Here is a 72,089-nt window from a genome sequence, read left to right on the forward strand (position 1 = left end):
AGCACATCCACCTCCCACCAGGCCATTTGAGCACCTAATGCTGGATTTCATTGAGGGTAAGAAGCACTGTCTGGTGGTGGTTGACATGTGGTCCAAATGGGTTGAAGCTTTCCCAGTAAAAGCACAGACAGCAAATGCTGTGGCAAAGGCACTACTGAGGGAAATCATTCCTAGATGGGGACTACCAGACAAAATGTCTAGCGACAACCTTTGAATTAGAACAATGGTTCACATTTTGCTAATGAGGCCATTACGCAGATAGGAGAATACATGGGCATGGACATCAGAAAGCATTGTGCGTATCATCCACAGAGTGGGGGTGGGGTGGAAAGAGAGAACGGCACAATAAAAAACAAGCTAGCAAAATGCTGTGCAGACACAGGTCTGTCATGGACACAAGCTCTGTCCATTGTGCTGATGTACATGCGGATGCGGAAACGAACACGGAGGCAACTCAGCCCATTTGAAATCCTTTTTGGGGCTCCTCCACAGATTGGACTCAAGGCTCCAGGATGTCCTCTTCCCTCCACAACTTTGTGTGAGGATGCTATGTTGTCCTATTGTGTTAACCTGTCATCCACTTTAGCGACTGCCACTGGTCCACTTAACCATCTCCAACCCGGCAACTTCGTGCTGGTCAAGGATTTCCGGAGAAAGAGCTGGAAATCCAATCGTTGGCAAGGTCCCTACCAGGTGATTCTCGTCACCCAGACAGCGGTCAAGGTCGCCGAGAGAGCTACGTGGGTCCACGCCAGCCACTGCAAGGTCGTAGTCACCAACGGAAGCAGACGACAACAAGTGACGTGTCCTAGTCACAAACGGTAGAAGCAGACGACAACAAGTGACGTGTTCTAGTCACCAACGGAAGCAGACGACAACAAGTGACGTGTCCTAGTCACCAACGGAAGACGACAACAAGTGACGTGTCCAAGTCACCACCAGCACCACACTTGCACTACATACACTAAAACACACTACACACAAGGTGTCACGAGCGAGTGCCAGCTGAGCGGTTCCATATGCTCTCTGGTTCCTCGTTTGTGTTACCGGTGTGCGGAGTCTGACTGTCCGTGTCACAAAATCGACCGAGGGAATACACACACACACCCCATGGAGCATTCCCACCTCGTGATGAGGGCTCGCCTGGAAAGGCGACAACGCAACCGTGAGCAATGTGGATACTACTGGAGAGCCTGGACAATCATAAAATGGTTCCTCTGCATACTTGCCATGATAGTTGTGTTAGGACTAGTCCTATATTTTATGTATCCATGGTCAGCACACAGCATGTCAGCCAAAATCGAGGTATCTAAGAGGTACATGGGGAAAGCAGGGCAAAAAGAATCCTTTCTAACGTAGCATTCCCTGATGTTAACCATATTTCCCTCCAACTGGCCTGGCCCAGTGATGCTGGGTTTAGCGCGCCACAAGATTACGTTTGGTTGTGCGGCAACAAGCTCTATCAAGTTCTGGCTCCCCTTTGGATAGGTACATGCACTCTAGTGGATTTGAATCCAGCAGTCACTGTCCTCACGTCCTTAATGTACACGACATATCATTACCCAGAGTTCCAACACCACGACCACCACAAGGTAAAAAGAGATCTGACGTCCGCTGGAGCTAAATTCATTGGCGGCCTGTTCCCATGGTGGGGTACAGTAAACAATGCCCATAACATAGATACCTTACACGTTCGGCTAGAGAACCTCACTTACGAGACGACGCAAGGCTTCCAGGCATTGCCCCCATTCATAATAGCCTCTAGGAACATGCTCATGCAGCACCAATTTGCTCTTGACCTGTGTCATATGATCGGTGACTCCTGTTGCACTTACATTCCCGATGCCACCAAGAACATCACTGACACCGTGCTGCATCTTAACAACCTGTTAGCCGACATGAAAGCAGATGACATATCCAACGCAGGTGGCTTGGACTGGTGGTCCTGGCTTACATCGGGCGGGTGGGAAGCATGGCTGGCTAGGATAGTTACAACCCTGACGATCATTTTCGGCCTATTAATCAGTTGTACCTGTTTGATTATCCCAATACTGAAGAAGTGCGTTTCCAGCATGGTATCTTCAGCTTTCGTTCAGTATACTGCTATTCCATTACACAACAATCCTTGCGCCACAGTGAGATAGACCAGCTAGAATCAGAAGAGTCTGATTCCGACACTACAATGTAATCAATATAATCATGTGAATCGAGTGTACTCTCCTCTTATGCTTACATTATATTGGAGTCTGTCCTCCACAAAAACAGCCAGTTTTCTATGATATATTTGTGATGTGTTTACTTAAACCAGCGATGGAGTGTATTCATTGATGTGTTATATCAGTCTATCCTGTCATTTGGGTTTTTTTATTGATCAAGTATGATAAAAAGGGGAGAATATAGTTGACATTTTTATTATATCCTTATATGTTTCCTGAGATGTGCTGTTTTCTTCTTTTACTCTACTGTGGGTTTATACCCAAGCGCTTCAAGGCCACACAGCTGATTTGGCAGACTATGTTGAGTGTAGAGGAAACTTCTGTGTAGCTATGCAGTGGGAGTCACCGACTCAGGAAGGAGACACGGTAGGAGCAGTAGCTTTGATGTCAAACACTGATGGTTTATTTGGAGTTACGGCCGGAGGATTCACATCACAAGTCCAAGAGCCAGAGGTTCTGACTTCACGGTAGAGTTGCCACGTCAATTCTGGAGAGCCTCTCTCTTGCCAGCCCATTTAACTGGTTCCACAGAGAGTCATCAACATGTTTTGATAAGATAGCTTTAGATAGTTTGGGCACACTAAGTTACCAGCTTCCGCCACTTATGGCCTTGCATATGTCATGCCCTGGAGTCCTCAGACAACAGAGAAGGAAGTGTCCCAGTGTACCCACAATACAGACCATCTGTGACCCAGTATTGACCGGTCACAGAATGGGAACAATAACATTATTGGCTGAAACAGCCTGTGTCCTTAAAGGAGGTAAACAGACGTCAAGGTTTGTCCTGTATGTCACATCTTGGCGTCTATGATAATTATTTCCATAACATTGAGGCTACTCCTCTTCACACAAAGTCTCACAAGAACTTCCCTATTCTGAGCTCAAGGACAGGTGTCTAATAACAATGAGACCGTGTGAAGACAGATAGTCTGAGCTTCCCGCCCTTTCTTGTATATAAGCTTTGCTTTCCTATTATATCTGCGCACACTCACGCAGACTATTCTATACTCTGTGAGACCTGTGTCTTTTTATTGTATCTTATGTATTTGAAGCTTCAAATAAATAACCAGAAAGACAACTCTGATTCACCATTTATTTGTTTTGATCACTCTGACTTGTACTCTCCACAGTATTGGGTCTCAGTTTTCCATAACAACGGACACTATAATTTAATTTTTTTTACTATGTTCAATCTGAATTTACTTTAAAGGTCCCATGTCATGGCCATTTCCACTGTTCATAATTCCATTGTTGAGGTCTACTCAGTGCTTGAATTGGAATAAAAAAGGTGCCAGTACTCTAAATCAGCAACTGTTTCAAGTCAATTTATTTATACATCCCAAAAACAAGAATCTGGCTCAAAGTCATATAGTATATTGTGGTGACACGTTATAAAACATAATTCACCATTGGGATTATTGTGTTGCAACTCGGACCCGTTAGTGAGGGTACCGGGGTTGTTGTCATTCATGCTAGCTTGACATGCAGGAGGTGTAAATGTTCTTACCTTGTCTTGATGAATGGATAATAAAGTGTGGAGTTCCATACTGAACACACCGCCTCTGACTCCCATTCATCGGCTCTACACTGGTGACCCTGACGTTTTCGTGAAAGTTTCCGAAGACTTAATCAGCATGGCTGATCGCGATGATTTTGTTAAACTGCCGGAGTTTTGGGAGCATGCCGCTGCGGCGTAGTTCGCACACGTGGAGGCACACTTTGCCTGCCGACAAGTCCGTGATGGGGACTTCAAATATTTCCACGTGGTAGCAGCGCTGGGAAGCTCCACGTCATCCAGGTTGGTGGGATTTATCACAGAACCCCCACGCCATGGCAAATATGAGGCGCCAGTTCGGGGTGTTTGACATTGACTTCCTCGGATACCGCATCACCAAAGGCGGTGCAGCACCCCTGCCGGTGAAGGTTGAGGCTGTTGCGGCGTTTCCTGGGGATGGTGACTTTCTACCACCGTTTCATCGCGCGGGCCGCCCACATTATGCGGCCGCTGTATGAGGCCGCTGTATGAGGCCGCTGTATGAGGCTTTGAAGGGTAAGACCCCCATCCAGGCGATCGACTGGACGGCAGATTTTCTATTTCTTTATGGATATTTTACAAATCACTCCCCTTTTAAACTCTATTCTTGTTTTACTGTCATATAGTATTTCATTTTTAGTGAGTTACTCAGAGTACCAGGAGACAGCGTTTGGTACTCTTGTGGTGAAGGCATCTGAGTTAGATGTATTTGAACCAAAATGTCTACAGGCATAGCAGAAGATGGCATCTTTTTTACAGGAAATTCCAGCCAATCTCTGTTTTTAAACCATGAGCTGCGAAATGAGCGCCTTATCCCACTGTACAGGCGAGTTGGGTACTTTTTTTAATATATCTGGGCAGGCTCTGTTTAGCCAAGGTCCTCTGGCACTTGCGGGCCGCCGAGGGGTGGCGGTGTTTGGGGCAACGAAGACTGCTGCACCTCATGACGCATCTACTGAGTACTGAGTCGCCGTACCGGCACCGTGCCGGTACTCAGTAAGAAGTAACGGTACCAGATGGGTAAAAATCAGAAGTCCCGGTACTGCGTACCGGTGAGTACCGGCCCAATTCAAGCACTGGGTCTACTAGAATAGATTTATATTTTGCAATTTTCCAAACTCAGATTGGTTTCTCATACAGCATCTCTGTAAACTATGTGTATTCACTGAATTTCACTCTCTGCCTTTAACGGCTCGTTGTAGCTCCAATAGAGTGGTGAAGTCCCTCCCCTTCCGGTGGACCTCCATGGGACCTTATTTTGAAAAAATTATGTATTGAAGTCAATGGAGAGAGAAAGATTATCTTTCGATCCCATTTGAATTGTGCCACGAATTACACATATGATGTTTGACAATTTAAAAGATTTTTTTGCAAGTCAAAAAAAAAAAAAATTGTCGTAAAACTGTGAAGTAACACATTTGTTTGTGTGAAACGCTCAATGAACTACATCTCTGGTCCAAGCCCCCAGGAAGTGCGCCGGAGTCTGATGAGAATATTCGTGCTGGTCAAACGGCGGTACTACACTTCCTTTAGGTTGCTGGGCCTGGAAACACTTTTTCCCATTGACTTACATTGGGAAAGAGTGGTCTGTAACTCGTTGGATAATTTTTTTTAAACTAAATAAACTACCCAGTATGAACGTTTGTATAGCCCTTATTAAAAACATTCATTCCTCAAGTTGTAAAAATGTGCTAATAACGTTATTCTGAGAGTTATTTCCCTCTGCATTATGAATGCGCATCTAACCCACGGGACCGCGCCGCCCGGCACGTTCATGTTACGTGTTCAGCACTACATGCGTTTATCTTTACCATGGATGCACAATAAGAACGGACCCATATCACCTTACTGCCAGCCCATGGAGCTGTAATAATGGATATATTGCACATGTTTGCTGTAATTCATCATTTGTGAAATATTATACTACATGGGCTGTATGATGTGAATCTTGTACCGTAAATGTTGTATTAAATAAAGTTAATATTACCGACGTAGATTAACGTTCCTGTAGCTTCTTTTTTTTTTTTTATTCTTTATTTATTTGGGGTCACATTATAATACAAGTACAGTTTTTCAAATCATATATTTTTAGAGACCCGAAAGTGACAAATGAATTAGCAAACAAAATTAGTCAAAATAAAATAAAAACGAAAAAGTACACAGGGGTTGTTTGAAATAGCAAATGTCTACACATGTACATATGCATTCATATCAACATGCATACAATACACACACACATACATGTGTCCATACATACACATCTATATACATTCAATCGGTGTATAGGAACAGTCAAACAAGGGATGGTCGTCTTTGGGATATGTAAATTCTCCACTTTTTCCATATTTCCTCAAATGTGTTTTCCTGTAGCCTCATTGAGAATGTGATTCTTTCCATGATATAGATTTCATGGATTTTATCATACCAGTTGTCAAGAGAGGGGATGTCTGCTTTGAGCCATTTTCTAGTTATTGCTTTTTTTGCTGCAACAGTAAGAATTCCAAATAGTTGTTTTGTTTTTAAGTTTGAGGGGATTGAATGTACGAGCCCAAATAGAAATTCGTCCCAGTTTAATGGGATTTTTTCCTGTAGTATTATTTCAATTTCTACATGGATCTTTTGCCAAAAAGTTACTATTAAAGGGCAAGTCCAAAACAAATGGTAGTGATGTGCTAACTGAGAACCACATTTCCTCCAGCAGCTGGGGGGCCCTAGCTGATGTGATGACTGGGCAGGGCTGAAAAAATACCTGCTCAGCATCTTCCAACTAAACATTCTGTAGGTGCCTGAGCTAGAGATCTTCCATTGAAAAGTACAGTAGCTTGTCCAAACTTCGTCAGGGATGGTTTTTTTTGTTTCGTTTTCCCATTTGTGTTTTATATAGAAAGTATTTTCCTTTTTAATATCTTGAAGAGCTTGGTAAAGTTTGGAGATTACTTTCATCCCTGTGTCTGATGTGTATGCACTGGTGAAAACTATTAATAAAGGGTTTTCAAGGGCCTTCTGGCTGTCTGACAGGGAACTATTTAAGTAATGGCGTACCTGTAGAAATCTAAAAAAAATCACCGTTATTCAACCCATATCGTTTTTTTAATGTTTGAAAATCAAACATAGTTCCTTTGCTGAAAAATGTGCAATATGAAGTAAGGCCATGTTTGGCCCAGCCTTTAAATATTGTATCTAGCTTGCTTGGGGTGAAATCAAGATCATGTGAGCACCATCTTAATATCTTCATTTCCTCCAGCAAGTCACTCCTGGTGATGGCCCTCAGCCATAGTTTTAAAGAGAGGTTGATCCAGCGGTTATCTTTTTCCAGTAAGTTTTTAATATGTTTTTTATCCCCTAACCTTGCCTCGATTGGTACTTCTCCTGATACATTATTCTCAATTTCTTTCCATCTAGCTCTGTAGTCTGGCTTGCACCAGCAGAACAAGCTTCTTAATTGGGCTGATATATAGTAGTCCTTCAAGCAGGGGAGCGCTACTCCTCCCTTGTTTTTAGCTAGTTGAAGAGTACAGAATCTAATCCTTGGTTTCTTCCCTTTCCAAATGTACCTTGATATGGTTTTATCCCATTCGTTAAACTGCTTGTCTGTGATTTCAATTGGTAGATTCTGGAAAAGGTATAAAAGTCTAGGTAGGATGTTCATTTTCACTGATTCTATTCGAGATTCAAAGCTCAGCACTGGGATCAAGTTCCATCTATTTATGTCTTCTTTTATTTTCTGATTTAGAGGGTTGAAATTTAGTGTATACAAGTCCTCTGAATCTTTAGAAATGTTTACTCCCAGATATTTTAAGTGGTCCAGTTCCCAATTAAGAACAATGGTCGAGTTTATATGTTGGCTTGGCTTGTAATTAAAGCTCAGTATTTGGGTTTTTGTTATATTGAGTTTGTACCCTAAGACAGAACTATAAGTATCCAAAAAGGTCAGTAAACTCAAGAATGATTCATCTGGGTTTGACAGGTATATTAATATATCATCAGCAAATAATGATAATTTATGTTCCTGGCCATATACTTTTATGCCGGTAATATTGTTATTTTGAGTAACCCCCAAACTCAGAGCTTCGATATAAATTGCGAATAACAGAGGGCTAATTGGACATCCCTGTCGTGTCCCTCTCTCAAGGTTGAAAGAATTTGATATGGCTCCATTTATTTGTATTCTTGCATAAGGGTTGTCGTACAATGCTTGAACAGTATTAATAAATGTCTTGTGAAAGCCAAACTTTTCAAGAACTTGGTATAGGAATTTCCAATTAACTCGATCGAAGGCTTTTTCTGCATCAAGGCTCAAAAGTACTGCCTGGAGTTTGTTTTTGGATATATGTTCAACTATATGTAGAGTTCTGCGGATATTATCTTGAGTTTGCCGTTGTTTGATAAATCCTGTCTGATCTAGATTTATTATCCGAGGGAGGATTTCTTCGAGTCTTTTTGCCAAAATGTGGGTAAAGATCTTATAGTCTTGATTTAGCACACTTATTGGACGATAGCTTCCACAGTCACATTTGTCTTTCCCTTCCTTTGGTATCAGGGAGATTACTGCTTCGCCCCATGAGGGGGGAGCTATACCTGTCTGAAGCACGTGGTTAAAAGCATCCCTCATTGTTGGGATCAGTAGATCCATCATTTCCCTGTACCATTCAGAAGGGAAACCGTCTGGGCCTGGGGCTTTATTGGGTTTTAAATCAGCGATTGCCTTTTCTATTTCTTTTCCCGTAATTTCTCTAATTAAATTGTGATTTTGCTCATCCCTCACTTTAGGGAAAGTGATCAAGTCAAGGAAACTCCTGATGTTGGTTTTATCTATTTTAGGCTGTGTGTATAGGTTTTTATAGAAACAGACAAACGTTTGTTGTATGTCTTTTAGATTACTATGTATAATACTTGTTTCAGGGTCTTTTATTTTGTAAATTGTGTTTTCTACCTGTTGTTTTTTTAGTTTGTAAGCCAATAGTTTTGCTGATTTACCTCCTACCTCATAGTAACTTTGTTTTAGAAAGATCATTTTATTTTTTATGTCGTTAGAGAGGATTTCATGGAGTTCGTTCTTTTTTTTATCTATTTCCATTTTAGTTTTTGTATTTAGGGTTTTCTTATGTATATTTTCTAGATGTTTTAGTTCTGTTTGAAGCTGATTTGTTTTCTCTTTTCTTTGCTTATTTATGTTTGAGGAATAGCCAATTATTTTTCCTCTTCCGCTTTGCATGCATCCCACAAGATTATTGGGGACACTTCTCCATTGTCATTGTCGTTCAGATAATCTTTTATATGGGTCCTGATTTGAGGCCTAATTTGGTTAAGAATTCCTGTGTTCAATCTCCAGATTGTGCTTTTCCTTTCTAGTCCTAGATTTAGTGCCATGGAGACCGGGGCATGGTCTGATAAGTCCATGGTCCCTATACTGCAATTTTGGACCATGTAAAAATCTTTCTGATACATAAACAGATAATCGAGCCTTGAGTATACTGAGTGTGGATGTGAGTAAAAGGTAAAATCTTTCGTAGACGGATTTAGGTCTCGCCATATATCTGAGAGCCCTAGGTCTCCCAAGATCAATGTAATGTTCTTGGTGATTTTTTTCCCTCCTGAGGGAAGGGGTTTTGATGTATCTAAAGTTGGGTTAAGTCTAACATTGAAATCTCCCCCACAAATTAGAATTCCTTGGGCCTCCAATGTTATTATTTCAAAAATGTGTTTGTAAAATGACCATTCAGATCCCGGGGGGGCATATACATTCAGGAGGGTAACTAAAGTACCCTCCAAATTTCCCCGAATCAGTACATATCTCCCATCTTTGTCCTTTTTTTCACATGTGCATTCAAAGTTTAATTTACTGGAGATTAAGATTGTTACGCCCCTCCTGGATCCCTTTCTGTATGAGGATGAATATGAACTGAAGTTCCACTTTTTAAGTTTTTGGTGTTCCTGTTCTGTTAGATGAGTCTCCTGAAGGAGGGCTATTTCAACTCCATCTCTTTTTAATTTTGACATGACTTTATTCCTTTTAATTGGGTTTCCCAGACCGTTCACATTGTATGTAATTACTTTAATTGACCCTTTACTCTGCATGCTGATTATTTGCCTTTATTTTAAATCCATGAGTTCCTACATTTAAATCATTTCCAACATCCCCTGTTGTATATATAACATTAATAAAATACAAAACTATAACCAAAAAAAATGTAACAGAATAATATCCACAAACATAAATGACATTGACTTCCAGATTTAAGGCCACATATTGTGCCTTGGAGTGTTGGAATATGGAGGGAAAGTCTCTTCCTCTTAGTGATGGAAGGGGGCCCTCTTCAGCCCTTAAGCTGATACATAGGTCCATAAAATACAGAGGGTAGCAAACCGACCCGAAATGTGCCCACATGTGCCCGTGGTATATGCGTTCTATTCAGTTTGATCTCAAACTTTGGGTAGAGAGGAAAATAATAATAGTAAAGGCAAGGAGGAAGGAAGAAAAAAGAAAATAGTCTCAGTGCTACTTATCAGGTATCCCGATGTCGAAAGCTTCGAAGCCGTTCCTTGAAGTGTAACTTGGAGCTCGGGTGCAGTTGATTTCCTCGCTTTCTGCTGGGTTCCCAGGTCAGCCGGTTAATCTGGTCCATTAACGAGCTTGGGTTCTGCAGGACAGACACTGGTATCCCTCTCTTCACCATGTCTGCTGTTGCCTCCTCAGCCGAGTTGTAGACCACTGGATTGTCCTCATAGAACACTTTTAATCTGGCCGGGAATGGGCTCTGGAATCTTATGTTTCTTTCCTTAAGTGCCGATTTGGCTTCCGCATACTGCCTTCTCATTCTCTGCAATTCAGGTGCGTAATCGTGGTCCACGTTGACCTTTTTTTCTTTGAAATAAAAACCCTGTTTCTGCCAGGCTTTTTTGATTACGTCTTCTTTCATTTTAAAACTTGAGAATTTCACCACCAGTGATCTCGGTGAGGCCTCTGCCGGAGGTTTGGGGCCGAGCGCACGGTGCGCCCTCTCGATCTGTAGCGTAGAGGGGGTCAGTTCCAGGCCTTTAACTAGTAGCTCTTCCACAAAAGCGATCACAGATGTCGACATGGCTTCTGCACCTTCCTCTACTCCGTAGATCCTTATGTTCTCGCGCCGTGTTCGTCCCTCCAGGTCCGTCAGTTTAGCCTCGGTCTGTACCTGTAGCTTCACTAGGCCTGTCACCACCTCTTCCCATGACTGGATCCTGGTCTCCGCTGCGTCAATTCGTTCCTCTGCTTCCTCCATTCTTTTGTTAATTTTATTGATGTCTTCCTTTATTCCATTGAGTTGTTGGCAGGAGTCTTTTCTAAAGTCTCGCAGCTCTTTTAGAATTAAACTCATATTAGCCTCCCCGCTGTGATCTGCGTCATCTGGCTGCTTGTCATCATCCATGCTGTTGCTTGCTTGAGACAGCTGATCGATTTCTTCCTCGTCGTGCTTTTTACTTTGGGTATTGATTTTCTTTCCCTTTCTGGACATTTTTCGTTAGTCCGATATTTCCCCGTTGATTTAAATGCTCTCAGAGAGTTGGATTGCGTTGTTCGGACAGTGTTTTTAGATATTTTGGGTCGGGAGCGTGTTGCTCTATGCTTCCATCTCTGTGTCGGACCGGAAGTCGACTGTAGCTTCTTATTGCACTTGCAATTGTTTTAGTTACTTGTGGGCTACTTAACATGAATAATCACAGTTACTATCCTTTTACTCCATCACATTTCAAAAAGAAATAGGCTATTGTTATTTTAACTCCACCACAGTAATCCATCATCAGCTTTACTTTTTAGATAAAGTTTTAACTCACAATTGATCATAACAGGCTTCAACATATACATTTGTATATATTACCAAGTGGTTTCATGTACAACCCACACAAGTATCATGCTAAATGAAGCTCTGTTGCTTGGATATCACTAGATCCTGATGTCAGCGTAATATAAAAGTACATAACGATTGATGTGTAACTTAGCATAATTTACTAGCTAGCCGCTAGCTGCTAACTGCCGCCTCGTTAATATAAATCCAGTACCATGCTGTCATGAATGTGCGGTGCTGTTACGTGTACGCAAATTCACGTGCTTAACCCATTTAATCCCATTGGTCACAATAGTGACCGCAAAACATATTTTCACTTATAAGGCTCTATAAATGTTACTGAATTATATATCAATGTATTTCCAGAAAATATTGGATAAATAAAAGGTCTCAATGAAATATGTGCAGTGTCACATGTTCATTGTAAAATGTCACATGACTTGAGCTGTTCACTTCCTGGTTGCACCAAGAGAAGAGGATGGCTGCCTCAAAGCTCCCAGAAAAAGCGTTAGTAAAGAATGTTAACGTAAAGATAGTACAATGATTTTTGGTAAACATAATCTTTAAGGTATCTAGTATTGATAAATGCATTTGCAATAACTTAACTTTTTTTAATGTGGAAACAGAAAGAGTAAACATGTTGACGGCAACAATAGTGACCGGCGGGATAACACAGTGCATCTAGGTATACACATACATTTACACATACATAGTCTTTTAACCTAATTTCTTAATGTGTTTTTTCTTTTAGCTTTACCTTGAGTCAAGTTCTGGATATGTTGGATCTAGGTGACAGCCCTGATAAGGCATGCAACATTACAGTTATCCCTCAAACTGAGAAAGATGCTTTACTCACTGATTGTGATAGCGATGGGTCAGATATGGACTATGAGGGGGAGTCAGGCCATTTGCCATCCAAGCTGTTGAATGCATATGCTGAACTTCAGCAAACTGATCATGACAGGAAGAACGTTATCAATGATGATGACATCCCCCTCACCACTACCCCTTCCACACCCCCCTCCGCTGTTCATGATTAAGAGCCAGTGGCCTCTATGAGCCAGAAGGTCCAGTCAGAAAAACCAAGGGCAAAGCTGCAGGTTGTCAAAAATAAAGATCGAGTGTTCAGACGATCGAAGAGGCCCGCCTCCACTGTTATTCCAAAACACACAGTCTACAGCCCAAATGCTGCAGAATGTATAAAACAAAGTTGCCCTGATCCAATGGATGTTTTCTTACTAATGTATCCACCTACCCTAAGAGAGATCACCATTGAAATGTCCAACCTCTACTCCACCCAGACCAAGGACCAGCAACTGTATCTGAGTATGGAGGAGCTCCTCACATTTTATGGGATCCTTATCACCTCTGGGGACAGCTCTGTTCCAAGAAGACACATGTACTGGTCACTTGACAGTGATGTACACAATGAAAGCATTTCAGATGCAATGCGGAGAAATCGCTTTGATGAAATAATGGCCTCAATTCATGTGGTTGACAACACAAAGATCACTGACGACCCATTTTTTAAAGTTAGACCCATCTTGTCCGAGCTCAATCAGTCATACAAAGTCATGCCATTTCAGGAATGGCTGTCGGTGGATGAGAGCATGATCAGATAATATGGTCGCCATGGATGTAAGCAATTCATAAGAGGTAAACCAATCCGCTTTGGTTAAAAACTATGGAGCCTTGCCTAATCCAGTGGTTACATGCATCACATGGAGCCATATGGTGGATCCCACACTCTCCTCCCTGAGACGGGGTTAGGTCAGGGACCCAGTGTTGTCCTTGGTCTTGCAGAGCAAGCTCAGGTGCCTCAAGGTTGCAAGTTCATCCATGACAACCTCTTCACTTCTCTTGGACTCCTTGATGAAATGACAAAAATAAGATATGGGAGCTCTGGAACAATGAGGCAAAATCGTTTGTTTGATGTCCCATTCAAGCCCCAGAAAGAATTCATGAAGTTATCTCGGGGAACATCTGAGGTTTTGACCCAAGGAGACAAGTTGCTGGTCCGTTGGAGAGACAATAATGTTGTCACAGTGGCAACAAACATGGAGGAGAAATACAGTGAGACCTTTGTCAAGAGATGGAACAAGGAGCGACGTACATTTGACAAAGTCCCACAACCAAAATGCATCAACCTATACAATGAGCACATGGGTGGTGTTGACCTTCATGACCAACAGGTATGAAGATACCATATCTCGATCCGGTCTAAGAAGTGGTGGTGGCCCATCTTTGCATGGTCTCTCAACAGTGTACTTGTGAACAGCCATTTCTTTTACAGAGACATTATGGGAGGGACCATTTATCTGCTCACCTTCTCAAGGATAGTGGCGCAGTCACTTATGCAAAAGTTTGGCACAAAACCACTGAGCCAGGGCAGGAGATCTCTGCTGGCAGCTACTGTTGAACATCAGGCAAGATATGACAAATCATCTCACTGGCCAATCAACACGATGCATCGGTTCCAGATATGTCGTCACTGTGACAAACGCACTACCTATGCATGTGAGAAATGCAAAGCACCACTGCACATTGAGTGCTTCAAGATGTACCATGGACAGCAGAAAGGGAACTATAAGTGAATGCAAAGAGGCTGTAATAGCTATAAAAAAAACAAAGCAGACCCAATAAAGGCTGTGGAGATGAAGTACAAAGGACAATCCATGACAAAGGGGAAAAGTCCAAAATGACTGGAATGTTTTGGAAAAGAAGTTGAAGTTAATCAATCAGTAGATTGTAGTTCAAAATAGTGATGCACAAACTAATCGTGCACTTGGTTCTAAAGCCTATGATATATATATATATATATTGCATTTTTGTTCAGTGTAGGACGCCTATTCAACATGCTACCTTTTCTAAATGTTACCTTTTATGTTCAATGTGAATGAATCACACAACTGGCTGTACAGTTGTTTGTGAATGTTGCACTAACATATCAGAAAGCCAATGTTACAAATATTGCACTAAAGTAAAAGTTCAAATTTGACAACAGTTGTATATTATTAATGTTTCAATTAGTGCTGTCAAAATTATCGCGTTAACGGCGGTAATTAATTTTTTGAATTAATTGCGTTAAAATATTTAACGCATTTAACGCATGTGCAGAATGGCCCGCCCCATACGTGTCACCAGTGGCAGCGCCAGGGTGTGGCTGGGGTAGGCTACACCCATACCAAGAAATGGCTTAGCCCCACCATGAAAAATGATGTTAAAGGAAGCAAAATAAAGTCTGCCAACTCGCGCGGAGTAAACTGCACAGACAGCAGTTAGTAAGATTGATTTCAGTAGCCACGGTTTTGAAAACTTTTGTCACGTAGTGATCGTCTTCTCAATAGAACATCTTTGATAACGGCGTGGTGTTGTTGCAGGAAGTCCCGACGGAGAATACTTTTGCTGTAGTACAGGGGTGCACATAACTGGTACGCAGGTTATGTGCGTAATCTGAAATGCGTACCGTCACTTCTGTCACAAAGCGCATTTGCGTACCGACGTACTTGTGAAGCTTTTCCAGAAGGCGGTTAGATCACCGGACGTCAGAGTCGGTCTCCGTGTGCACAGACAGGGCTGCTGTTAAGGTCGGTCTGTACAACGGAATTGTGCCAAAACTACGCCAACCGGCTACGGAGGGAGACTCCCCCCCCTTCACTGGAGAACTGCGCTAAAACAGCTGATCACAACGTTCACACTCTGTGGTCACGAAGTACTCCACTAGCCGCCGCCCCCCCGTCGACTTTCCTGAAGTACTCCCCCGTTGATAGAAATCAACACGTAATGAATTAAGACCCCACGGTTTGATGATTGATAGGTGTGTGGGTTGTCTTTCATTTTGACACGCAGAAAAATGTTATAATAAACATAGATACTGTATGTTAAATGGATATATCCGCCTTCTTTCATTTATCTTTCCATTCCCACAACAATATGCATAAATAAATGGCATATTTTGGACATAGTTCGAATGGTGATTAATTATGATTAATTAATTTTTAAACTGTGATTAATCTGATTACAAATTGTAATCGTTTGACAGCCCTAGTTTCAATACATGTTGCACTAAAATAGAAATGTTGAAAAACGTTGATGGTTGTTCATATTGGTGTTGTATCAGGAATTTTGTTGTGTAAAAAGTCTAACTAGAATTGGATGGGGATTGCCAGTGACAGAGTTGTAAATGTGTAGATAACTAGGCTGGGATGTATACAAATTTGCATGACTGCATTGGAGAAGTATGCTAATTCAATTTATGTATTTTCACGGCAACACATAATCCCACCGGTCACAATTGATCGGGCATAAAACATAACATTTCAACTACTTTTCCACGAGTTTTTTTAAAAACAATGATTGATTTTTTCAAAGGGTTACTAATGACACAAGATTTGGATATTTTCATGTCTGGGAAACATTTGGGATTAAATGGGTTAATGTGAACGAGCCTTTTGGGCGGCGTGGTTAAAATTGCGCATGCTCTATGAGTGCACATACGGGTACTTCTCAGGCATGCCGGGTAATTTGTGACGTTTCGCTCTCTCAAAAGTTGGGCCATTTTGTCATCATGCGCCATTGAGCAACTCTCATAGGAATGAATGAGGCCCCGCCTCCCACGCTGTATCCAGTTCTTATTATACATCCATGCTCTGGTCTCGCAGAACAACACACGTCACCAAGATGGCCGTCACTACTGTCTTGTCAACAAAACGATTGACTACCCTCACTATCACCACAAGGAAACACGTCCAGAAGAATGTCATGTAAAGCTGCCTGCCTGCCTTCCTTTGATTCTCTCTGAACTGCCTGGTCTTTTTAATGTTTAATGTCAACCATTTGTGCAGATAGCATGAAGTAGAAAAGATCGGCGATCGCCGATGCTAGCGTTAGCATTAGCATTTCTCCCCCAGGCTTAAATTGTGTATTATAGAATGATCACACCGGTGACAGTAGCCTACTCTTCAAAGGGTTCACGAAATATGACTACTACTCTTACTGTTTAACATTTTGGGTTACTTAATGTTACTTCATATTAAGACTAATAAAAATGACAAGGCTGTAATGCTAACTAACGTGCTAGCTACTAGCTAGGTAGCTAACTTGATCCAGCCACTCCTGGTCCTTTCATCATACGGGAAGCGAAAGAACGAGCAAGACCCATTGATGTAATGATAACAACCTGGTACTAAGCACACAGGCATCTTGTTAACCTCTTAAGCCCCACGGACCCGTATCCGGGGCCGAAATCGCGTCATTTCCAGGAAACAACGTCTAAGGAACCTTCATATTTAATAAACTATGAATGTTTCATATCCATATAACGGAAACAAACTAATTTAACTGATTTTTTTTTTTTTTTTTTAAATGAAAAAGATCTGTCGGCCTGCCTGCCGCTAGGGGGTGCTGCAGCGCCCTCAGCACCCCCCTTCCCGCGCCCATGGAAACAACCGATTATGACCGAGAAATTATATCATGAAAGTTACGGTGCTTATTAAGCATTTTAAAACGTATGTGGTAAGTTGCCAAAGTGCTTTGTTCTGAACGTTCATCAGTATTATAATCAAAAAGAGAAATTTGAACGTTAGTTTTTACTGAAATGATCAAATAAAATCAACATTTCACTGTCTTTACTGAGCTGTGTGGGGTTTGTTCAACTTTTTTCCTCCTATCCTTCACATTAACGTCACACAGGGTTTCACACCTATTCTGCAATGGCTCATACCAACAAATGCTGTTTTGTTTTTAATAACTTGATACACAGGTGTTCTTCCTAATCTGATGCTTTGGTGAATCACAAAGGTGCATGTAATGAAAATGAACAAAAACCAAGCTGTTGTTGCATTATTTAAAACAAAAAGGGTTTTTAAATCAGACACAGAGTCAGGATGTGCGCGCCTGAGGGGATCAAGTTCTGGGACTGTTTCCTAGGACTTTCCAGATGTATAAAAAGGAAAGAACGGCTAAAACCAGGGGATCATTTCAATGTAGTGGAGGTCGCAGGCAGTGACCGTGAAACTGATCTATCTTAATTTCTATCCTGATAAAAGCTACTGATAGAAGAAATAAAGGACAGAGGTGCATGACTCAAAACAACCACAATGACTTTGAAATGTACTGACAAATACACAACAATAGATCTTAATTCTTCAATTTTTATTTCCAAACGACAATCACTTAATTTAATGTAATGGTTGCACAACATTTACTTTAAGCAGTGTTCAAGTACAGAGCATGTGCTGTGTGTGCATCTTAACAAGGGCAGTTAAAAAACAAAATGCCATGGAAAGCAGCATCCTCTAAGCATGTGGTGGTATACAATCAACACCATATACATCGTGGTATAGTTTAGCAATTTAGCATGCCTTTTTTGTTCCATGTATTGGTTTTCTTTTTAAGATTTTGAAATGTTTTGGTTCTTTTAAAAAGTCTTGCGTTTTTGCCGCATTCACACTTGTTACAGCTTTTATGCAAGTGGTGTCAATTCCCTCAATGGTACATTTCAAGTATGAAACTGGGCATGACCTTGTGTGAATAGCATTGTCCGCTAGTAGCCATGGCTGAAAGCTGCAGTCCGTACCCAAATGCCAATGCATAAACAATCACACTGCATAGAATTCCACTCAAAATGTTTTTTTCTGCAGGTTTACAGCTTTTTTCTCATTAAGTTTAGTTCTCAAAAGCGAATTATCCTTCCTCTTTGAATCATCAGGGTGAGTTTGAGAATCCATCAAACAAATATTAAGGCTTTATGATAGCGTTTGTTTGTCTCAGCTCTGATGGTTGCCGCATGCTTGTCTCCTTATGTGTTCTTCATATTTGGATTTTCCAGGTTGTAGATGAAGGGTAAATTCGATCTACTAAATGTCCCTTCAGGAACATCAGTTTGCTAAGCATCTGGCTCTGTTCATGCCAAGTATGCCCAAAAGTAGACCATACCCTCTCACAATAACTGCAGTGCACTCTTTAATCTCCAAATCATCCATTGGTTGATTGACGTCCTATGTACAGTATGGAGCAGTCCATCCTTTTTTGCATTATGGCTTGTCTTCCATTCGGTGGTCATTCATTCCCAGGTGCAGTCAGTATCCCCTCTCAAAGTGTGAATGCAGCACTTGTTAGACAATAACAACAAGCCCTGAGAAAGTAATCAAAGCAGTTGTGATCTAGGTAGCCTTTTTGGATATTGTACGGAGACAACAGCTTAGCTTGGGTGCGACATGTGGCATGTTTTGAATAGTGTTCATAAACATCAAATTGCACATTTTAGTTCCAGTAGGAAACTTGGAAATAGCATGACAACATCACATATAGTAAGTGTTACATTTAATGAACTTGCCATGTGTAACTATCCAAAGCAACTTTTTTTGGGTGACCTCATTATTCTTGTGTAATAGTGTAATGAGCCATATTAAGTATTTCAAATACTTCCAATGATCTCATTGGCAATACATATGACACTTCAAATTAGGGAGTTTTTGAAATTGTAATAATAGCATGCATTTCTGATTTCAGATATTTTTTATACTGCAGTTATTTTATGCACCCCCATACAAATATTTCCACATTTATTATAAATTGGGTTTTGTTGTTTTAAATGGTTTTGGCCATTATTTTTAACAGTGATGATAACTTAATTGCTCAAACTCCAAGATCACTACAACAAAGTCAGACAAGGCAAGACACAGGAAATACAACATTTTGTTCTTCATTCATTCTGCCTCCAAGGGCAACCAGGTCAGTTTTGCTACACAAAGAATGAGCCTGACACAATTTAAAAAGGACCAATAACCTCATCATAGAGTTAGATTCTTATGTATATGCTTCCTGACTGCTATTTTTTCGGGAAAAACATTCACATGATACCCAATTTTCTCCTTGCCCTCCTTGCGGTGAAAAAGCCAGTTAAGTTTTGTTTCTGTTGTTTCTTCGTCTGCTAGCATGCACCACTATACAGTAAACAGTTATCTGATTGGTTTCACGTCAAAAGTTCAGCCTAACAAGGTCAAAGTTTAAAACATTTGCATAGAAACACAACGGGAACGTCAGCACAGAGCAGCTTTACCACATATCATGTCAATGCAGCTTTGGTATTGCCTCATTACCAAGCAGTGTGTATATCCAGGAAGAATTACCGGTAACATGTTTGATGTAATGTAAGATAAAAAATACATGGCGGACACAAAGCAATAAGGAATTTAAAACAATGTGCAGGACATTACACACAAGGGTTTTTCAAAAGTGCTCTCTAAAAATGGTTAAGCATTCTAAAATGCAGGTGACTGAGGGTTTAAAACAGCAGCCTGTTATACGAAAATGTGCCAGATATGTTCCAAAATGGTCTTACAATGGGCAAACACCTATTTTTTGACACATTGGTTGTCAGCACCGAAAGTACAGCCTTGCCTTATTTTAGTCTACTTTATGTGGACCCAAAAAGTACATTTTATAGTTTATACTTAAAAGTACCACAGACAGTGGCTTTCTTGTGTACAAGAAATCTGCGTGTAATGTTCAGATGAGGATGCTGAACGCAGCCAAAATGTTGCTTGGTGCTTATGAGCCCCGTGATATTGTGTTTATTATTTCCGCTAGAAAGTAGAATGTATTCAGTGAGCACAAGACTAGATACCAATGAATATTGAATGTAGAAATACTGACGGATAAAACAATTGCTGTCCCCTATCCCACATCAAGAGTATCTGGATGTATTTCCATGTTATCAAAACTAAGAGAAATAATGGCCAAAGCTGCAAAACAAACACTCATGTTGATATTATTTTAACACCTATTAATTACCTTTTTTTCATATGACCATTCGACCAGACCAGATCAATTAAAAAAAAAACTACCAGGTCTTGCATTTATATAACACAACGTGTGTCCATGACATCCAGAGGGCACAGTGAATATGTGGACAATACAGTATGTAGCACAAAGGGACACATTTCATCCCTGCTCAAGCACACACAACAGAGACCTAAGGCACTAATGGTGGTATTTTAAGAGAGGACTACACTCTAACTATGGTCCCATTTGAATATGCAGCTCTTTTGTTTCAAGTGTTTTCTCTTTGTCATTCTCTTTGGTCAGCTCCGGAATAAACCCATTACAAGCATCTACAAACAGTGGGAATTCAGACAAGCTAGTGTTGCACTCTTTGTCTTCAGTGTCCTCTTCTCCTTCGTCCTTCCTCTTCCCCTCATCTGTGGTGGATGTGCTGCAGTCGAAAGTGAGCGTGCTGCAGCCGTACGCCTCGCTGTGAGGCCGGCGCGTCTCGGCCGGGATGTTCTTCTTCAGGTCCCGATTCCTGTTGCGCTTGGCCAGCTTGGTGACGGAGCCCAGGCGGTTGAAAATGTTGTCCTCGGATGTGGTCTGGTGGCTGGCGCCCTGCTCACAGTGCTCGGCCCCTTGCAGCCGGAGGTTATTCAGCTTGGTGTCGATGCTCTCCTGGGAGGAGGTCTTGTAGCTGTTGGTGTCCAGGCTGTTGAAGATGGCGCGGTGTTCTGGGGAGAGCATGTCCAGGGACAAGGCACGCTGGTCCAGGCCCAGCTGACGGCGCTCCATGCTCCGAATGGTGGCGGCTCGCTGCAGCTTGTCATGAACCTCGACGCTCATACGCCGACGTGTCTCTCGAAACTCTGCCCGAACATTCGCCTTCCATTCTGCTGCATGAGCCTTAATGCCACCGACCTTGGCCAAAGAAAGTAATTGCAGATTAGTATGTCAGTTATGATGCGCCGCAATGATAATGTCCTTTTCAAGATAAATAAAAGTAGGCCTATTAATGAATACAATTTATCTGAATTTAGTGACCACCCTTAATGTTTTCCCAATAAGGTCTGTCACACGTTACTTTGAATAACTTTGCCTTTTTTCTCGTGAATAACCAGATAATTTTAAATGTTAAACATCTATAAATCATTCTAATTTAACATTCTACCGCTTTTTAGTCTACTGAATCCAAGACGGGTAGACTAGGGTTAGCTTTGTTTTAAGGGGACACAAAACAATATGTAGAGATCCAGGTTGAGGTTTAGAGTCTCTATTAAAAGACAAAGCATTCACAACAAAGCAGACTATTAAACATGATATTCGGCTGAAAGCATAGATTCTCAGGATAATGACAGAAATGTGGGGATTATCAAATAAGTAACACCCCAATATACATACACCAAATGGGTTGCATTCTAATTGGTTTTAATTAGTTTCAAAGTCAGTTTTGGCTTTTGTAATAAATTCATTATTCAAATTCATATTTTATTTGAAATACAATATGTCTCTGGATACAGTGCCTGAAAAATGTTAGCAGGTGTAACAGGTGTTTTTTATATGATTTTTCACAAGCTTTTACGGCTGTATGTGTTCCCTTTTTCCCCTCTGGTAGATAGACCCAGGTGTGCTGCATTGCTGCAACGAGGTGCACTACGAGGTGCACCTGAAAGGAAGTGATTAAAGCTCAGGTGTCATCAGGAGAAGAGAATGCCTCTTCTCCTGATGCCTGGGGACTGCAGGTGGTTCAGCCTCTCAGTCCAGAATTCTGATTGTATATTTTGTCTGTTTGCTTGTAATATGGATATGATTGTTTTAAAGGTGTGTTAATGTGTGTTTTGTTGTGTGGGTCAGTGGTGGAATACTCTTAGCCCTATAGGGTCTGTATAAGGATATTCTAATATTAGATTTTTACTTTAATATACATGTCCATTTAGTTGTATTTTGCTATCCAAGTGTCTTTCACATAGGTGGAACATTCCGTCGTTCCCACATAACACAATATGTTTTAATTTCAAACTAACTGTGTAGTTCTGTGTTACCACACAGGGAGAGGTTTTTGCCTGGTTGGCAGTCTCAAGGACGCTCCACGTTGAACATGTGACTCTGTAATGTTTGGATCCTTTTTTGTGCTGAAAAGCTTATTATTCATGGCAATCTCTTGCCTTGAATCTTTATTTCCACGAGATATTTCCACCACAGGTCCACAAGGGGTGGGGCGTAACAATGACCCTATTCAGGTAAAGAATATAACATAGTATTAACATCATTCTGCATACCTCTTCTTTTGTCTTTTTGGACAGCACCCTCAGCCAGTCCCCGATCATGTTCAGCACTGCAGCAAAGTAGGCCAGACCCCCCAGGATCCAGAACCACACCAGTGGTCTGTACCACTTCCGGTACTCAATCCTTCTGTCTCCCCCTGATCAGAAAACAAGACATGAATGACTAAAGAAATGTACTGTAATCACTCTGCTGCTGCCAGTGTCGGTTCCACCTGAACGAGAGTTAAGGTCAGAGAAATTCACAGATAGTTGTGATTTCTTTTGAAGTCACGGTCAGTAATTTTGGTAACCTGTGTAAGGTTGTATTATTACGAACATAGCTATAGAATAGGAGGATGCAGTGGAGCCTACCAGGGACCTAAACTCAACTAAATTACCCCTTTTCCACTGGAAAGAGTTCCTTTCAAGTTCCATGCCAGCAGTAGTTTGGATCAGTCAGTTTAGCGTATGACCCAACTGCAACCAGTTTGCTTTTCCACCAACTAGAGCCAGGTAGGAGCCACGTCATCATGTCATCGCTTACGACACTGTTTTCCTTAGCAATGCTTGTTAAAGCTGTAATCAAGTTGTTCTTATTATTATGCAGCCAGATTGAATAGAAGAACGACTTCTCCATCTGTATCCTGTTCTCAAGAGTGAGGTGGTCTCATTTAGTTGCTTCTGTGGTTCAGCCACATTTGCCAATCTCTAGAGTGGTAGCTCACACTGCTGATGTTCCACTCCCTTATAGCCTACCATATTCCAACTGCAGCTCAGCTAGAAAGTAGTAATTCACTGTCTGACTGGCACACAAGTAAGATCCCCTGATGCATATTTCCCATTACATTGATATGTATTTTCTGTTTTAATTGACAATGTTTGGCAACATGGTGATGTATATAAAGTTGTCTTGAATTAAAGGTGGGGTAGGTAATTTTGGAGAAACCAGCTCGAGTGCGCTAGAATTTGAAAATACACAACCGGAAAAAAATCTGCCACTTCCTTACAGAGCCCCTCCTCCAACACACACGAACGTGCACATGACCAATGAGGGCACGAGATAAGTTTGTGCACAGATGGAAGGCTGACAGGCAGGTAGGCCATCCAGTTACTTTAGCCGGGCCGGCTAAAATGATTGGTCGTGCTTTTTACAGCGCTACGGCTTCCACAGATGACGTTTTTTAATGTATTTTTTGTGAAAGCACTTAAGATATTCATTGCTATCGGGATGTTAAGAGCATTCTATGGAATATAACAAAAAGTGTATCTCGAGCCGGTTTCTCAAACTTACCTACCCCACCTTTAAGTGGATGATGTTAGCATAGCTACCTAAACAAGTCTCACAAATACCAAGATGTAAAGCCAACAAAGTAAATAAACTGCTTGTAATAAAAATGCATTACACATTATATACAATTCCACATAGCTGAACATTAACCAGGTTTATGTATTGTTACTTGCTTTTATCCAAAGCGACTTACATACTCAATACTGTGGACAATCCCCACAGGAGCAATTTGGGGTGAGGTGTCTCAGGGACACAACGACATGCTGACTGCAGTGGGGTTTGAACCTGGGACCCCCTGATCCGAATAGCAACGCACTAGTCCACTGCACCACACGCCTCCTATTGCATATTGATTATTAACCATAAACGCTTTGAATGAGTATGTACTTGTTGCTATCATTGTGGCATCATTTACCTGCATATTTTCCTTAGGATAGTTTGATAGGACCACCTTTGTATGTAGAGATACACCTGCTGGGTGGCTATATGTGTGTTGGATTTCTAGTGATAGTTGTGTCTCGTCGAATGTGTTAGTTATGTTTATGTATTTTGTCCGTCATTTTCTGTTTTATTTTGTATTTACCTCTTGTCTTTCATTTCAGGCCCTGTTTCTTCCTCCCCTTGTGTGTTTTTCCCGCCTTCATCAGCGTCTGCCCCGCCCCTGATAGTTTCCACCTGTTCCCACTCACCTCATGTTTAAATAGTCCTGTCTCTCCCTTGTCCTGTATCAGTTCGTCTGGTTTGTTTCCTCGAATGGTCGTGCTAAGCCTCAGCTCTGAAAGGATCGCTTTTCACTCATGTCAGGTTTTGTAATGTTTGTTTATTTTGTTAGGCTTAAGATTTTATTAAGTTCTCTTTTTGTGACGCTAGTTTTTTCCTCCTTGTGAGCGCTTTTTGTTATTTCCACTACCTACTCTGTTAAGAGGGATTACCTGATCTGTTAAAATAAATACACTTTTTTTTATTACATTCAAGACTTTGTCTCTGGGTCGTGCATTTGGGTTCATCAGTTTGTTTCGAGGTACGGAACTGTGCTAAGATATTTTTTGGGGTGATTTATAATACGCATACAAAAAAAGGTGATCAGGACATTTACATTCATTAATGTTTTGTGAATGGTAAGCTCTCACCTGCCACATAGTCACCAATTCCGACTGTTGTCAGAGTGATGACAACAAAATATGTTGACTCCAGAGCCGTCCAGCCCTCAATGTGTTTAAATATTACAGCCGGGACAGTGACGAACAAGATGCAACCAGCCAGTATGAAGAGGAGGGTGGAGGCCACGCGGATTTTAGTCTGACTGATCTGGTTGTGTTTATTCTGAGGGAATACAAAGTCACAGTAACAAAATATAAGGATAGTGATAACAATAATACATACTTATTTCTGGGTGTTGAAATGGTAAGTTCTTGAGCATGGACTCGAAAAACAATGAGAACACAGGAGAGCTCAACTTGATGGCAGAAACTGAAGAATGTATTGGAAGTCACGGCCAAAGAACTGACAAAGACATTTGCTGCAGCCACAAGGTGACACAGCTCCTGCCTAACCAATTCTGAAGATATTCCAAAATCCCATGTATTTATCTAGTTCTAAACAAAACTATTTATAAAGAGAGAAAGTGGCTACCGAGGTCGCCTGCCTGAACGCTGACTATAGGAGAAGAGTGATAAACTGGGTAAAAGGCAGTGGAAAATATTTTCCTCAACAGGTTTCATGTGCTCTCTTAAAGTAAAACCAATGGACTAAATAAAAAAATGTAAATTCCTTAAGTGTATTATTTTTACAAAGCACATTTAATGATAGGATATTTAGTTTGAGACTCACCCGGAACATTTTCTCCACCTTGGCGATGCTTTTGACAAATATGGTACCAAGCTGATCCCCGACGCCTGCCAGGAGAAATCCAAACAGCGGGATTCCAAATATTGCATACAGAATGCAGAAGATTTTCCCTCCTTCAGTGCTTGGGGCAATGTTACCATAACCTGGTGAAATAAACGGAGACAACAAGAGGGTTTACACGACAACATGATGCAAACAAAATAACTAGATGTTTGATCCCAATTACCCAAGAGCAAGCAGCCTGCTGTTAAGTGAATCTTAAAAACAGTCATTGCCTAATATTTCTCCATATTAGAGTCAGGGCAGGACAATGCACTGTGACAAACCAGGGGACATTTGGCAAGTACAGCACAGGGGTTAGTTCCCAACGTTTTTACCCAGACAAGGGCCCTTACTAATTTCCCCTCCTCGACTCCTCGGTCCTCCGGTAGTGACCCGGAAATGGATTTCAGCGCGCCATGTTGAAGGACATCTCATGACTCTAAATGCACTTCGAGGACCGAGGATCGAGCGTCGAGGAGGCTCTCTGGAGGAGCTCTAACCGAGGAGACACTGATGGGTCCTCCACGGTCCTCCACGGCTCCTCCGCGGATGCATTTCCGGGAACAGAGATGTTTCAAAGAGTCGTGACGCACGGCCGGACTTATCTCAGCCAATGACAGCTCTGCATGCATCCCCTGGATATTATTTTAGTTACTGCTTTCATTGCGACGCGATGTTTACAGTGAGAACAGCTGTGAGGTCCGTGAAGAATCAGAGCAGTGTGTATAATATATATCACTCAGTATAACAGGCATACTCTCTTTATTTGCTTTAGTTTAGTAGATATCTACAAACAGTCGATATTTGTCTAAAACCATTTAGTGCTTCACATAATAAAATACACAATGGCTGTAGCCTGATTATGCTTTAGGAGCTGTGTGTGTGGTGTAGGTGTGTGTGGTACAGTGTGTGCGTAGATGCAGCGGACAGACAGGTCTCAGTTGGTTTGGTGTCCTCTGCTTACTTTTAATACTTGTAAACCAAGACCAGAGAGGGGGGGGGATATATCCAGTCTCTGATAGTGTTACGTTATTATGAGAGTGCTCTGTTTGATTCTGAAATTGTATATATACAGTATATGTGTTTGTGTGTCCGCATCTGTAGCCTGTTATTGTCTCATTATACCGCACTGTCAATGAATTAAAAGTAAATATAAGTCGTCATGAACACATCTGTCCATCAGACAGAGCGCTGCTGTGCCTCCTGTCATCATTAATGGACGTCTCTTCAAAATGACCGCTCAGAGGAGAGGAGTTCTCATTTCTCTAACCACCTGCTGCTTCCCCTCCTCTTTCCTCGGTTCCCCTCCTCGGCTCCTCGGCTCGCATCTCCTGTGGGCGGGACTAAGACACGAGGATAGGAGTCGGGGAGTCGAGGAGGGGAATTAGTGAAATGAGAAAGGGCCAAGGTATTGCAGCCACATGGCACAAGGCTTAGGAAGTGCGACCTAGAGATGACCTCCCACTGCCTTTGATGACCTTTAATAAATCAGATGCGTTGAAAGTGTTCAACTGTTCAATAGGTTATCACAGTTATCTGCATCATGGAGAGTTACACCAGTGTAACCAAGTACAAACCACAAGGGCCACCTGTGAGTGAATTGTTGAGGAAAAGTTATCCAGCGGGGTCCTGCCCTTTATTTTAAAGTATTTTTGGGCCCATAACCGATGACACCATTCTAGAAGAACTGAAGCACTCGGAAAGACAGATGGTCCTTGAATGGGCAGCAGCCTCTGGGAGACAGGTGTTGATTGTCCTCCCCGAAAAGAGACCAATGGGGAAGAAGACCCTGGGCTAGATGAGACTTTGATGAGCAAAAGGGTTGGCTGTCCGTTAAATGACCCCAACTTGGAAAAATGCAACTAAGCGACTCGTCAAATGATTCCTTGGACTTGTTGGCTAATACCATTTCAATCAGGATCAGACTTATTCCGTAAATTTGATAACATATTTATTGCCCAAGGGGTAATATACATGTTGGAGATTAGACCCCATCATACTGTGATGGATTTAGGGGGAGGAGAAGCCGACTAGGAAAAGAGAACCCCCCCCCCCCCCTCCCAGGGTCTAGACACCAGAGGTGGGACCAAGTCATTGTTTTGCAAGTCCGAGTCACGTCTCAAGTCTTTGCACTCAAGTCCAAGTCAAGTCTCAAGTCAGGATGGGCAAGTTCAAGTCAAGTCCAAGTCCTAAACTCTGACAAAACGAGTATTAAACAAGTCCTTATGTGCTTTTCAACAAATGTAATGAAATCGATCAACAGAATAATACTTAATAATCAAACCGCTCTTTATTAGTCACATTAATAATGTAATAATCAATTTTCTCTCTGCTGGTAAGGTAACGTGTTTTCTTCTATTTTAAGAGGGATCAGTAAGGTAAGGCTACTGTGACGGTTTGATTCAGAAGGAGTTTAATGTATAAGATCCCTGATGTTAAGGTGACCAGAATGTTTATTTACACTGTGTACAACATGTTATAAGGGACCTACAATCTATCTTTATGCAAGGGATAATGTGCAGCCAGGCGTCTCTATGGGGAAAAGAACACCTGCATCTAGGTCCCTCTGCAGGTGGTACTTTAAGTATATTTTGATGATAATACTTTTGTACTTTTACTTGTAACATTTTGAATGCAGGACTTTTTATTGTAAACGAGTATTCCTACACTCTGGTACTTTTACTCAAGTACAAGATCTGAACTTCTCCCACCTCTGACAATACATCCTGAGTGGTTACCAAAAAAAAACCCTGCTCTGAAGGTTATTTTCATTTTACAAATCTTGCACTCAGCTTTGCTTTCTCCAATATCATTGAAAAGCAGCCGGATGCTGCTTCTTTTTTCGGTTTTCGCTCATTTCTTGACTTTTTCCGACGCGCTTGCATTTAAATCCGGCTCCCCGTCGCTCTGTGTAGCTGGCCTGTACCACTACATCTGCTGTCTTTGGAGCGTCTGCCCCCCACCCTTCCTTCACATAATGGTATGATCCTAGTGTGTCCTCGCATAAGATTGGCCGCATGGTGGCCCAGCTAAATAAAGACCCGCCCCTGCCTGCAAGGATTCTCAGCAAGAGTAGAAGCGGCAGGAGGTTCTGCTCTCCCCGACGGGAGTCTGCTTTTCTAGCGGCATCTAACGATCCGCGTGTTGGAGACCTCTGAATTAAATTATCAAGTCACCTCAAGACAGAAGGCTCAAGTCCAAGTCAAGTCCCGAGTCATTGGTGTCCAAGTCGAGTCGCAAGTGTTTTGTGATTTTGTCAAGTCGAGTCCAAAGTCATCAAATTGGTGACTCGAGTCTGACTCGAGTACAAGTCATGTGACTGGAGTCCACACCTCTGCTAGACACTAGTGGTGGTGAAGTGCTGAAGGGGGAATACAATCCTTAGTGATGTGGGCTCTTCTGGGCTAGCCTTGCCCTGGATCTGATGAAACTGGAGGTGGAGGAGGGTTGCATCAATTCTCCTGAACGATGCTGGCAGGGGAGAAAAAGAGCAGATTTAAACGTTTGCCGGGTGTACTGTGATTGGCTTTTGGGGGATGAGACGGACTGATTGGTTTAGCTGGGGGTATGATGCGCCCTTAGTTATTGAAGGAAAGGGCGAGTGAGAGAGAATTGTGAATGAGAGCATGGGAAACAGTCTTCCGGAAAAAACTTGCGCTGAGCTTCATTTGCTACCTTTGTAGCCCCCTTGCATGAAATTATGATTACAAAAAAACACATATAATGTCAGTTGAAGTGTTGAAGCAGTGGAACAAGCAGCGAGCCCGTCCTGAGTAGACACAACTTTAAGGAACCTTCATTGTCTAAGCTGACACTTAGGGTACAGGTCTTGGAGAAGTGCTATCCCAGGCCAGGTTAGCCGCAACATGATAAAACATTACATTATTTATTCTATATGTTCTATTCTAGTGAAGGAATGTCTGGCTATTAAATGGGATTCGACCTAGTTGTAAATGTCCCTCCTCGGGTGGAAACTTCCCCTGGTGACAGATTAATGCACCTCTAAAGAGGATGTCACAGCATAAGTCAGATGGGTTTTTTGGAATTGCAAACGCTTTTTATTTTAATGTTGAGCATATTGAAAGGGCCTGTCCAGGAGAGGACAGGTTGCAAACCAGCTGAAGGTTCAGCTCAGGGGGGGAGAGGTGACAGATGGAGTGTGCTATGCCGTCAATGTTGTGCAGCCACTTGACACATAGCCTGGTGATACCTGGAGTCCGACAGGTAATCATTGATCAGTTGCTGAGCTACCACACATTATGGTTTTGCCACTTGTGAACAGCAGAGCTAGAATTATGTACTTCCTTGACTACAAAAAAGAGGGTGTTAGGATAAATGTCAGTGCAAGTGAGTTCATGTCTTGCGAACATAACACAATCCTCAACAAGGCTGGAAATCATTGGAACTATTGGCCATGCTTTCTCTGTTTCTTTCCCCCCACCTAGGGAACCTGATATCATGTATACCTGGGGGAAAGCTGGGTCCCAACAAAGGTGAAGAGAAAGACCATGCTCTGCCCACAGGACAAATAAACAGCCTTGTACTTTGCAGAGGACTAGAGCCAAAGACCCCAGGTGGGAAGAGTTATTTCCCCAAGACACTTGCTGTCAAACTGTCTCAGAGTCTCATATTATATTTTACATTTTGCCTATGTCTCCTATGGTCTGCCACAGCACATCTTATTTAGAAGACTAACATTGAATGAAAATAATGAACATTTGAATACCTATGGCATTCATCCAACCAGATATAAAACATACTCATGTAGCCTTTATTTAACCAGGTGAAAGGTATACCACTGATCACGTACTAATCCTGTTGCTGCACTCAGTTGGCACATATCCAAATGCATACATTTACAGAAATAAGTACAGGAATAATAATCTTGTACAGCCATCACGCAATGCAACAAACAGTAAATTCCCTATAGAAAACTGAATGAACCTGTTAAATGTGAGCCATTGAATAATGCCATAGTTACAGTACCTATTGTTGTGATGACAGTCCCAGCAAAGAAGAAGGCACTTCCCAGATCCCAGTGGCTGGAGTTGTAGGAGGTATCACCTATGGGACTCACTCCAGCATTCACAGCCTCCACAGAGTGCTGGGGAGAGAAGCAGAGACAGAGGCACATCACATCTTGGTCTCACTGTGGTTGTTGAGGATTCTGTCTTTCTGTAATTTGGATTCAGCTTCTTGAAGGGATGGGCCAGCATTTAAGGGAATTACAACATGCAGGTTTATAACATTTAGCTTAGAATATAGTTTCCAATCAGTATACTCTGAGCATCATGCTATGTGTGCATGTATTTCTCTTGAGCACAGCCAAGATGCGGTCTAATTCAATTGCAGGGCTTCACTAGCATTCATGGAGGATTGAAGTGTGCATGTTGAATTGATTCAAGATGGCAGGTCACAGTGGTTATTTTCCTTGGAAGGTTCCTTGAAATCACTGCTGAAAGTTATTAGGCAACAAGCTACCATTATGTGTTTCAGAGTTTGTTCTCTCAGCAGAATCTAACATTGCTTGTTCTGGAGCCAGGACAATGACTAATAATTTGTTGTTTTACTCACTGTCCTATTTGTCATTGAAAACAAAACCTGGAACTGCATGCTGGTGTGTTTTCAATGAAAATCAGTTTTTGTTTTTTTCACGTCACTCTTTAACAATTACATTTCAATTAAAAGGCATGATTACAAACCACAGACAATGTCTTCATTGAGTTCACCTAGAACTCCAAACCTATGATATACTTGACAGTAACTACCGAGTGTTTGAAAGACACGAGTGGATCTGACTTTAATTACATTTGAGTTGAGTGTTTCGTCAACACAATGTGTTGCTTAAAATAATACTTCTGCATACAGTGTGTGACACTGTAAGTGTTGCACGGCCAGATACGGCTCGAGAAGCTGACTCAGATAAGGAAATATATGATATATTATGATATTATATGGTCGGTGATCTGATTGATGATGTGATATGAATGATAAGTGCAACACGTCGGCGTCTTCTCTGTATACGGAAGTTTAAACTGTATTTCCTTTATCCTGTAATATGACTTGATAGATTTAAACTCCGCACACTGAGCTCTGATTGGTCAGCAGGCCGTGCTTTCACTGAGTTGATCTCTTTTCTATAGGCAGCGCCTACTACTACTACTACTACTACTACTACTACTACTACTACTACTACTACTACTACTACTACTACTACTACTACTACTACTACTACTACTACTACTACTACTACTACTACTACTTACTACGGGTAAGTAGTGAGTAAGCACTGTTAATTGTGGGTTTAGTGGAAATGGTAATACAGGTAGCAAATCCAATAAACGTATGAATCAAATAGACATCAGCACCTGCAGTGAAATGTAGACTCTGCATTTACCCATCCTATAAGAAGATAATGGACTAATACTATAATGGACCGCATCTCTGTACTCTCTCTGTTTGGGGACCCAAGAAAAGTTCCTGGGACAAAGCTACAGTATGGCCACCCATCTATTGTATCACGCACTTATCTTACAAGCAATGGGCCTCTTATAGCTAGGTGGAATGTTTATTAATTAAAGGATATGGTTACGGTGGTTATTCTAGTTTCTAAAATATACCATTTGCATGTTTAAGAAGGAAGCTACCAGTAAACGTTTCCTTATTTATGTTGTGTTAAACTTTGCAACTTTTCAAAAAGTTTCTACTGAAAGACATGCATACACGATATGGACTTGGTTGAACTTCTGAAAAGGGACAAACATTTGAAACACTGGGGTCCCTCAAGGTTCCATCCTGGGGCCTTTCCTATTTTCTCTGTTAACTGTTTGACTTGGCTCTGTCATTTATTTAGCCAGTGAGAAAGGGGGGAGACACATCATATAATTAAATGATGATTAAGGATAACAAATAACATTGAAGAGCTTAGCCTAGAAGTTAGCAACAACTTTGGCTCAGGATCACTTAAGGTATGCTGAGCAGCTATTCTCATTTTAGAGTTAAAAATGGAACCATGTGGTAAGTGGATTTTACTGCAAGAGCATTTGATTAAGCATCATTACAGGTCTCAGCATGATCATCTCTCAGTCTGTGAGTTGCATGCAGCGTCTTCTGTCAGGAAACATCACTCATTCTACAGCAGGTCTTTTCTTCAATGTAAATTGATCAGATACTGTAATGCAGAATTTGTCTAAAAGTGATTCATAGCCACATCAGTGTTTGCTAGACACACTTCTGCACCTTCAATTGTGGCAAATGTTATATATGTTAGTTACAGAGGTGGATGGATACTATGCAGCTCTGGATTTATGGGTTTCTATTCTGTATTGTTGAATGCATCAGGCAAGGAAAAGGAGCTGGCACTGATCCATAGCAGCTCTCTGGATTCAGCTGCAGTGGCTGTACTCTACATTATCCTGTCCATTATCATATAGGGTTTCACTACTGCTGAGGTCAATAACTGTTCATGCCGAACAACTGGGTGTTACTCCGCAGCTTTATGAGTGGTTGTGAGCACTTGGCTGTGAAAATCCCTGGTGCTTGCAAAAGTGAATACTGCAGTACAAGTCGAATTAAGATCTATTCATAAGATGTGGCTTTCGTGCCTGATGCATGTTCTCTGGTGTTAATAATCAAAGTCTGCCCCGGGGAGTTTGTAGGAATCTTGTTTTTTAAAACCATTTTCTCAAATGGACTCTAAAAGGTTTTTGCAGCTAACCTGAACAGGGGCCAGACAAAATATACAGAATATGTAGGATACCTGTAAATAACTGACTACATTCAGCAGCTTCTTTCACACACTACTCATGGCAATTATACATGTTGCAACCTTTTCATATGCAAAAAATCAACAAAACAAAACATATATTCATTGTCTCTGCTACTTAAGTTAAAAAAAATGTTGTTTAAGAATTCCTATCAATAATTGTTTTTATAATTGGGGTATTAAAGCTTCAGATGCGGAACATTTCGCCTTCCGGATTTTGTTGATTTGTATTTTCCTTGACTTTTGTGTTTGAACCACAAGTGTGTGGTAAAGTAGTAGAACCGTTTAATTTGTCTGTTTTTATTGTATGGCCTTCAGAGAAAGGTAATATGGTTAGAAGTCAAATTATGAATCACATGGATCTTGAAATTACAGCAATTGGGGATGGGAATATCAGAAATGTCAGCTTTAAAACATGAAAATGTGTTGTCTTGCAAGTTAATGTCCAGAATATCTCTCTGTCTATTGCTACAGAACCTTTTTCCCTCCTCCGTCTGAAACAGACTGTTCTGATTGGTCAGAGTTTAAGATCTTCTGCATCTGCTTTGCCAGCATTTTTGTGGCCAATGAATCAATCTAATTGAGTTTAACTGGGACGGTACTGTGTACAACACCACAATAACAACTAGTTGTAAACACCAAAAATATATGAACGTATGTAGTATATTTATATACTATATGATTTAATACATCGTAGCACCCGTAATGTTTGAATTCCCAAAACATATACCTGATTAGTTGTGACATATTAGTAAAGTAATTCAATAGCTTGTGAGCATTAACATTTATTGAAAGAAGACTGAAGTCATCACTTCCAAGATTTCTAACATGTTTTTATGTGATGGACAATCATGGCTTAAACAATATTGGTTAGTGTTAACCATTCAAAGCAAAAATGTTCAGTATTTAAATCTGGTCATATAAAGTACGGTGTAGCAGAATTTGCCTTTGATATAGGCAAGGCAAGGCAAGGCAAGTTTATTTATATAGCACTTTTCAACACAAGGCAATTCAAAGTGCTTTACAAAAAATGAAAGACATTAAGAAAATGGCATTTAAAATCAGTCATTAAAAAGAAAAGCTAATAAAATAAACATTAAAAGAAAAAATAAATGGATAAAAGTTACAGTGCAGTCTAAGATATGAATAGTTCAATTAAACATTAAAATAAAAAGTACATGGATAAAAGTTACAGTGCAGTCTAAGATATGAATAGTTCAATTAAAAGCAGCGACAAAAAGAAAAGTCTTCAGCCTGGATTTAAAAGTAGTCAGAGTTGCAGCGGACCTGCAGGTTTCTGGGAGTTTGTTCCAGATATTTGGAGCAGAATAACTGAACGCTGCTTTACCATGTTTAGTTCTGACTCTGGGGACAGAAAGCTGACCAGTCCCTGAAGACCTGAGAGATCTGGATGGTTCATCATTTAGCAGGAGGTCAGAAATGTATTTTGGGCCTAAACCATTCAGTGCTTTATAAACCAGCTGCAGTATTTTTGAAATCTATTATTTGACACACAGGAAGCCAGTGTAAAGACTTCAGAACAGGAATGATGTGATCCACTTTCTTAGTGTTAGTGAGGACTCGAGCAGCGGTGTTCTGAATCAGCTGCAGCTTCCTAATAGATTTTTTAGTGAGACCTGTGAAGACACCATTGCAGTAGTCGAGTCTACTGAAGATAAAAGCATGGACAAGTTTTTCCAAATCCTGCTGTGACATTAGTCTTTTAATCCTAGATATATTCTTTAGGTGATAGTAGGCTGATTTAGTAACTGTTTTAATGTGACTGTTGAAACTCAGGTCAGAGTCCATGACTACACCTAGATTTCTGGCTTTATCTGTTGTTTTGAACATTGCAGACTGAAGCTCAGCGCTAACTTGTATACGTTCTGACTTGGCTCCAAAAACCATCACCTCAGTTTTATCTTTGTTTAATTGGAGAAAGTTCTGACACATCCAGTCATTGATTTGTTCAATGCACTTACTCAGTGTTTGAATTGGAGCATAGTCTCCTGGTGAAATTGTTACGTACATTTGTGTGTCATCTACATAGCTATGGTAACTTATTTTGTTGTTTTTCATTATCTGAGCCAGTGATAGCATGTAGATGTTAAAGAGAAGAGGCCCCAAGATGGAGCCTTGAGGAACCCCACATGTCATATTTGTCAACTCAGATGTGTATTTACCTATAGAAACAAAGTTGTTTCTGTCCTTTAAGTAGGATTCAAACCAATTTAGAACTGTTTCCGAAAGTCCCACCCAGTTTTCCAGTTGGTCTAGTAATATGCTGTGGTCAACAGTGTCAAACGCAGCACTGAGATCTAATAATACTAACACTGAAGTTCTGCCACTGTCTGTGTTTAAGTGGATGTCATTAAAGACCTTTACAAGAGCAGTCTCAGTGCTGTGGTTTGGAAGAAAGCCTGACTGGAACACATCGAAACAGTTATTTAAATGCAAGAAATTACTCAACTGTTGAAAAACAACTTTTTCAATGATTTTACCTAGAAATGGGAGGTTTGATATGGGCCTGTAATTGTTCATTACTGAAGCATCTAGATTATTCTTTTTTAAAAGCGGTTTAATGACTGCAGTTTTCAGGGCCTGTGGAAAAATACCTGAGAGAAGAGATTTGTTTACTATATGAAGTAGATCTGAGGCCATGCAAGGCAAAACATCTTTAAAAAATCCTGTTGGAATAATATCAAGGCAGCAAGAGGAGGATTTCAGAAGTTGTATAATGTCCTCTAGGTTTTTATCATTAATCTGATGGAATTGTGTCATGGTGTTTGAATTGATGTTAAGTGGACACAGAGACAACACATTTGCTGTTCCTGATGCAGAGGCACTGACTGCTTGTCTGATTTTCTGAATTTTGTCAGTGAAAAAGGAGGCAAAATCATTGCACGCCCTGGTGGATAGAAATTCAGAGGCTACTGACACTGGGGGGTTAGTTAGTCTGTCGACGGTAGCAAACAAGGCACGTGCGTTGTTTTTGGTAATGATGTCAGAGAAGAACGATTGTCGTGCGTTTTTCAATTCCAAATTATAAAGGCCAAGTCTCTCTTTATAGATTTCAAAGTGAACCTGGAGATTTGTTTTTCGCCACCTGCGTTCAGCTTTTCGACATTCTCTTTTTTCTGTTTTCACGCTCATGGCCTTTCTCCATGGAGATATTTTCTTGCCAGACACTTCCTTTACCTTAGTTGGCGCAATGGCATCTATAACATTTTTAATTTTTGAATTAAAATGATCTACTAGCTCATTTACTGAGATGTTAGCAGGGGCAAGTGTGGAAGAAAAATTCTGAGTAAACATTTCCCTAGTATTTTCAGTTAAATATCGCTTTGTAGTTACCTCTTTTTGAACATTTTTGTGAACAGAAATAGAGCTCTCAAAGAAAACACAGGAATGGTCAGAGAGTGCAACATCAGTCACCACAACCTTAGAGATATTCAGACCCTTTGAGATAATTAAGTCCAGAGTGTGCCCCTTATTGTGCGTGGGCTCCGTCACATGCTGAGTCAGTCCATAGCTATCAAGAACACAAAACAGTTATTTTGCCCCTCTGTCCTGGGGGTTGTCAACATGGATGTTAAAATCACCAACAATGACTAGACGGTCAAAGTCAATACACACTATAGACAGCAGTTCAGTAAAGTCGTCAAAAAAGCTTGCACAGTATTTGGGTGGTCTATAGATATTTAGGAACAGAGCTCGAGAGGAGCATTTCAGCTGAAGGGCCACATATTCAAAATAATCAAAGTTTCCCTACGATGCCTTCCTGCATTGAAGGGAATCATTGAACAGAATAGCAACTCCACCCCCTTTCTTATGCATTCTTTCCTGACTCATAAAACTAAAGTTGGGAGGGGTTGATTCGATAAGAACAGCTGCACTGTTATTTTGTTCAATCCAAGTTTCTGTTAAAAACATAAAATCGAGATTGTGCTCATTGATAAAATCATTGATTAAAATTGTTTTTCCTGCCAAAGACCTGACATTTAATAAAGCTAGTTTAAGTTTGTTAGACACACTATCAGTCATGTTTTTTGTAACAAGCTGTGGCTGACATGGAATCACTGCTAAATTAGATAAACTCACACAAACGTTTGAGCGCTTCCTGTTTCTAAGATGATTCACCGCTCTTAATCTATTACCTATCAACACAGATATCGGCAAAGCTATAGGCAGGCAGGGCCCCGGCATGTCCTGGAAAGAGTTGAGAGTGCCATACGCCCTTGAGCCTGGACCCAGCAAATATCAGTTTGCAGCGTTTAGTACACACACATCCTTATCAGGCTTCGGAGACTGCAGATGCCCTCTCGAAGGGAGGGGAGGCGGCCGACGCAGGCACGGTGATGGAGACGTGGGAGGTGGTGCGGGGGTAGAGGACATGCTGCCACGGGGGGGAGGTGGTTGACGTAGGCACGGTGATGAAGACGGGGGAGATGGTGCGCGTCTCTGCGGTGATTTTGGTGGGCGCCGTTGAGGAGCGGGGGTAAAGGACATGGTGCCAGCCCTGCGTATCGCCTTAGTTTGGTCTTTGAACTCCAGGAAGGAATCGGTGCCAACCCTCTGTATCTCCTTCATGTGTTCAACGATCCCCAGGAGGGTGGGCGAGGGTGAAAGGGTGAACGGAGTATCCTCAAAGGCGTTGACAGGGGGGGGGGGTGACAGGCAGTGGAGACTCCTCCATGTGTCTCCCATAATCAGAACATTCCTCAGGCGGGTGCAGTGATAATTCTTCAGGGTTTTCTGCGCGATGTGTTGTGTCTTTCTCCTGTTTTGATTCCTCTTGCCGCTTGTCCTTGGCAGAGGGAACAGATTGATGACGCAGGCACTTTGAATATGTTAGAGATAAACAATTTCACTCCTGACTTGTTCAGGCAAACTCCATTTGCCTTGAAAAGATGTTTGCGGTCCCAGAAAAAGTTAAAATTGTCAATAAAATGAACAGAATGGTCAGTACAGACAGTTGAAAGCCAGGTATTTAGTGCAAACAATCTGCTGAATCTCTCCACTCCTCTTCTGACTGGCGGTAGAGGGCCACTGATGAACACCTCTGCATTTAGAGAGCTGGCAGTTTCCAACAAACATTTAAAGTCTTCTTTCAGCACTTCTGACTGTTGTTTCACAACATCATTTGTTCCAATGTGTAGTACCACATTCTTCACAGTCGGATGTTCAGCCCCAATATGCAGGATCTTCTCAGCCAAGTCAGAGACCACATCCTTGGGAAAACAGAGTACTTTGGTGTTGTTCTTATTACACAGACCTTTTACATCTCTTACAGCAGAGTCACCCACAATCAGAGTTTCAGGCCCAGTCGTTAGCTTTCCCTCTAGCCTTTTACTTTTGGAGTAGCTATTTGTCCTTACCCTGCTGTGTGAAGAGGACAGGTTATCCAGGTCATCAGATCTCCGGTTCTCGGTCAGCGGAGCGTATCTGTTCTGGATTGGCACACTTGGTGGTTTAGGAGGATTGTTTGTAATTCTCCCTTTAGCATCTGTCCACTGCTGTTTCCTAGTATGAATAGGGGTTGAAGAGGCGCTCTTCCTGGGTGATAACAATGCAGGCCAGCCGGTCGCATCACAGATTTCAGAGCGCTGGGCTCTGCCTGTTATCCGTCCTCCCAAATCCCATGGAAATGATTTACTCTTAGGCTTTGCACCCAGAGAGTTCCAGGGAGGACTACCACTTGTAGATTTATTACCCGGTACACAGCCCTCCTGTTCCTTGGAATCCTTGTAGCTGCTAACTAGCTGTGAGTTAGCATACCCTTCTCCATTATTTTGCAACACTGGTAAAGTAGTGTTATTCCCATGACATAGTCCATTCACTTCCACGTTAACTTCCAACCGTTGCATTTTCATTTCCAACACAGCTATCTTCTGTATAAGTTTGTGGAAGTCATCTGTAGAGAACAGAGGCATTTTGCTACCAACTAGCTTAAGCTAAATAGCATGCAGTAGCCTACCAGGCTTTAGCTGTTGCTAGGCCACGCTACTGTAAGACTGAGGTCGTCGTAAAAATGTTGAAATATGGCTGAAACCCTCCGTCTATTTACGAAGATGAACTGTCCCAGTGATAAGTTAATGTCCAGGAGCCGCTGCTCGAAGTTTTCAGAGAATAAGAATAGGAAAATCAGCATAAAAAGTAAGCAGAGGCAGGAGCAAGCAGAAAAGCGTCTGCACTGTAAGAAAGAAAGATAAGAGGTATAGCTCTACCTAACGACAGTGCTATACCATTCAATGACAAAAAAACATAAAACAGTCATTTCTACGCCATTACTTGCCTAAAATCATGGTTAAGATCAGTTTAATATTCTTTAAAAATACTGCAAGATTGTTGCATAATTCATGTCATATCGCTCAACACCCTAATACAGTTTGATTGTGAGACAGAGAATTATCCTTTGTTCCTAACATATAATACACACAAGGCACAGTAGTAGCAAGTAGCAGAGCCATGAGTTTAGAAAAGCTGTCCAGATCATGGCCTCCATTGGAGTAAAGGGTTTCTTGTGTCAGCGGGTAATGGAGCTCTCAGGTCACATTGGTCATCCTGACACGTTTTCCTGTGGATACTGAGACCTTCCTGCTACTGGTGGCTGCTGTGTTTTCTTCAGACCACAGTTTTAGTGAAGCTTAACACCTGCCTACCAATAATTTCCTCTTCTGATGGTTTCTCCTACTGCTGAGAGTCTGGCAGGTCCAGGAACAGATGATGTTATGGACAGATCATCAGATCAATCAGATGATCTGTAAGGCATGGCAGATTCAGTATACAGTAAACCGTCATGTCATGACCTATTGTGTGGTCTTGAATTTAGGATTTTACAGGGTGTGTGATGACCAAAATAACAGGAGCACAGTAGGTTACAAATAAATAATTAATCCCAATAAAGAGTTGCGAAAAGAAAATCTGAAGCTCTTCTTATATCACTGTATGTGCTAAATCTTCTCCTGTGTTGCAAAATGAATGTACGCACTTCAGCTAAAATAATCCCTACGTGAAACACTGCAGTATGGTGTGGGCACTGCTTTGTCTCAGAACGGAAGCAAAAGGTGGTGAAACCTTCCTAATGCATCGAAGCGTTGGTTACGGGTGTCTATGGTCACTATTCACCCCGCCTACAGACTGGGTGATCTACACCCCTCTGGGTGCCACTACAGCACTCTCTGGTACCAAACCAGCAGGCTCATGAACAGCCTCTACACCTCAGCTGCCACCTTGCTGAACTCTGAATCTTGGTAGTCCAGAGGTTTTTTTTTGTACATACTCTAGTACTCTGCACTTACATGGGTTGGATGCTAAACTGCATTTAAATGTCTGATTACACTTACTGCTATGAAAACGAAGTTGAATCTAAACTAAGAACTGCAACACATGTGCTATAGTTTGCCGTTAATACCAGTATTGTAAGTACTGGTATAGTGTATATTCTTGAATATAATCAAGTTAGCAACAGGGTGCTAACGCTAATCAAGATTAGACACACATACGCAAAGGAATCACAGTTTCCTTTCAGGTTGTGTTTTACATGTCTATCTTAGGGGTATGTCTATGTACATTTACATGCATACATTAGTGAGGATCACGGAGCAAAGGGGGCATTAGCACAACATAAAACTGGCTAAGCTTGATTTTTTCCAGAAAGAGCTACATGAAAAGAAGTTCACACCAGCAACACATTAATCCAACCCCTCTCAGCAGTTTATGTCATTATCACATCCCTTGACATTCCTTAAGTGTGTGAATCTACGATGGAAGCTAGACATATAAGCATTTTGAACAAGTTCTACCCAATGTTTATAAGGCTTAAATGTAAAACAAACATTTTAATAAGAAAAACGTACAGCTTTCGAGTTTGAAGTTGTGTCATGTCAGTATCAATCCATCCTTGAGTTTAATTTTTCACGTGAATTCCGGCTTTGTTATAGTCTTCATTGAGAAATACTTTTCCTGCTTGAGTTGGCTCATTTGAAGGACACATAATGATGAAAAAACACTTTAAAAAGTGCATCCCAAAGAAATGTCTTAAAGAAGTGGCCCTTTGCTGCAACCTTGGAACTTATTAGAACTTTTAGTTTTATGTTAGTGTTATTGGTAGAATGTTTTGCATTTATTTATCTATTTATTTGATGGATGTTCTCATTAATATCATCATTATTAAATAACTGAACATTATTACAAGGCTAGGTTTGATCCTCTTTGCAGCTGAAACATGTGGCGCCTTCTGATTAGAACCACTTAAACATATCAGCTTGGGAAACATCTAATAATCATTATTTGTTATTTTGTTTATTAATGTGTATTTCGTTAATGAAATAATGGATTAAAATGATTAATGTCAAAGAAGAATAGTTGAAAATACTCATCCCAAGAGTTTCCATAGGGCAGTATCAGAGTGAAATCACAACCTACATTTTTTCTTTGTCCATCCAACGTACAAAAACTCAGTAAAGATACAGGAAGTCGAACAATAGTAAAGTTGAGACCTTCGATTAATAAAAACTAGGGCTGTCAGTCGATTAAAATATTTAATCGCGATTAATCGCATGATTGTCCATAGTTAATCGCGATTAATCGCAAATTAATCGCACATTTTTTATCTGTTCTAAATGTACCTTAGAGGAATATTTTTCAAGTTGTTAATACTGTTATCAACATATGAGTGGACAAATATGCTTTATGCTAATGTTTATTATCATTTGAACAATGACAAATATTCTCATGAATATTAAACACAACAACCTCTGAACATTACAAATATTCGACTCAATTCAACCTGGAACAATACAAATGGTGTGTGTGTGTGTGTGTGTGTGTGTGTGTGTGTGTGTGTGTGTGTGTGTGTGTGTGTGTGTGTGTGTGTGTGTGTGTGTGTGTGTGTGTGTGTGTGTGTGTGTGTGTGTGTGTGTGTGTGTGTGTGTGTGTGTGTGTGTGTGTGTGTGTGTGTGTGTGTGTGTGTGTGTGTGTGTGTGTGTGTGTGTGTGTGTGTGTGTGTGTGTGTGTGTGTGTGTGTGTGTGTGTGTGTGTGTGTGTGTGTGTGTTGGATCGTTGGAGCTATGTGCAACTTAAGGCATATGCTCGAACGGGAGCTGCCTGGACGCTGCAATCATGTTGCGCACTATCCGTGCTGAGTGTGCTGACTTTTCGTACAATGTCCCACTGTCTGGCTTCCTGCATAAAGTCAAGTGCTTGGCGCAGTTGTGGCAAAATGTCGCTCCTCTGTTTTCATTTAAACAGCTCCATATCCGTTAGCGCAGCTAGCTAGCACCAGATGCTAACAACAACAATGCCCGTAAGGTCTCTCTCTCGCTCGCTCGGGCCACACATACACACACCCTCCCGGTCCTCCCAACAGCCTGCCGGTGAGCGTGGAAGTGTGGTCTGCCACAAGCGGGCTGCATGAGCGGGGCTGTCAGCATCAGCTTGTAGATGGTATTTTAAACTCGATGCGCTCTGAAACTACGGGGCGGCCGAGGAAAAAAAATACATATGCGTTAATCGCGTTAAAATAATTAGTGGCGTTAATTTTTTGTTGCGTTAATGCGTTATTAACGCGTTAACTTGATAGCCCTAATAAAAACACATCTCAGTGGAAAATTATTGTCAAATTCCCACAACTTCAAGAAGTTTCAAGGATGTAGAGCCATCAGGACTCTACACTGTGTGTACTAGACAGCTCAGTGTGGTTTGTATCTATTTCCAGGGGGCTGGCAGTGTGTGGGGTGTGTTTGCCGCTTGAAAAGAGTTCAATCGATATAAAGCTCAGGTTTCAGTAGACCTTATTCCCCACTGGGATCCACATTTGGGGCTTAGGAAAGGCTGCAGTATCGAACGACGGCTGCTCTTACCTTGATGAGCGCCTCCAGCTCGTCCGGGGACACGCACTGGTGTTTCTGCAGGAAGGCGGCCTTCTCTGCTGTGATGGTGATCTTCTGGTTGTTTTCGAAGGGCTGCTCCAGCGCCCGGAACACCAAGCCCCCCACCACCAGATACGCAACCACCACCACGAACACTGCCAGCACCGTCTTCAGCTTCATCATGGTGAAGGTGGCATAACCGTCCACCACCCCCTCCATGTTGGCCACCACGCTGGGGGGGCGGGGGGCGACAGAGAGCCGCGGCAGAGCGCAGCCCATCGGGTTCTGCATGGTGGCCACACTGGCATGCACCAGGCTGCACTGAAGCATGCCTGCCTGCACCTTCTTTGGGGGGACCAGGTTAATCTGGACTTCCACTGAAACACAAAACAAGTCAACAATTGTGTGTGTGTTGCAACATCTCAAGGTGTATTAAGTGTCTATGTAGAACTTAAGGCTCAAGAAAAACACAACTTAAATTAAAAAAAAGTCTGCACTTTAATTGGCATGAGGGAAGTTAACGGAAAAAACCTGATAAATTCTCCTGACGGATAATAACGGCCCATCCACACAGCGGCGTGCGTTGAAAGCTTCACCATTCACTTTGAATGGGGTGTCGTCACTTTTCGCCGAACTGCATTGTGGGAAGTGAAGCGGAGCTTTGCTGGCGTGGCTCACTTTTGAAGCCTCGGCAGAAGCGTCAGCCAATTGAATCATATGCCGGTACAAGCTCTAGCCAATCAAACCGCTGCTTGTGTGTCAGGGGCGGGAGATTCATGTGATTGGTTTGTTGGAGTTTCAGACACGCCCGCCGGCAAGCTTCAACGCACGCCGCTGTGTGGACGGGCCGTAAGACCGCCATCTTAGCATTAAAAATTCAACATCAGGAAAATGTTATCTGTCAACTTTCGATTTTGTTAGAGCACCATTCATTATCGGCACAAAACAGTTATGTCTTCTGCTGATAAATGACATGCAACAGGTGAGTATGTATTTCCTTTCATTAAAGCATGCATGGCCGTATCCACCGTATTCACCGAGGTCCGGACCTCGGTAATATTTTTCGAGCTGTGTTTACAAAACTTGTGAAATAATTGCACTAAACGAGGTTCTTTGTAGTACTTCCATTTACTGACGATGAGGGCGCTGCATAACTATATGAGGGGCCGTACAGGCCGTAATTCATACTGGTCCTCTCACGCACATACATTCTCCTTTTACATACATATATTTTCACTCTTACATAGGCCTACATACATTCTCCTTTTACATACATACATTTTCACTCTTACATACATACATTCTCCTTTTACATACATATATTTTCACTCTTAAATACATACATTCTCCTTTTACATACATATATTTTATAATATATGCATGTCTGAAGAGAATATATGTATGCAAGAGAAGAATGTATGTATGTGTGAAGACAATATATGTATGTGAGAGAAGAATGTATGTATGTGTGAAGACAATATATGTATGTGAGAGAAGAATGTATGTATGTGTGAGAGAAAGTATAGTGGAAACGGAAGGAGTATGGTTGAAACGGAAGGCAGGTCATTCTTGCGCTGTGATTGGCTCAGAAGGTCAAGCGGGGCGGGCTCATGTTCAGAACTTCTGATTCAAATCAACATGATGGAGGGAGAGGGTTAGGGTTAGATGACTCCGTGTATCTACGGACCACTGGTTTTTCTTTATTAAACAAGTAAACGGAAGAGTGTCTGCGAGGCGTTTTTGTTTTTTACCTTACTAAATGGTCTAATGGTCATTGTAGCGAGGGGGGGGGGGGGGGGCGCGATACTCGCGGAAGTGATTTCAAAACAAAAGCACTCGTTTGCTTGGAACGTTGAACATAATTATAAACAAGGGGAAACAAGGTGAATTTAGCGATCACATCTTTTCAAATCAGCTGCTCTTTATATTTTACAAATATTTTTTACTGAAAGTTCTTAATAAAACTGACACTGTTGGACTCGAATTGAGAAGAATAAATGGACAACATTGTTAGGAGATTTAAACTATACAGTGAGCCGTTTTTTCAAATCAGTAGCTCTTCATTTTCTTTTTACAAATATATTTTACCACAAGTTCTTCATAAAACTGACACTGTTGGACTCGGTACTAGTTTGACTGCTACTAACAATACATTGAAGTACTTTTACTGTGTACTTTGTGAGAAATACTCTGTCAAAGTCCCCTCCATATAGCACATAATCTAATGCATCAATCCGTCCCAGGAGGGAGTTTATAAACCAAAGAGTAACCGCCCTTACGGCACGCTCTGATAAGTAAAGCGAACGCACCCGCAAGGACACCTGGCCAGGGATGTGACAGTTTCAGGGGTTGACTAAATGTTCCTTAAAACCCCTAAGGCTTGCTGCAATCTACGCGATTCATCTCCCTCCATCATGTTATGTTGATTTGAAATCAGAAGTTCTGAACATGAGCCCGCCCCGCTCGACCTTCTGAGCCAATCACAGCGCAAGAATGACCTGCCTTCCGTTTCAACCATACTCCTTCCGTTTCCACTATACTTTCTCTCTCACATACATACATTCTTCTCTCACATACATATATTGTCTTCACACATACATACATTCTTCACTTGCATACATATATTGTCTTCACACATACATACATTCTTCTCTTGCATACATATATTCCCTTCAGACATGCATATTATAAAATATATGTATGTAAAAGGAGAATGTATGTATGTAAGAGTGAAAATATATGTATGTAAAAGGAGAATGTATGTATGTAAGAGTGAAAATATATGTATGTAAAAGGAGAATGTATGTATGTAAGAGTGAAAATATATGTATGTAAAAGGAGAATGTATGTGCGTGAGAGGACCAGTATGAATTATGGCCTGTACGGCCCCTCATATAACTACGTAGCCTCGTTTAAAGCAAACAGAAGAAGACGACATGTATCAACAAACCACCGCAGCCCGGACTTGAACCGGAGCAGCGGAGGAGTGATGAGGTATCTAGAGATCTTAGTCCAGCGGGCTGCTTCTGTTTCTGTTCATCAGGACATCATAGGACCAGCAGATCCTGTGTGAACGCTGTACATTAGTCAGTGGACGTACGACAACATGCACACTAACTTATATTGCAGCTATTGTATAGGCTATACTTTGGTTTAAATTGCGTGAATAAACTAGCTAGAGAGCTAAAGTTAATTACATTCATCCAATGTCAGAAGGATTACCTTTTAACAAACGTTGTAATGCTTTTCTTTCATTTCAATTTGAGTAAAACATTGAAGATTTAACATTGTATTGTTTTCTTTTTACACTGACTCAGATTAAATGAAAAGACTACGTCAGTCGAAGCTCAGCTTTGGTAAGAGAGAGACAGGACAGGCAGAGAGAGAGAGAGAGAGAGAGAGAGAAAGTGATGGAAGTCAGGGAGGAACTGCAGGTACAGTCACACAAAATAATGTAGGCTTAATATCCCCATCTATCTATCTATACATCTATAACAATAGTCTTCATTTACAATAGGCATAATTGTAAAACAACATACATCTATTGCAGTTATGATGTCATAATAACATACAATTGTATAAAACACAATTTGCTTACATCTTTGTTCTCTTTTGAGAATCAAACAAAACAGATTTAAAGTCTCACAAACAAGTGAAATGAACTAAATTGCTGAATTGCTTTTAATTCACTGTCAGGAGCGACAAGTGAGGAGGAGCAAAAAGTGAACAACGAGGGAGAGATTGAACAAAGAGAAAGAGTAGAGGACAGAGAGAGTAATGAACAGGAAGAAGACAGAGAGACTCAAGAAGATGGAAGAGAGGCTGCAGGTTATGGAAAGGAGAGAGACATGGAAAATGAATGTTGACAATGTTTTGTGATCATTTTAGCCTCTTCTGCATGTCCAGATCATTAATAGTAACAATCAACTGATTCTTATGTATTACACTTTCAAAAATAATTGAGGCTGACATTGTCAGCCCACTGACATGGTTTGAAATCAATATATTATCTAATGTGTGACCCCCCACAGGAATTAAAAAGCACCTAACTAGATCATGAAAATCACCAAAATCTCGGGGGATATCCCCCGAACCCCCCTAGCATGTTTGGACCTCGGTATTTAGGAAATCCTGGATACGGCCCTGAAAGCATGCATGTTTAATTAAAAACAATTTAAAATGCCTTTAAGCAAAACAGATTTGGGAGGAGAAATAAAGAGGGGCAAATCAATCTTACAAAATACACGTCTAAATGCTTTTTTAAAACATATTATATCGACAAACTCTGAAGCGAGACCATAAAAGAAAGGAAAACGACTATTACAGCCTTTTATGCAATCTCTGGAACACTATTTATTCCCAGGATTGATATTTTGCAGGATGTTTGCAGACAGGCAGAAGAGAGAAGACTCTAATCTTTTACCAACAGACTCTAATGTTTACCCAGAGATGCAGTACAGTATATGTAACACATAGCTGCAACACCAACTGTTGTACAACAAAAACAACCCGAGAAAACCCTGAACACAAAAACATAACTTCCAAGAGTAAGTATTTTGCTAAACTTGTAAACTCATAAAAAACCTTTTATCCATTTTACTTTATCTATAACTCATGCAAGTTTAGATCTGTGAAGCACTGGCTGCATATCCGTAAATCAAAAAGTTCAGTGGGTCAAAGACAATAAGTCTCTACCAACGGGAGGTAAAAATGTTGTCATTTTCCAGAAAGGGTGAAAACAACTGTGGCCATCTTTTTCCAAGTAATCCTACGCTGGCTATTTCTTGACTTTAATTATTTCTGGTTAGAGAGCTGCGGGTTATGCTGAATGCTGCTGCTCGAGTCCTCACTAACACTAAGAAAATGGATCATATCGTACAATTTCTGAGGTCTTTACACCGGAATTGACTTCATTTCTGATCTTCCAGAACTCTCAGGTCTTTTGGGAGGGGTCTGCTCTCTGTCCCCAGAGTCAGACCTAAACATGGAAAAGCAGCGTTCAGTTATTATGCTCCAAATATCTGGAACAAACTACCAGAAAACTGCAGGTCCTCTCCAATAAAGTATTTTATATCAAGGCTGAAGACTTTTTTTGTATTCTATTGAGTGTATTTTTAATTTGTATTCTCTTGGCTTTGTAATGACTGTTTTTACATGTATTTCAATAAAACTGTATAATGTGTTTCATTGCCCTGTATCTTAATGCATTGAATGTCCATTGTAAAGCACTTGTGTTAAAATGAACCTTTCTGGGAGTGCAATACAACTTTAAGTAACCTACTAATCCACTGAATCATTTTGACAACAGGCTTCAAACTCAAGGAGCTTGGGATAATACAACTTATTTTTAAGTCTTACTTCTATTGGTCATAAAAAATAAGCAATGTTTGAGTGCCTTGGCAGCTACGCATGCATTACATTGCAACAACCCACTATCGTTTCAAGTTTTGGGACATTTGTTGCATGTACCATCCCTCTCCTGAATGCACTATCAAATAACAAACTTTTTTGAACAATTTGAAGATGTCACCTCTGCCTTTTACTATTATTGTATTACAATATAGAACCAATGATACATCAGTTAACAGGGTAATTACTGGCAGATTGATCAATAATGAAAATAATGGCAAATTATTGACCTTGAAAATAGTATTTACACAGAAGTTATTTTGGGTGTGCTTACTTTCTTTCTTTCAGACATTAGGTGCAGGGGGAGGATGCATTGCATTGGATGTAGTCTTTAATAAAAACTAATTTCCATTGGTAAAAACACCTGAATAGATGTATAAACTGTGTTTAAAATGGCTTTAGGTGGCTTCAACCCATTTGTGCACGTCATTAAAAGTGTACAGTGGAAATGTATCCTTCTCCTGGAACCAGCTGTTGAATATGGTTAGACTAATGTGTGTGGGTTTTTTCCCCCGGTGTGACTGACAGCCCCCAAAACAAAACAATTGTTTTTTACATTTCTCCATCTTAAATAATGTTGTTTAACAGTGGAATCGTGATCAGGGCGTCTGCTTTGTTATGTAACCAATGTGTATAGAAAACCGCTTTCTTTTCAGACGTGATGATGAACGGTACAAAACCATAGATTTAATGGTGCAGAAGCAAGACTTGGAAATGATTGTCATACATCTCTAATATGTCATGTGCTGAATCACCAACTGCAACAGATGTTGAAGCTACGCTATAGGAGGACGTGACACCCATGCAAGATTTTGGGGGGGATCTTCCCAGAGGTAGATGAGGTAATGTTTAAAAAGACTGACAGTCTGGTTAATTTTTCCTGGAATCATTTGGTAATACAATATTTCCCTCCCATTGAATCATTCCGCAGGTATAGACACATCAAAACAACCCCCCCCTTTGTGTTTCCATCAGTGGGGATGGCACAGGCTGCAGTAGCCTATTCTCCTATAGTGACGTTCAGCATGCAGCATCAGCCTCCACTACCACATTTCTCTGGAAAGTCAATTTTTGGTCAGCATTAATCTTTCAGTGGAAAGCTTGCTGGAGCTTTCAGGCAGAAGCAATCACAGTGGGTGCAGACCAGGTAAACACTGTAGAGTAGCAATTACCCAGACTGCAGCATTTCAATTCAATATACGCGGTGATGAGATGAGGCATTTTAATGGGATTCAATGGGAAGATGTAGATTGGATGGCAATATTAAAAATGACAGTCTAACCTGGTGGAGGGTTCATGCTCCCGAGCTTTCTTGGATTCTCAATCGGAAATTTCATCTTGGATCTCCTGGTTCTTGATGCTGCTGCAGGGGGGGATACATGTATTTAATGGATCATGGTCCTTTCGGTCGATTCCGTCGGCTTTAACCTGGAGAGGATGGAGAACGGCAGGGAGTAAAAACACATGATCCGTGGTGGGTGGAGATGCCGGGTGAAGCTGCTCTTCTCTGTTGACTCGCGGCGGGTCTTCAGGAGCGCACACCCACTGCTCGCCGCATCACCGTCCACATTGTCCAGCAGGTTAATACTGTGCAGCGGGGAGACGATGCTCCATTAAAAGTGTGTATCGTTTACATACTGATTGGTTTGTTGCTGTTGTGCGTCCACGTCAGGATCGGGATGCAGCGGATTGTCGACTCTGTGCTACCAGTGTTGATCCACTCCTCTCCGACGCAGACCGCTTCTGGTTCCACCGCTGCACCGTCGTGACAGGCGGCATGCGCACCAGTTTACATGACATGACGTCCGTTTACAGAAAGATAACAGTTTGCCTGGAGAATAGGGAGAGAAGGAGGGAGATGGAAGGATGGAATAATAATGTTATTTAAAAATCCCCCTCCTTGAATTTCGAGTTAAATCTTAATGATATTGAAAATGTGATGTGACTTCCTTTTACCTGTGGATTAGGCTATACCTAAATATCAAATGCAATGCAAGTAAATACAATAAAAGACACATTTCAATCGGATGTTTTTTACTTAAGTGTATTATAACAGAACAATATGTCCTTAGCAAAAATAAGAAACCAAGATAGTATGAAAAATGATTTTATTTATAGGTAAACCTGCCTTTCATAAAGCACATTCAGGCAGTAGCCCAGTGGCGGTTCTAGAGCAATTTATGGGGGGGGGGGGGGGGGGGGCACACTGGGGCCAGTTATTTTAGAGAGGGGCATATGGGCATAGATGTGTCTCATAATTATTTGTGTGAACATAAATATAATTTGTGTGTAAATATGCGATTTGTAAATGTAAAACACCATCCACAAATGAATTACAAATATTTGCAAACTCACAAATACATTTGCAAATGTAAAACGGATCTGCAAATACGGTAAATATTTTCACAAATAAAAAAAAGATCTGTGAATATCTCTTTAAAATGGACAACTTTCGATCAGGCATTTGTGAATCCATTTTGTATTTGTCAACCAAAAATGCGCTTGCGGATCTCAAATCTCTGCTCGTGGATCTCAAATCTCTGCTTGTGGATCGTCTTTTTACACACACAGAGTTTTGAGACAAACTTTCCGCCGGTCTCGGCTAAAATCTATTCGTGTCACTCGGTTATTTTCGGAAACCACGTGATGGCCTGCTGATGACGACTGAATACATAAAAAAAGGGGAAGAAAGAGTTATCTCTGGGGTTGCTTCACTGCTGTAGCTCCCCGGGACCCGCAAGTGGCGTAGCCTGTAGCCTTCAACATCAATGCATACGAAAGTGCTCGATATATGCTGTATTGAACCAATAAACTAACACAAACTAACTGTATCACTATAACATGATGATGATGGTGATAAAGAATGCATCTAACGTTCCACTGTTCATTATAATACAAAAACAGTGCATTAAACAAACCATCATGCTCTTACTTTGAAATCATGCGGAAATGTCGTCATCAATAGGCCATCTTTTTGGAAAATAACTCTAAATAAGGTCTATGGTTGACACACATTTAAGAGACGGATCACGTTTTGTTCAGTCGGATAATATCCACATGTGTACCCTAAATTTTATAATTTTCGAATCATAAATCTAATCGATAGATTTATGATCGATAGATTTATGATTAGAAAATTATAAAAGTAGGGTAGACATGTGGAGATGTGGACTCTTAAATGTGTGTCAACCACAGACCTTATTTCGAGCTATTTTCCAAAATCCTATGGAGAAATTGCATTGCTTTTTTGTCGAAGGAACCCATGCGCAGCTTACTTCTGGGTTTTAGGATGCGTCACTGTGGCACTCTATAAACACAGGTTAAAAAAGACACAGACTGTATAAAGCAGGGGTAGCCAACACGGCACTTAGTCGCCCGCAGGTGCAACATGAGTCGCCCGCAGGTGCAACGTGAGTCGCCCACAGGTGCAACGTGAGTCGCCCGCGGGCATGTTCTAAAAATAGCTCGCCAAGCAAATCCAAAATGTAAAAAATACACAAAACAAAAAAGGAAATGTAATTAAAATAATCTAGCCTATGCATAAACGAAACCTCAATCATAGCTAACTCTATCTACTTACTACAACTCTATATCTATCTAACACTCCTCCTCCCCCCACCCCCACAATGAATATCGACCAATCACATTCTTGTTTGATTTGCGGGACCAGCGTTGCAGTCGGGAAGAAAAGCAATGTGGAGCGGCAGCTCACCACTTCATAAGGAGTGTGACCGTGATTTTCCTTCTGGCAGAATCTACACAACACATCAGCCCCCATCTGGTAAGTAAACATTTTTACAAAAAAACGTTTTTTGCTTGTCAAAGTAAATGTTCTAGATGTCAGCTATATCGGCTGTCATGTCAAACAAAATGTATTCAGGTTTAAAAACATATATTGTATATGTTGATGTGTTGGCAGTGTATTAAACCATGTAAATCATTAAGCTAAAGATGACTCTGAATTTTTAAGCTATATGCAATTATTTCTAAAATGGTGGCTATGGGGTAAAGTGAACCATGGGCCTTGAGGTAAGTTGAGCCAGTGGTTCAATGGAGTTGCACAGTGGTTCTCAACCTTTTTACACCAAGTACCACCTGAGAAAATAGTTGGCTCTCCAATTACCACCATATAACCAATGTTAAAATACAGTCTATGCACAGTTCATGCAGGACTCTGAGGCAAATATTCATAATAACATTATTAACTGTCAGCCAGCTGCATGTACAAAGGGCAGTCTCTCTCTGTCTCACTCATCACTCACTCACACACCACAAGTGAGAACATAAAGAACAAAATAATAACTTATTCTCACACAACAAATGACAACTGTACATACATGTCATTTCCTATACCAAAGTTTGAATGTAGGCCTCCTGCAACAACCTTGTAACAGAAAATGTCTTATTGGGAATTCAGTTCCACAATAATAATGAAAGCCCCCAGGAGCAGATGAGCCTAAGGGCTAATAGCTCATCTTCAGTCTGCTGATGTTTGCTATTGCCATTTCTTTGGTGGCGAAAAAGAAAAGAAAAAAGATAACAATTAAGGACAAGTGTGGGTTTTTTCAGCTTTTGACCTCGGTCACAGCCTTCTCTCCATTCTTTGCGCAAATGCCTTCTTCCTGAGTCACTTCTCTCCTCCATCACAGCGTTGTGACTGTGAATATCACTTTTGCGTTGCTGGCGGAGCCTGCGCTTGTGCTCGGTTGATGACTGTCCTCCTCCTCATTCACTTGTTCACTTTCGCTGGTAATATTCTCCTCTGTACCTCTCTTCTGAATACCTCCCGTTTTGAGCCACGTTTTTAACAACATTCAGCTTTCTTCTTTCTTTAGCTTGCTTGCAACGTTCGCTAATCGTTCGCGGTTATGGTCGTCATTAGCAATGCCAGAAATAAAACATTTTTTAAAAATGTGTTTCTAAATCAAAAAACAACAATAGCCTATTAGAGCTTATTTAAACCACAGTTTCAATTATCTCAAGCTTATTTTCATTCGTTGTAGTATTTTGATAGTATGATTTATTTTTTAATTAATATTCAATCAAGCCTCAAACTGATGGCACTTGTCCCTATAGCCTGTTTTAAATTGAAGTTGTCTGAGGTCCTTACCACCAGCTGCTCTTGCAGTACTAAGTAGTGTACCTTACTGTCCAAAATGTGCACAATGTACACTGATTTTGCTCTAGTAAATAATACTTTGATTATACAAGAAATTACTAATATTTTTTTCTGTCTCAAAATCTCAAAAATCTCTCTATTTAATGTGTTTCTTGAATGTATAGAGTAATGTTGTATCTTCATTTTGATAAGCACATTTAAATCATAGCACCAAGTAAATGTTAACTAAAGTAATGTGTTGACCTATAACCTGTGAAAAGCTAGTAAAATGTACCTGGGCAATGTGAGTAAAGGTGGGCGACGTCAGAGGAGTTTGCACACGGTACAGACATTTGAAAAAAAGCAGACGGTTCCAGTTGAAGAGAAGGGCGCATGGCCCCTCGTCTAATATGAATACTCGTGGATTTTGAATCATGTTAGTATATTTTTGTACTTTATTAACTCTGTACATCCCTGTTAGCTTGTCAGCTTAATGTGGATATCAAACAAATGTTAGCTAAAGTCAGTGTTTCAGCTTAGCAATTAAGCTAGTTAGCGTGCTTGCTAATTTAGCCTGCTGTCATGGATGAGGCACACACAACATGTGATGTTTAGTAGTTGCTTCAAATTAGCTAACAGTTGGCGAAATTCACCGTTGTGAATAAAACATGTGGCAGTGGGGCACCGCACTTGTAGTTCAGAAGAGTATTTTTGTTGGTGGTGTTCGCGTTACATCTTCAAATACTGCTTGGTAGTTAGCAGTGTGCAGCCAAACTGAGTTTTCCTTTACTGTGGGAGTCAAGTCAGTTCACTCACTTGCATCCGACTGTGTGTGATGCACATGTGTGCTTTTATTTCCTGTGTACACCAGGGGTGAAAGTGGTTTGAATTTCTTGCAGGGGCCCCTCCCTACAGGCCAATCACGCAGGCTGCATGGGGCCCCGCCTTGCGCAGGGGGCCCCGCCCACAGGGCCTCAGCTGCTGTGCGCAGTTCTCCGCTCACCCCCCGCGAGAGTGAGAGGTGAGAAGGGGAGCACGTCTGTAACCCGACACCATTGCAATGAATCGACATCTGACCAATCACGGCTTTGATACGGCCACTAGTGCAGGTGAAGAGATGTCGGTGAAATTATTGTATGAGTCAAATGTACAACTTGCGAATGTTGTATAAGTCAAATTGCCAATTGCCATATTAAAACATCAGCTGCAATTCACGACATGAAGAAGGCAGTCTCTGCATAGCATATAGGCTAACGGAGATGCAGTTATTTCCAGCATTCTTTATTTAACATTCATTATGTGATGCCTTTTATCTGCTAATGTACAGGAGGAAGAGTGATACACTGTCTGTCTACTTGGCTTACATAACAGTTCAAGTTTACAGCTTAAAAAACATGGAGCATTTTTCCCCCTTTTATTCATTTTTATGTCAATTTGCACATTTCATGGTGACGCTCAGCCTCTCCCCTTAACTCTTAACAGTCATCATCATGTCAACCACAACACAGAGAAATACTGATAGAAATGTGTGTGTAGTTGTTGATACATTGCTGACAGAGGGAACTACATTTGAATACAGATTTAAGAAATATCAGTTTCAGAGCATGTCATAAGCATGTTTTGTCTTGACTATATTATAATAAAATAATATAGTATTTATATTATTGAATTGATTATGATTATTATTATTAGTAGAAGTAGTTTATTTGCATTCATTATATTTTAATCTTTTTGAGGCTAGTATTTGGCAGGAAATACAGACGTACCTGCACATTTACCTCACTGTACAAAGTAACTGTTGATACTAATAATAAACAGGAATTATAATTGCAAAGTAGCCTACTTTGTTTCCAAAAAAATGTGTTTCACTCCTGTCGGTTGCAGGGGGGGGCCTCATCTCACAATGTCGCTGACTATAATGCTACCCCGACCTTCATTGGTTCATATTGTTCTCCTCCCGCCCCCAGCTTCATGCATCCCTGAACACAAACTTCACATTTGTAATGCCTTTATGGGGTAGAAATTAGAAACACTTGACAATATGTATAGTCAATTATTTATTTTCAATTGTGCATACAACTTGTGTCAAAACTTAACAGACCATTAGCAAGGCATGTTGAGGGAGGTAAACTACACACTTTAACACATTTTCCACAGAGGGCTGAAGTAGCCCTCCTCTTCTGTGTACCGGCGAGCCATGCAGCTTGTTGAGTGGGCTGCTCTTCTTCCTTTGCCCAGCCAGGTCTTCACATAAGGCAGTGGATCCCACTGTCTGCATGGTGGTCCCACATAGCTGATGAAGAGGAGATATGCTGCATTTGTTGTTGTAGGTTTGCTCCTATACTCAGTTATGATGTTGTTCATTGTGCTGAACCCCCGTTCACAGTCAGCATTGCTTGGAGACAGTGTGTCCACTGCCATGAGCAACTTCTTCATTTTGTTGGGAATGTTTCTTCCTCCACTGGCCTTGTATTCTGTGAATCCAAGATGGGCCTCTTGTTGGTTGACATGTAGGACATCACACAAAGCTCTCACCTCATTATCTCCAAATCGAGGATTGTCATGGTCCCAGTTGTCAGGGTTGAGGACTGCCATTTGATTGATAAGGCTGTTATAAGCCTCTTTTCGGTTGGCTGCAACACTGGCCTGTGCTCTGTTTGCTGTGGTTGTGAAGAGTCTTTCTTTCATATTGTCTGCCACTGCTCGGATGAACTGAGCAGAGTCAATGATGGGAGACCTGCCAACTCTTAACTCCTCTCCCTTGAATTCCATCACTTCCTCTGCCTGACTGGCATCAACTGCATGTTGTCCTGGGTAGCAATTGAAACTTTCTATGCGTTTGACATACGTCGTCATGATGTCATGGGCCTTTGGGAGTGTGGTCTTCCTGTTCTGAAGAATTTCTGACAAGTTCTTAAGTTCAGTCAGAACATCTGCCATCAGTGCAAGACTTTTCAGGAAGTTGATGGAGCACAACTTAGAAAGCAGACCTTTGAATTTGGCCCTCTCTCTGCTGTCCCTTGTATCATCCTCTGATGCCTCACGGAAATGTTGTGCCAAGGCTGGATAAGACTGCCAAACTGCAGAGACTGCCCTCCATGAAGAAACTACCCAGCGAACACTGAACACTTTTCCAATCCTCCTGAGGGCGATGTCCAGGTTGTGAGCACATTCACTCAGCTGCCGCATGTTTTTTGGTGACTGGCTATATAATGAATATAGGCTGTCCATGTATACCTGGAAGTCCTTTGTTCCCCCTGTCACATCCAGTGCCTGGTCAACAGCAAGCTCCAGTCTGTGATTAAGGCAGTGCCATAGTATGATGCCTGGGAAATCATCCTGGAGCAACTTCCCAACACCTGACTTCACTCCCAGCATGACACTGGCCCCATCACTGCAAAATCCAATCAGGATTTCTCTCAGCAACTCAACAGTGAAGCCATTTTTAAGCAAGCAACCAATAATCTGTTCCTTGATATGAGCAGCAGACATACTATACAGCTCAACCAGGTCCAATGGAAAGGCAATGGGCTCCATGTCTCCATCAACACTAGCCTTCAGGAACACAATTAGTGTTGATTTGTGCCCAACACTGGTTGACTCATCAGCCAATACTGTGATTTTGCTCTTGGTCTCTATTATCTTTTTTAGAAGTTCCTTTTTCGTCTGTGATGACACATGCTCAATTATGTCAACACAGACAGTTTTGCGATGCAAAACACGCCCTAAATCAGCAGAATTTGCATGCTGCAGGTCAATCAGACTCTCAAAGTCTGTGAAAGGCTTGTTGTTCTTGGCCACATAATACGCTGTCATGAATACCTTGGCAGTAGACTCAAACACAGACTCCTGACTACTCGCGTTCATGTTCAGAAGAATATCTTTCTTTGCTGTCTGAAGAATCTTGACTGCTTCATTATGTGCTGCAGAGTTATTGTGCTCACGGATTTTTTTGCACAGTGATGAAAGCTGGACATCCCTTGATTGACCAGCTGGGATTATCTTTCCATCAGCCCACTGAATAGCAATATTAACTAGGGATGCACCGAATATTCGGCCACCGAAAATTATCGGCCGAAAATGGTTAAAAAGGCCCTTTCGGCTTTCGGCCGAAAGGGTTTTAGCACCGAAAAAATATCACCGAATGTCAGAACAGGCTTACTTTGGTAACCTAACGTGTTGTTGTGATGACGTAATAAAGACGCGGCGACCATGCTCGCAGCTGGCTAGACAAATTAGACAAATTGCTCGTGCTTACATGCTAAACTCTTATTGCACTTATGGTAACAAGTATTCTCCACATCGAGACGGGTAAAGTTTAACCACACCTCGGAGCGCGTTCTCTCCGCCATCTCCGCAGTGTGCTCCGCTGCATGTAGCAGCTGCGTGTGTGTAAACTGCCCCGCCCCCTCGCACACAGACGGGGGAGAGAGATCTCGTCTGATCGAAAATACATCATAGACGCATTTGTTGTCTTTGCATATTAGAAACGAGTTGGCGACACTAAGACTGCGATATAATGTGTTTTAGCAATAATACATGACATATATAAATGTACTGTATGCATTCAAAAGTGCTGAATAAATGTTTTATGGACCCATAATAGTGATTATTATTTAAGTTAAGTTTTGCCATAATCATGTCTATTTCCATAATCAGGTAGCTGAACAACATTGGTAAAAAATGTATACATTATATATATATATTTCTATTAATCATTTTCGGCCTTTCGGCATTCGGTTTTCGGCCAACTGTTTCCTATTTTCGGTATCGGTTTCGGCCAAGAATTTCCCATTCGGTGCACCCCTAATATTAACACCACGGGATGCCATGACACCCAGATCCTTCACATCATGGCATGGGGTACAGCCTAGCCTTCCATTGTGAGCATACATCCATTCATTTTTCTGTTTGAACTGTTCATATTGTTCTTCTTTCCATATAGAAGGGTATGCAGTAGGGCTAGCATCACCTGTGGTGGCTTCTGAGGGACCTGCTGCCACTTCTTCTGGCTGAGTCTCCTCTTCCTCCCTCTGGGCCTCAACTGTTATAAATTAGAATAAAAATGTGTAACTAAATTCAGCAGACAGTCAAAAATGTACAAGTCTCTGTCTTTCTTTGAATTTTCTGAATATTGGTTACATAAATTAAAATACTAATAAAATAAAATGTCTCAAAATGTATGCCACAATGTGCAGATTAAAATAGAAGATATCAAAGCAAAATATGTAATGTTTATATTTAAGATATACAGTTTGCTAGTTAGCTAACTTATTATATTCATCATGGCCAGGTTCATTCTCTGGGCTAAATAAGCATCATCACCTGTGTCATCTGTGGGTAGTGCTGCGTACCGGTACGCCGAACCGGTACTGGACTTGTAAAAAGTTTCGGTTCAAGTCCGGTTAAAACCGGAACGTCGGGAACCGGTACTTGGACTCGCAAAAAAACTAGCACTTACGTATATTCTGGTGTCTGTGGTTATTTAAACATTCCCTGATAAACGTTATTCAGCCTCAATAAATGAGTGCTAATACCAGTGTGCTCAGTGTACAACATCACATGTCATTTCACCTTCGATTCACGGTTTGAAAACGTAGCATTTCGCCACATGCTAATGCTAACCGGAAGTGAAGAATTTTCAGAATAAAAGTATTAAGTTAATAGTGTGAACTTCCGGTTTTTTCAGAATAAAACTGATTTAAATTAAATAGTGTATTTAATTCAAAATTACGCCATATCAACATTGATTTGAATTTCTAACATTATGTATGTACATCACTATGTATGTAGTATATACTGTATAATGTACACATGTAGAGTTGTAGAAAATACATGGTGTACAGACAGTACAGTACACTCTGACTGTACAGTCACTACAGTGTAGCCTATACTGTATAGCAGGGGTACTCAAATACAAATCTTAAAGGTCCAAAATAAATGTTTCAATAAGAAAAAGGTCCGTTTATTACGGTCATTAACACGAGGTTGCAAAAACAAAAATAATCTGTATGCAGCAGTTTTCATTGTTATTGTGTCTGTGCTTGACCCCTCAGAGTCGCAGTGTAAGAGCTGCAGTTATGAATAAAGGCAGCTGCACCCTCTTTCATTCAGCATTCCCATTATTGCTTTATAAATGTATTCCCCCTTGTGTGTCCACTGAGGTTCGTCAGGCCCAACACATCTTCAACAAACTCCCCCTTTGCCTCATCATAAAAACTCACAAACACCAGCAACTGAGCATTGTCAGTGGTGTCAGTGGACTCACCCACAGCTAAGGAAATGCACTGTGCATTTTTTATTCCATCACAAAGCTGATGAATCAAATCACCAGCCAGTATTTATGTTCTTCTGGTTACTGTGGAATCTGAGAGGGGGATTTGCTTGATTTGACCTGTTATTTCCTCTTTTTGTTTGCCTTCAACATGGTCTCCATCACTTCAGTCATGCATTCTTTTATACTGCAGTTATTATCCAGTGGAAAGTCCTTACCTACTGGCCTAGTTAAATCAAAGTGGTTACTTTTTTTTGGCTGGGCAGTGTAGTTTTAAACACCGTCTTATTTGACTTTCTCAGGACTTAAAACAGTTTTTTGGGGGCAGACCCCCTCAAAGAAAAAAATATATTTACACACGTAAGGTCATCATCTTAATAGTTGTGTATGCTCATCCATGAGCAGAGCATCAAGTTGACATGTCTATTACAGCTGAATGCGGTGATTACCATCTTGTTCAGCAAAACGCCTCACAAACTTATTAAGATCAACAGCTTTAGTGCGTTTTGATTCAATGCTGAGTACAGCCAAACTGACAGGCTCTTCTCTGTCATTGTAGACCGCAAATACCTCATTCCTTCAGTGCTTGGGTCCGAATGCTTCTCGTTTTGCGCCGTCCAGTTCAAAATGAAATCGCCGCCAAACGTATGTCCACGCTCGCGCCAGGACCGGGGGAGGGGTTACATGACGTGCATCTTGTGCTGCATTCACTTGCACTCGGACATTAGAGACTTTCTCTCATAAATGTCCGATGAGCCACAACTTTTCTTTCAAAACAAAGCTGCCAACTGGGGTGGCAGCTGGGGTGGCAAGGCCTATTTTTAGGGTGTCAGTTGCCACCCCGGTAGGTGAAACTAGGCTACTAGCTACAGTACAGATGGAACTAGATGAGCTGTTAACTCTCGCTCTGAATTTTTTTATTCTCGCTCTGACTTAGACAGGTTGAAAGAGACACACACATTTTTCCCACCCGCATTCCGCGAAGACCCGCCCTACTGTGCCTCTGATTCGCAGATTGTTTGGGGGGGGAAAACGCTGACTGGATGCTGAATGTGATTGGACCAAAACGTTGACACACACAGGTGGAACACAGTGGAACAGTCAGACATGCAGAGCGCTGTTTGCAGTGGACATAGCGGAGAATTTTGACTCGTTGCGAATACGTTGTGGCGATGTCTCACATATAATACAGAGAGATAATACATATGAAAAGTATAATTTGCTCAGAGTCCGGAGACAGTGGTGGTTCGGTCCGGATCCGGACCGGAGTCCGTAGTTTGAGGATGCCTGCTGTATAGCCTAGTAGGTGTGTAACAGTGTAATGTGTATAGTCTACTCTACACTCTACCTTTCAGCAACGTTTTAGGGATTTAGGCTCAGTCAGCTCAGGGACTGTTTGGTTACTTTAGTTTGAACTTTGTAGTAGTTCACTGTCTGTCATAAGTCATTTGTAGACTAAGTGGCAAAAAGTGTTTTTTTTACATTTGTACTTTGTAGAGAAATGTAGACACAAGTTGGAAGGGAGCACAATAAACCTGATGAGTTTGAATTTGAGTTGATTATGAGTTAATTTTCAATTGATAATTAGCTCACAATAAGTTCACTTTAGTTACTCACACAACTTGACACAAGCCATGGATTCAGGTCCGGATTTATAAGTCCGGACCTGAACCTGAACCTCTGGACTTGAGTCCGGACCTGAACCTGAATGTGAGTCCAAGTACGCAGCACTATCTGTGGGCGTTGTTTTTCTAATTTTAAGCACATTCTGAGTTTCTTCATCTCTCTCCTTTCTCTTAAAGGTCACATGTCATGCTTTTCCGGTTATTACCCGTCCCCTTGTGTGTTATGAAGGTTTTTATGCATGTAAACGGTGTGCAGAGTCAAAACCCTCAAAGTACACCCTGTAGCGAGTAAAACTCTAACGGCCCGTCTACACTACAGGCATCAACAAATCTTGAAGCTGGGCGTGTCTGAAGCTTGGCGATTTTTTGCGAGCAACGCGACCAACAACCAATCACATGAATCTCCCGCCCCCGACATACAAAGCAATAGCAATGTTAAAACGAAGTAAACTGGATATAAAATCCCCAAACAGGCGAAAACCTACCAGTTTCACCCACTGTCTCTGCCACCTCCCTCCATGCCTGGTTCCTCCGGTTTGTATCCCGGTAAATAGTTCTGGTCGGAAAGAACCGGGTGATTTGCTACCGTAATTTCTCGTTTGGAATATGAGGAAATGAACTGCGGTCTGGCTCTCCCAGCTTGCACGCGGTTTGATTGGCTAGCGCGTGTACTGGCGGGAATTGCAAAAACGGGATTTGATTGGCTGACGCCAGCCTCGAGCAAGCATCGAGCCTCAAAAGTTGAACATTGTTCAACTTTTGACGCCGATAGACGCTCGCGATGCTTGCAACGCCTTGCCATGCTACCCACAATGCAGTTCGGCAAAGTTTGAAAATATCCTACGTCACCCCATTCAAATGAGTGGGCGAAGCGTTGAAAGCATTTTTTGACGCCTGTAGTGTAGACGGGCCGTAACCCGCCCAAAACGCCTCGTTGGTGAAACATCATCATCCATTTGATTCTTCCGGGGACATCTGAACGAAATGGACCAATCCGTGGAGCCGTTACGTTACGTCCGCGGAGCCCTTACGTTAAGCCCCCGCTGATTGGTCCAAATTGACCAATCCACGGACTTCCTCACACACAGTGCATGCAGCTCTGCTCATCTCTCCTCCCTGGCTGATAACAGACAGTTGGGATCGCGGCGAAATTCTCTCTGCAGACCCATTCTCACACCGTTTATCAACCTTTTTCTTACTCAATATCAAGCCACACTTATTGTTTTTACTTCGGCTGTGACTTTGTGTGTGCTCAGGGTGAGTTTGGCTGTGTTTAGCTGTGTATCGCTAAACAAGGAAATCACACCTCCACGGAGCTTAGCGCGATTCACAACGTCCCGACTGGTCCCGACCAATCGGAGCACACTGGGCTCACAGGGAGGGGGGGGCAAGAGCTGCAACGAGTTTACAGAGATGCTGTATGCGAAACAATGTGAGTTTGGAAAATTGCACAGTATAAATCTATTCTAGTAGACCTCAACAATGGAATTATGATCAGTGGAAATGGCCATGACATGTGACCTTTAAACATCTGAAGAATCGTCGTTTGCATTTTTGCTTTAATTACCACGTAGCCTAATTTTCTAGCTGTCATTCAGTCACTCCATTATTTTCTCCTCCCGCTGTTCTGATCAAGTGGGAAAAAGCAAATACCCGCTCTATCGAAATCAGTCGGAAGTCGCAACGGCTCATTTCAAAATAAACGTGGATTTGCGTAAACAAATAGTTTTTCGGGGTTCGGGTGTTTTGTTTGATTTGAAATAAACAAAGTCTTGGCTTTCAGAATATGAAACTTGTTTCGGCAAATTCAGATGATAAATACAACTTAGAAGCTTGTAACGGCATAATTACAAGCGGAGAACGGAGTAACTTGAGGTCACAGCAGGCATAACAACAGCCGGTGTTTCTCGTTAGTGTTTTCTCCGGGAAACAAACACAATACGCACAAACGCAAAAATACACAAACACACACACACACACACACACACTCGCGAGCTTCCCCCAGACCAGTAATCCAAACCGAAATATCTTCCCTTTGTAGTATAAATTCCACGGGTGGAGCTGTCAATTTTTCCTGGTCCTCCGGACCGCCTGTAAATCTGTTACCGGTACTAAGGACCGGGTAGGACCGGCACACTTTCAACACTGGTGTACACTGAGACAGATAGCGGCAACAGATTCCTAAAAAAAGGGTATGTCACATTCACTGCCATGGACACTGCTCTGTGGGCCAGTCTGTGATGCGGCCAGAGGGGTGATCCAGGAAGACTACTGGGAAGTTGAACTGTTGGTGCCTCCTTCTGTAGTGTGTTAAATTGAAGTTAAAGGGGACCTATCATGCAAAATGCACTTTGATACGTCTTTTATACATGAATATGTGTCCCAGGTGTGTCAGGGAACTCACCAAGTGTCAGAAAACACAACCCTCTCTCTTTTCCTCCGTACCCAAATCTCTAAAAACGGGGCTGAAACGGAGCTGGTACAGATTTGAATTTTTCTGACGTCAGAAAAGGGGTGCTCCGCCTATATGGGCAACTCTCAACCTATCAAGGGAATGGGGGGTTGGGCCTAGGCCAGGGGTACTCAAATACAAATCTTAAAGGTCCAAAATAAATGTTTCAATAAGACAAAGGTCCGTTTATTACGGTCATTAACACGAGGTTGCAAAAACAAAAATAATCTGTATGCAGCAGTTTTCATTGTTATTGTGTCTGTGCTTGACCCCTCAGAGTCGCAGTGTAAGAGCTGCACAGTTATGAATAAAGGCAGCTGCACCCTCTTTCATTCAGCATTCCCATTATTGCTTTATAAATGTCTTGCCCCCTTGTGTGTCCACTGAGGTTCGTCAGGCCCAACACATCTTCAACAAACTCCCCCTTTGCCTCATCATAAAAACTCACAAACACCAGCAACTGAGCATTGTCAGTGGTGTCAGTGGACTCACCCACAGCTAAGGAAATGCACTGTGCATTTTTTATTCCATCAAAAAGCTGATGAATCAAATCACCAGCCAGTATTTATGTTCTTCTGGTTGCTGTGGAATCTGAGAGGGGGATTTGCTTGATTTGACCTGTTATTTCCTCTTTTTGCTTGCCTTCAACATGGTCTCCATCACTTCAGTCATGCATTCTTTTATACTCAGTTATTATCCAGTGGAAAGTCCTTACCTACTGGCCTAGTTAAATCAAAGTGGTTACTTTTTTTTGGCTGGGCAGTGTAGTTTTACACACCGTCTTATTTGACTTTCTCAGGACTTAAAACAGTTTTTTGGGGGCAGACCCCCTCAAAGAAAACAATATATTTACACACGTAAGGTCATCATCTTAATAGTTGAGTATACTCATCCGTGAGCAAAGCATCAAGTTGACATGTCTATTACAGCTGAATGCGGCGATTACCATTTTGTTCAGCAAAACGCCTCACAAACGTATTAAGATCAACAGCTTTAGTGTGTTTTGATTCAATGCTGAGTACAGCCAAACTGACAGTCTCTTCTCTGTCATTGTAGACCGCAAATACCTCATTCCTTCAGTGCTTGGGTCCGAATGCTTCTCGTTTTGCGCCGTCCAGTTCAAAATGAAATCGCTGCCAAACGTATGTCCACGCTCGCGCCAGGACCGGGGGACGTGCATGACGTGCATCTTGTGCTGCATTCACTTGCACTCGGACATTAGAGACTTTCTCTCATAAATGTCCGATGAGCCACAACTTTTCTTTCAAAACAAAGCTGCCAACTGGGGTGGCAGCTGGGGTGGCAAGGCCTATTTTTAGGGTGTCAGTTGCCACCCCGGTAGGTGAAACTAGGCTACTAGCTACAGTACAGATGGAACTAGATGAGCTGTTAACTCTCGCTCTGAATTTTTTTTTTTTTAATTCTCTCTCTGACAGGTTGAAAAGAGACACACACATTTTTCCCACCCGCATTCCGCGAAGACCCGCCCTACTGTGCCTCTGATTCGCAGATTGTTTGGGGGAAAAAAACGCTGACTGGATGCTGAATGTGATTGGACCAAAGCGTTGACACACACAGGTGGAACACAGTGGAACAGTCAGACATGCAGAGCGCTGTTTGCAGTGGACATAGCGGAGAATTTTGACTCGTTGCGAATGCGTTGTGGCGATGTCTCACATATAATACAGAGAGATAATACATATGAAAAGTATAATTTGCTCAGAGTCCGGAGACAGTGGTGGTTCGGTCCGGATCCGGACCAGAGTCCGTAGTTTGAGGATGCCTGGCCTAGGCCATTGCCGCTCGAAAGCGCTGGAGACGCTGTAGTACATATGCCAGGCCTGTAAGTGGCGCTGTAGTCTGCCACAAAAGCAGCGAAGAAGACTTCTCACAGAATCAGCCCTTGCAAAAACAGGGCTGGAAAAGAGCAAATAGAGCGAAATGAGGCATGGCTAAAATGCATGATCTGTTTGGTATTTTGAAAAAAAAACTTCACAGACATGTTTTATATGGCCCTACAATATATTATTCAAATATAGCATGATAGGTCCACTTTAAGGTATAATCTTTGTCTCCAGTATCTTTCTGTACTTACAGTTATGTGTGTTCGCTACAATAATCAACATATCTGTTCAACAGCACCACGTTGAAGTTAGACGGAAGCCACCCTCCCGCCTGATGGAGCTTCTGGAAGAGTCTGCAGAGGAGCTGATTAAAGAGAACAAGGTAAATGTTCTGAATATTGAACGTGTGTGTGACGAAGGTAACTTCGTCACTGTGGACTGATGGCTTCGGGCCTTGCATATGTGCACATTTTTATACAATTTATACTATTTATTGATGTAGTGTTTATTGTATTTTATTTTGAAATGTGTTCCCCTTTCCCCATGTCTGTTGCCGTTGATTGTGTGCACCTGGTACCCTGTGTTGTCTCCTTCCCCCTCACCTGTGGCCTGTTGGGTTGATTGGGTTGTGCATTTAGGCTCTGGGGTTTTTCTGTTTGGGGAAGTGTGTGTGAGATCCTTGTGGCTGGTGACTGTGCTCACGGGAACAGCAAGATGTGTCCCGTGCTCGAGTTTAATAAATGCTCACACCGGGTTATATTTTTGGACGTTCTGCCTCTGCCTCCTTGCTTGGTCGGGCCGCTCAATTGTCAGCTTCACAGTGTGAGACACAATTTCTGCATTAAAGAGGGAGGAGGCAGGATTCGCCCTCGCATCCTGGGTGGAGGAGGTCCCTCTCTCCGCCTGGACGCTTCCTCCGCCGAGGGGGCTCTATACCGTCGCCTCTCTCTCCTCCTCATCGTAGCGCCGCGCTCTCTCCCCTGCGGAGGAGATCGAGGAAGAGCCAGCGGCAGCATACGGCTGAGCTGCAGAAGCTGCGGAAGCGCTGGGTGACCGACGTGATCGCTCCAAAGAGCCCCTCCGTGGATACAGGGGCCCCAAGGAGAACCTCGCGGTCCTTCCTGGACAGCGCGGTGAGTCCCAGCCACACGTGACGCCACTGTGGCCAGGGACATCACACGGCTAGCTGCGGCAGCTCATCATCTGGCCAATACAGCGGTCCGAATAATCGCTCCCGTCCTAAGGCGGGGGGTCGGGGGTGGCCTGCTGAGGGGAATTCAGAGAAACGCCCAACACACCGAGATTATTGGCCGCTGCTGCCATCTGTGTACCGAGCCGGAATATTCTGTCCACATAATCCAGCATTTCTCGGTCACGCAGCAGCGGGGGCAGAGGCTTTTTCCCCTCCGCCCATCCAGCTGCCTGCGGAATCAGATGGGCCGCCAGGTTCTCATCAAGGGGGGGGACGCCGGAACACACCGTGTCCGAGTGGCCCTGCACCCTCAGGATACCTGCCATACCTGTCACTGGAGCCCTCGTCCTCAGTGGCTGTCGCCACGTCGCCTCCACACCAGGGTGGGAATTTCACGACGGCCACGACGGCCATGGCCGATTGCGATTGCTCTGCTGTGTTTGTTCCGTCAGAAATGCCTGTAGGGGCCCGACAGCCTCCTCCTCAGCCGCGGGAGCAAGACAAGCACAGGTAAGCAAGCGGACCAAGCTGTTTTGATATGATTTAACTGAAGTATGTGGTAGTATTTGAAAGGACTTAACATTTACGTGTTTATAGAAAGTACTATTGATGGTAATTACCATTGTATTAGCCTATTTAAAGTCGACTCGTTACATTCTGTCATGAAAACTAGCGATAGCTAGCTAGTTTGGATAGCGCTAACGTCTTCCCTTCAAGGGGTCTACATCTAGTGTTGCTTCTACAAGCTAGCAGATAGCTGTCACCTTTGAATCTAGTATTTTTCTTGCTAAGCGGTTTTGATATAATACATGACTGACTTATGTGGTTTATGGCTGAACTTAACGTATACGTTTAAGAAACACTATTGCTATTCAGCCATTTGTAAAACGACTGGTGTTGACGTTAGTGCTACACTTTTCAGTCATGTTGATTGACCAGCGTAATTTAACCAAACGGCCTTTGTGCCCTGTCATGTGGCCTTTGTGCCCTTAAATAAAATGTGAACGGGAAGGCCAAATGGCCTTGCCCCTAAAATGACGAAATTCCAAGCCTGCTCCACACACTGCCATATATCTGGCAACAGGGGCGAAACAAAGGCCGGCTGCGCCTCCGCCGCGATGGTCATCACCGATGGGAAATCCTGATGTGCGGACTGGTGCGGTGACCCCTCCTGGGCGTCGGAACCGGAAGAACCCGACATCGAGGATCTTTCGTCGTCTTCCTCCTCGACGAACGGAGCCGGCCGGCCCGCCGGGATGGCGAAAACGAATGGTGCCTCCTCAGCCGCATCCTGTTCCTCCATCTCCACCACCTCGAGGTCCACGTGGTCCTCCGTTACCCATAGAGTCCAGTAGAGGGCGGAGCCTGTGAGATATAACTAAAAAATTGCTCAACTTACCCCACTCTCCCGCGAGATCCAAAATCTTGGAGAAAATAGCCTGCTGTTCGACTAAATCCGTATCACCAAAAAGTGTTTCAACCAGGTAAGCCAAGGATGTATGTTCTCAGTCGCTAAGTCTGTGATTTAATAATGTATGTGTAATGTAATACTGTATTGGTACGGGGTTAAGACCAACTGTGGTGACAGATTTTGGAGAATTTATTTGAGTTTCTCATGTCAGTTAGTTATAGAGACAAACCAGGGGATTTGACTCCCTCTTGACACTAATAGATATTTATTAGGGCTGTCAGTCGATTAAAATATGTAATCGCATGATTGTCCATAGTTAATCGCGATTAATCGCAAAAAAATGTGTCTGTTCTAAATACCTTAGAGGGATATTTTTCAAGTTTGTAATACTCTTATCAACATATGAGTGGACAAATATGCTTTATGCAAATGTTTGTTTATTATCATTTGAACAATGTCAAATATTCTCATGAATATTAAACACAACAACCTCTGAACATTACAAATATTCGCCTCAATTCAACCTGGAACCTCTCTCATACATAATACAAAGTGCGTGTGTGTGCGGAGAGACACTGTGATGGATCGTTGGAGCTATGTGCAACTAAAGGCATATGCTCGAACGGGAGCTGCCTGGACGCTGCAATCATGTTGCGCACACTATCCGTGCTGAGTGTGCTGACTTTTTGTACAATGTCCCACTGTCTGGCTACCAGCATAAAGTCAAGTGCTCGGCGCAGTTGTCGGCGAAATGTCGCTCCTCTGTTTTCATTGAAACAGCTCCTTATATCCGTTAGCGCAGCTAGCTAGCACCAGATGCTAACAACAATACATGTAAAGTGTGCACGTTCTCTCTCTCGCTCGCGCCACACATACACACACCCTCCCGGCAGAGTCCTGCGAATGGCGATCGGCCTTACCGGAGTGCAATTGCGAGGGACGCCATTGGACCGAATCTTTAGGAAAAGAAAAATGAAATTTGATGGGAGGGGACACTTTGAGATCATTTACATATTGACAGAATGTCAATGAGGATATTGGCTCCCTCGTGTGGTCGTAGTGTGATGTGAACACCTTGATGTTGTTGTCGTCAATCAATCAGTTGATATAGTATACTAGGTCTATTTTCACCAAATGTATTAATAAGAGAGCACCTTGCATTTAATTGATAGCATTACTGTTTTCTGTCATTATTAATTGTATTATTATTAAAGTATATCATTGTTGTGATTTATTCCCATTACTGTTTATTCCCATTACTGTAGTTTTCAATCAGATGTGAGAATTATTTCTTCTCCCTAATGACATTTATTTACATGTCACTTCTATCTTTCTAAAGGCACAGACTTATTTTGTGTTATATGTATATTTGTACACACAGAATTCATATTATTTATTCATTAATGTACTTATTGTTTCTCTCTCTAGGTCGTCCTCAGACGAGCCCTCCATCATCGCTTCCAGTCATCCCGGTTCTCCATACATCTGGCCAGTTCATTGGTACTTTGTGCTCCTGCGTCGTTCTTGAGTACGTCCACGTATGTTTGTGCGGGACGTCCTCGTGACCATTGAAATAAAGCTTATTTTATTCAAATGTGTCTTTTCTTCAGTGAGATATCTTTATGGATTTCCTTATGACTTGAGAGTCTGATTAAAGTGGTTTAATATTTCTGAGTCTGACTCAAGCAACTTAAGTGTTTGCTTTTGGGCAAAGTCATTTGAACATTGTGTACTGTGCAAGTAATGTGGCACTCTACCTTTGTCCCTATATTTAGATAAACAAATGAATCCCCATTATTGCATTTAATAATTCATATTTTGTTATGTACATACAAGTATTTACATATAATAAATAGATAATGAAAGCCTATAATATCAGATCAATTAGAATGTAACAATTGCACTGATGGCTCTGTGTTTTTTGTCAACAATATTATATTTTAGTTTGCACTGCCATGGCTATGGTTATGGCATGATAAGAACTGCTCTGTATTCCTAAAGTTTGACCTTTCTGGCAAAATATTTAATTGATTCAGTATAAATGATGGCAACAGCATAAACTGTAAGGTAAACACAGGAAAAAAAGCTCAAGTGGATCCAAATCAGATGCATGAAACACATTCACTTTTGTAGATCCCTGGATTTATTTGTCATCAGCAGGTATGAATCAAATGTTAGGGTATCAATGACTTCTTGTAAATTAACATTTGTTGTTATGCAAGTCAACAACGACGACGAGATCTCATTCCACTGCAGAAGAAGAACAGGAATGATCCAGCTATTGAACCCAGTTGGATTCTTTAGGATTTTTTCTGAGCAACCATTCACCTTCATTGATTCAGTATAAAGGATGGCAACAGAATAAACAAACACAGGTAAAAAAGCTGAAGTGGATACAAATCAGATGTACCATTATGTACAGGGAGGCTGTGGCGCAGTGCGTTGGTTTTGGGATCAGGGGAGCACAGGTTCAAACCCCACTGCCGTCAGCATGTCGTTGTGTCCCTGGGCAAGACACTTCACCCCACATTATTGAGTATGTAAGTCGCTTTGGATAAAGCGTCTAAGTAACATGTAATGTAATGTACATAAAAGTATTTACATTAATGACGTATATATAAATGAAAAGTATTTACAATATACATAATAAATATAAAACTCAACATGAAAAATAAAAATGATAACACAGCAAGTTTAAAAACATTTAAATGACTATTTACAATATTTACATAGCAACAGGTCATTGCTCCAAAGCGTCAACAACAGCTGTAAAATGTTTGTAACTGTTGTACACTGTGTTCTTCTCCAGACCCTTTGAAGAAGACATCATCTTCACAGGGCAGAAGACCTTGCGCCTGTACTTGTTATGCCCCTGGGTGGGTTGGCCACAGCACGTGCACGACGGCAGCTTTTGAACCCGGGACACTTTGGCTCCTACTCCCGAGGGCTCGTCTGTCGCCTTGCGCTTGTATAGCGTGGACCTCGCCCAGGATGCAGGACTGCACTCTGTAGGCATTGTCATTGTTGGGGGGACGGACGCACCCAGACCACACAGGCGTGTGGCAGGCATTGAGGAGGGGCCAGCAATGGCTGGGGTTGGCTGACTGGCAGGCGGCAGGATGGGGCCAGGGAAAAGGGAGGGCACGGGTGGTCTGGCGACGGTACTTGTGTCAGGCAGTATGGGACGTCCAGCAGGCACGATGGGCCTTGTGGAGGGGCCAGCAATCGCCCGGGTTGCTGCGGATGGAGAGGGGGAGGGCAAAGGTCTGGGGGCTGGGGTCGGTCTTACCGACCGTGGCTGTGGCAGTGACACAGGTGGCGGCAGTGATGTCTGAGGGTGTGACAGAGAAAGGATCATGTCCC

At 41.9% G+C, this 72,089-nt stretch overlaps 1 protein-coding gene across 1 annotated transcript; it reads right to left on the minus strand.

The window, feature by feature from the left end:
- Positions 1-17,711: 17,711 nt before the first annotated feature.
- On the minus strand, positions 17,712-50,561 carry kcnk10a (potassium channel, subfamily K, member 10a). Its single transcript, XM_034195673.1, has 7 exons — positions 50,113-50,561; positions 43,413-43,798; positions 30,771-30,888; positions 25,725-25,885; positions 25,025-25,217; positions 22,622-22,764; positions 17,712-21,263 (listed from the first exon to the last, which is right to left on the minus strand). The coding sequence occupies exons 1-7, from the start codon at positions 50,165-50,167 to the stop codon at positions 20,595-20,597; spliced, it is 1,725 nt and encodes a 574-aa protein (XP_034051564.1). The 5' UTR covers positions 50,168-50,561; the 3' UTR covers positions 17,712-20,594.
- Between the last annotated feature and the right edge of the window lie 21,528 nt (positions 50,562-72,089).

The sequence above is a fragment of the Gymnodraco acuticeps genome, unplaced genomic scaffold (assembly GCF_902827175.1).
Source record: "Gymnodraco acuticeps unplaced genomic scaffold, fGymAcu1.1, whole genome shotgun sequence".
Lineage (NCBI taxonomy): Eukaryota > Metazoa > Chordata > Actinopteri > Perciformes > Bathydraconidae > Gymnodraco > Gymnodraco acuticeps.

Excerpts from the sequence above, each read along its gene's own strand:
- kcnk10a (XM_034195673.1), bottom strand. The coding sequence starts at position 50,167 with ATGAAATTTCCGATTGAGAATCCAAGAAAGCTCGGGAGCATGAACCCT. Across the intron at positions 43,799-50,112 it reads GAGCATGAACCCTCCACCAG|TGGAAGTCCAGATTAACCTG; the intron begins GTTAGACTGTCA and ends TTTGTGTTTCAG. Across the intron at positions 22,765-25,024 it reads AATTGGTGACTATGTGGCAG|GGGGAGACAGAAGGATTGAG; the intron begins GTGAGAGCTTAC and ends TTTTCTGATCAG.